At 28.7% G+C, this 72089-nt stretch overlaps 2 protein-coding genes and 1 long non-coding RNA gene across 4 annotated transcripts; all 3 read right to left on the bottom strand.

Annotated features, from left to right (window-relative positions):
- Positions 1-20042: 20042 nt before the first annotated feature.
- Positions 20043-37009, bottom strand: LOC112690270 (nose resistant to fluoxetine protein 6-like). Its single transcript, XM_025564241.1, has 13 exons — positions 36416-37009; positions 31901-32115; positions 30820-31037; positions 28321-28412; positions 27646-27836; positions 27358-27521; positions 26987-27155; positions 24732-24925; positions 23868-24009; positions 23582-23771; positions 21493-21635; positions 20470-20579; positions 20043-20349 (listed from the first exon to the last, which is right to left on the bottom strand). The coding sequence occupies exons 1-13, from the start codon at positions 36717-36719 to the stop codon at positions 20265-20267; spliced, it is 2217 nt and encodes a 738-aa protein (XP_025420026.1). The 5' UTR covers positions 36720-37009; the 3' UTR covers positions 20043-20264.
- Positions 33707-35371, bottom strand: LOC112690271. 2 transcript variants are annotated; one of them, XR_003149200.1, is made up of 3 exons: positions 34348-35371; positions 33881-33968; positions 33707-33729 (listed from the first exon to the last, which is right to left on the bottom strand). It is a non-coding gene; the product is annotated as an uncharacterized LOC112690271 (long non-coding RNA). The 2 variants fall into 2 exon arrangements; XR_003149201.1 differs by having other exon boundaries at positions 33881-33963.
- A 30116-nt stretch (positions 37010-67125) lies between the features above and the next one.
- On the bottom strand, positions 67126-67662 carry LOC112690288. Its single transcript, XM_025564268.1, has 2 exons — positions 67386-67662; positions 67126-67238 (listed from the first exon to the last, which is right to left on the bottom strand). The coding sequence occupies exons 1-2, from the start codon at positions 67660-67662 to the stop codon at positions 67126-67128; spliced, it is 390 nt and encodes a 129-aa protein (XP_025420053.1).
- Between the last annotated feature and the right edge of the window lie 4427 nt (positions 67663-72089).

The raw sequence follows: 72089 nt of genomic DNA, 5'->3' as shown, positions 1-72089 counted from the left end.
TTAAAAAAATTACATGGTTTTGAATTATTTTAATGAAATTAGTACTTACAGGCTCTTGAAGTTTTCGATTTTTCCAAACGATGCCGTTATTTTACAAAAGTAATGAAAATAAAAGTCCAACCTATCTTATTAATAAATTTGTTTCTACTACTGTATAAATTACTATATAACTGATTACTATTGAAAACATAATGAATAAACCACAAGATCTACATTGTTAATATATAATACCTAATACTTTAACTATAATACGGACAAAAAGTACAAATTCGTGTTTTTATCATATGTTAATATGTTATTACTCGTAATATTAAAATACGTAATGACATTTTACAATTGTATTTCCGTCTTATTGAGCTTCACGCAGTATAAGCATAACGCGGTTACAGCAATAATTATTTAAAATGTACCTAATTATATTCGACTTGTAATTTATTTAAGTTCGCGGGCAATTGACGTTATGGGAATTTTGTGTATATGATTCTACTCACGCGCATGTAGTATGTGCGTTTACACGGGATATCGCTTTAGCGTTAGCATTGTGCATAATATTAATATTATACGTTTAAATTAGTATTACATTACCAATGAATACACTTTGATAATGTACTAAACATTTGTTTCTACCATTATATGCATTGAATACAATATTATATTCAATACCATAATAATTTTCGACTTGTGTACCCTAACAGATATATTGCATTGCACCATTATACGGATTTTCACTTAAGTTGCTTTCGATAAAACTCTTCATAAAAATAAATCCTTTTTACAACGAACCAATTTTCGATATGTTATTTTGATTTTAAACTCCAGTAAACTGTAGTTTTGTATAGTAATGCAATTCAAAATTGAAAACTATAATGGTGTGATGAATACCGGTAACATTATTAGTGTTAATTACATATTTTTTTATTCTTGGTTTACGATTATATACACAAATGTGAAATGTTATACATTGTTATACATGTTAAATATTATGTTCAAAGATAAAAAATAAAATAAAATTTTTTCCGCATAAATAATAATAATTTATTTCGATACGAAAATGGTTGTTCTTCGACATATTATCAATGTATTTGTATGTATGAGGTTGGCTAACACTTTAGTAACAGCTTAATTCGATTTCTTAACATTGAGGATTTCAATAATTTAAAACAACTTATTGTCTTGTCTAGCTTTTTCTTTTGCTTATATTATACGTAGTTAAGTTTAGTTAAAACATATTCTTTAAATATTTAAATATAAGAGGTTAAATAAGTATTTCCAAGAATAACGGTTATGTTAAAACATTTGTAAGTTAATTTTATCTGAGCCATAGTACCTACTAAAAATAAACAAAAAAAAGTAAATTTTCTAATTTATTGTCCGAATTTCAAATTGAAAACACATTGATATTTATTAGTGTTATTTCGTTTATAAAAAAAGTTTTGATTTATTATTCTTTAAAAAATAAATTACGATCCATACTAACTTGTCCATTATCGTTTCCCTTTATTTGAATTTCAATGTTTTTACTTTAGAAAATGTTATTAAAGTGAAATTAAAATGACAACATATAAGGACCAATATCCATGCATTATTCATAGATAATAAGCTTGGACTATAATTTATACTTGATTTAAGAGTGTTCAGGATGAATACAATTAGCAAACCTCCAGGTGTCTTCAGAATGTTAGTTGGTATACATATGATTTGGTTGTTTTCGTTTTTTTTTTTTTTTTACTAATAATGTATTTTAAATAAATAAAGATTTTTCTTACAATCAATTTATCGTAATAACACGACTAAAATTAATAAGATAATCATTATATTGTGAATTATTATAATATGCTTCACAAAAATAGTAGTCCTCCGTTTTGAAATTTATGCTGTTAAATATTATAATATATTAAAAGTATATTATGCTATAGGATTTTTATTTACTACACAGAACACATTATAAAATACGTCAATCTAGGACAAATTGACGTAGCCGTTTGGACGTGGTCGTTTGGGTGTGGGGACAAATGGACGTCAAAATATATATATATATATATAAATCAGTAAATAAAATAAATAAGTAATTTATATTTATTCACTAACACGGTTATAGATGTGTATTGTCGTGTCTCGTGTATCACTGTGTTTCGATAAAAGTGTGATAATTATTACAATTTGTAAAAACCAATAAGTTATATATATATTGATATAAAAGGTACCTATTGCTAAAACCATAAAATTCGATAAGGTTTGATATTATGATACGATATCAGTTATATTATGAACATAAAATATCAATGGTCTTATAACTAATAAATATATACCTATATATATATATATATATTTTTTTTTTTTGACGTCCATTTGTCCCCACGACCAAACGGCCACATCCAAACGGCTACGTCCATTTGTCCCTATTCGAATATACGTCGTATAATTTTATAATTTTGACATAAAAACATGCGTCTAATTAGTTCTCGACAAAATTAATTTTAACGATTTCTCGCGGTAAATAGTGTGGTCATTAAGTGTATAAAGTGGTGTTTAAAATTAAAGTATTTTAACTGCTCTGCCACGGTTTTATTATTCGTTATATTTTTATGATTGAAATATAAGGGATAACTTCGAATCGTATAATGCAGCTCCAAATGTAATTGGTCACCGAGGGCGTATCGTTAAATCCGTAAACTTATCATAGTAGTTATTATTTACATAATGATATTATGTTCAACTAGGTACTACGTTTTATCTTATTACTATTTTCTTTTTATGAATATAATTATTAGTAATTACGAGCATTATCTTAAATTAAAATTCGTATACGCGATATTAAATACCAGTAGTGCGTAACACGAGGATGGCGAAATGTTCACAGGGTATCGTTAACATTTTCCGACGCCGAACGGAAAACTTATATGTTTAGGTGACACCTCGTCGAATCAAATAAATGTTAGGGGAGAGGGAGGCTCGTGGATCAGAAAAAGTTGCGCACCATCCGTCCCACTGTACTGCCTTGCTACAGCGATTGAAATATCTGTGCACATCCTGGGTGATAAATTTATAAAATCTCGTTAAATTTTTACGAGAACAAGTGATGTGCGTGAAGTTGACCCTCTCCCCTCTATTTTAAGTTGGCGGCTCCAAACCTTCACAGGAATTTTACAATTAATTTGCTATAATTTGCTGTGTAGTTAAAATGTTATATTATTAAAGTTATTATCAATACTTTAAATCTAAATTCTTAAACATAATAATTCGGATTTTGAAAATTCCATGTAAAATTATACTAAATTTATTAAATTTCCGTGAAAGTTCGGAGTCATTAGCTCAATATAGTTAGGCTGAACCTAAAAACTATTCTTCAATTAAAAAAAAAAAATCTTTTCTCGGAAAAATCATGGGTATGCAAATTTTGAAAACTACATAGCAAATTAAATGCAAAATTCCTGTAAAGGTTTAGACCCACTAACTTGATTTAGGGGGTCCAACTTCACGTATATGAACATGTACGCGTAAAACCCGGATGGACAACATCCCGCCGTATGTTTCCAAATTATTTACATAGGTAAGCAGAAAGGTAGGATATAGGGTGATAGGTATTCAAGTTGCTCGCGAATCGTTTCGCTTTTCATACCGCAAAAAGACAACAAATTAACGTACGAGCGTCCATTACTATTACACACCGAATCATCTAAACGTTGTTTTCCACGTGATATTATCATGCAGTACTTACAGCATAAGACGAGTTGTGTACTTAATTTTTTGCTAGACAAGTTGATGAATAATTATGGAACATTCTAAAGCATTAGGTGCGGTGTCTTACGTATATTTAAGCTGACGAAAAATGAATCTGTGCTCTATCAATGTAGGTACACAACGGTCAACAGAAATGTGCATAAACATAAATGTATTGTAATTACTACGGTATTTCAGGACGAACTTGAAAATATGCATTTCTGAATCCTTATAATAGTCGAGCACGGGGAATTAATGGTGTTACATGCGTTTGTAATGAACGATCATTTATTCTTTAGGGCCATTATCACATCGCACGGTGTGGTGCGCGATTCGTCTTAGCTCTAACACTTGCAGCCACTTAAAATGAATTCAGTGGAATACAGCGCGTATAAGCCCCGGGGTAATGGCCCGCGTGGATTACGATGGCGGCACACGTTTAACGCCCGGAGACGGTGGATTTGGCGGGCTGCGCTACGGTCACGGCAAAATGCGCGTATAGATCAATCCGTATAGACCTACAGGCGTTTGTGTCTTTTGATGGGTGGTTGTAAACTCCACTGGAATATTGGTTAAGATAAAAAGGTAATAAAAGGTCTAATGTAAACTCCACCAGTTTTTTTTTTTTTGTATTTTGGCTGTAAAACTAGTAATCTAAGAAATTCATTTTATAAAAGACAACAGGATGTTCATATTTTTAGTAAAGTTTTTATCGAATTTCAAACCCATACTTATGTAAAACTAAATGGCCTATCTCAAGTAAATAAGCTAAAATATTCAAAATAAAAAAAAAAAAATGACAGTATTACAGGAATGTACACTACTGGAATAATACAAGACTTAAAATATTTACAAATTATATCACATAATTTAGTTTACATACATGACATAACTATATATTTTTAGATTATTAGGTACTTATAACGATTATTTATAATGATTTTTTTACTATGATTTAAACATTTAATGTGAACGATATGATATAATATTATATTATAATTTTTTTTTTAATAATATATCATATTAGTTTTATAACTCTAATTTATTTTCTTCACCGGCAGAGTTTACATAAACAAAATTTAACTTGATTTTTTTCAGTGGCAGAGTTTACATGAACCCTATTTTACCTGTTTTTTTTTTCTTGCGGAGTTTACAGTAAAAAAAAGGTACTTTTGGTGGAGTTAACATGTGGCCCTTTTGATGTTTAGCAGAACGTCCACGCGGAGGCCTAGTCTGAAAAAAAATTACTATAGTAACATTGACAACATTATCGTCTCATCAAATATTAACAGTGTTTACGTTTGTCGGCAAGATAATAATAAAAGATAATAATATCCCGTTACCCTAACAAAACGTTTAATGAGGTTATAATAATATATTGTCAACCCATCTCGTATGTACGCCTTGCAAGGAGAGAAGTGGCTCAACAATCCCTTACTGTGCAAACAGGTATTTTCAAGTCACTTTTTCAATTATAATTTATTTCCATTTATTGTCCTATTGGTAGATGTGTGCTAACCATTTTTCGATTGGGAGAAGTCTAAAATAATTTTTTTGATCCACTTGTTGGTAGAAGCTATTACTGATTTATTTGCATACACATTTAATATTCTTCCTAGCTTCTTTTGTGAAATAGTATCGACCATAAAAATGTTTCATCATTATATCAAGTATTTGAACCAAAAAACTCCCTCTAAATACATAATCATACACAGGTGTTATTTTATGTTTATACAAATATATCACTATAGAAATATACACTGTATATTTGTTCTATTTGTATGTATGTATGTTCACGGTAAGAGGTACCACTAAATATTTCAGTTGGATGATCGTGTATTGAAATGAAGTTTTCGGGTAATTAAGTGCCAAAATACATGATTCCAGAAAATTTTAAATTTTCGATCCGGATGGTACCCGCATGCACAATACTACTTAATTTTTTTTTTTAATGGCAACACTATTTATTTTTACATATTCAGGTATCCTATTTTTTTTAAAAAAATTTTATATAAATAATTTTTTTTTCTAATTATTAAATTGGCAAAAGTGTAGAATATTGAAGTTTAAGTTTAATATTTACTATTCATCTGGTTTTGATTAAGTTTGAACCATGTTCAAGTCAATGTTTAAAATCGAAATAATACCTCCGATATTGATTAATACCTGTTTGTAGACTTATATATTGAATAACACTTAAGCTTCTTGTTTTAGGAGTTGATATAATTTGTTTGCAAAGTGTAATAAATTATAGAAATTTGTACAATTAATATAAATTAGAAAATTAGCTATATATTTAGTTTTGAATATCTACTATAACTGACTAGTTCATGAGTTATGAATATGATTTTACTTGTGTACAAGTTATATCTTGATCTTGATTATTAACATTTAAAACTGTACTTCCAATCTGCATCTTACAATTAGATGTATCAGGATCCAGAAGTGCAAATCTTAGGGAATAGGAGGTGGAAAATTCCAAGAGAAATTAAGGGGTTAATTTGGTATGGGTTAGATGAGCAATTGATTGATACTCTATAGTTCATTCTCAGATGTAACAATAAGCATACATAATTATAATATTTATATAACTCTTAGGCTTCCCTTTTTTTAATTTTTTTTATTTTTTTTATAATTAGATTTTGATTGATGACTGTGACAGCTCAACAACTAAGTAAACAGGCTTATGACGAATCAAACATAGAAGGAAAAAATGATTTTTAAGTGGTATAAATTTATGACACTAAAAAGTAGAAAAATTACACAATATTAACAATAACAACATTAAATAATGAAACCAGCTTCCAATACTAAGTTAATTATTTTTTTTAAACACCATCTCTGATTTAATATTGAGCATATAGAGTAGATTATGGGAAATGTTTAAAGAACTTTGATAACTGAGCAGACACATTCGCTTGGAATACAATGTGGCTTATCACTATCATATTATAAGACGATGTAATTACCCAAGAAGTCGAGTTATTGTGTATTTGTCGTAATATTTTAGTTGGTGGTTCACACAGTAACTTTGTTTTCATTATTTCTACAATTAATTAAAAATAATAAAATATTCATTATTTGCAATACATCAGGCCACTTATTATAAAAGTAAGTCAGCCCACCGGGTATTGTTCCAATTGCCTAGCGGGCCACTCTTCTCCAGGTGATTAGAACATAAAACGTTAAATAATGATATTATATTTCTTATTTAATTTTTTTTTTTTTGGAGGAAATCGCCGATTAAAAAAGATTATCATCGAATCAACTGTGTGCGGATTTTTCACAACTGGATACAAACTTGTTCATTACATCCACGTCATCATTGAAATTTAATTTATAGCCTCCGAATGTGGTTGTTAGCAGTATTATATAAATATAATTTTTTAAATATCTAAATAAAGATAACAGATATAATAAAGACAATAAAAATAAGGATTTATTTTTCAGATAAAAAAAAACAAACCCCCACATGAATAGTTGTATCAGATAGGTCATATGTAACCTATCTAAATTTCATAAAATTGATTAATGTCAAATAAAGTCAAATAAACGTTATTTTTTAAAAACATTTTAATAATAAATTATGATTTTCAACGTCATAAAATTTGGTCTCAAAAACATATTATTTATTCATTTTTTACAATAACTAAACTATTGAACAAAATTACAATTCATTAAATGAAATAAATAATTTAAATTTATTTTTTTTTAAATTAATAAATAATTATAATGGTATTAAAAAACCTGTTAAATTTATGTTTATAAATATACCGTATTTAAAATGCTCATAAAAATTATATCAGTCATTCCAATTCTTCCTTAATTTTAATTTATTATTTATTTATTTTTTTTTTTGTGATTCTTGATACGGATAAAAAATACTAGAACATTTTGCTTTTAACCCTACCCCACCCCCACCCACCCCAAACTACCAATTAGTTGTCATTTTCTATCAGAAATCACCTCTAAAGTTTAAGCTCTCACTGCTCCAAAAGATGATGATAAACACAGAAAATATAAAAAAAAAACTCAAACACAAACATTGTAATATTGATACATTTCTCAATCCATTCTAAATTAAAAAAAAAATTTAAAAATTATATTTTATTTAAATAAATTTATTTTGATGATTTCATTCATTATCTTAGATAACGATTCAGATAAATTATTTCCCATTTATATAAATAAGATAAAGGGTAAAAATTCGGGAATTGTCTAATACTTGACTATTTTTTCGAATACTCGACTTATTTTAATACTCGGGTATTGTCTAGTATTCGACTTTTTTTTGAGTACTTGACATTTTTCGAGTACTCGAATTTTGAACTCGACTCGATTTCAAAAAACCAATACTCGCCCAACATTAGAAATTACCTAAATGTTGCTCCTTAAATAAATGCTAAAGCGAGGCCCCTTAAGACAACTCATATGTGACATTTATTTTTCTTAAAAAAATCTTAAATATCTTTATAATAATATATAATATAATATAATAATAATAATAATAAATCTTTCTTAATAATACATATCATATACATTATGTTTTAATTTCACAAAAAGCTAATGAGTATTCTATTATTAGACAAAATAATTGTTAATTTATAAATAGTTTGTTTTACTCATAAACTGATATTTTCATATTATTTAACTTACAACTAATGTTGTGTTTTATCTAGATAAATGATTAGATTGGTATATTTATCTTATTTATATAAATGGGAAATAATTTATCTGAATCGTTATCTAAGATAAAGAATGAAATCTTCAAAATAAATTTATTTAAATAAAATATAATTTTTAAAATTTTTTTTTAATTTAGAATGGATTGAGGAATATATCAATATTACAATGTGTGTGTTAGTGTTTTTTTTTATATCTTCTGTGTTTATCATCTTTTGGAGCAGTAAAAGAGCTTAAACTTTAGAGGTGATTTCTGATAGAAAATGACAAGTAATTGGTAGTTTGGGGTGGGTGGGGTGGGTAGGGTTAAAAGCAAAATGTTCCATTCTTTTTTATTTGTGTCAAGAATAACAAAAAAAAAAAAAATAATAATAAATTAAAATTTTTCCAAAGTCGAGTACTCGAACACCTCTAGTTATTTCTAATCTTATCGTCGCAATCCGAGATCTATGTCAGCGGTTCCCAAATTTTTACAATCACGGAACCCTTAAAAAATTGTTTGTGTTTCGCGGGTCTTTAATTCAAATTCAACTCTATTTTTTTAAATAATAAAAAATATAGAAAAACCAATTCTCTAAAAATGTTTTTAATGATACTATTATTATGGTTAATGATTACTCTTTATTAAAATTAGTTTAAAACACAATTTTTTTAAATAATATGGAGTAATATTTTTTCCAAGTATAATATAAAATAAATTTCTTAATATTCATATACATCTGGTGGAACCCTTAGCATTGTCCCACGGAACCCTAAGGTTTCACGGAACACACTTTGGGAAACGCTGATGAAACATAGATTATATGTGTTAGTTGTAAATGATTATTAGTGTGTGTGGCGTCAATGCAGGTACCGCTGCTTTCCATACCATCATCCAGATAGTCGTTCATCGTAATTGTAATCGTAGTTTAACATATTTGTTAAGTTATAGTTTATGGAAAATTAACAACCCATGTTTTTAGGCCAAATGTAAACACCTACACTAATAACCTTTTAAAGTTTTTACCTGAAAATCAAAGATATTGTAATCTCCTACATAGAATTTTTCCCTTTACAAAATTGGGTACTTAAATTCTCGATTTTGAAGTTTTCATTATTTCCTTCAAAATTGTGGTCTTCTAATGATACTACTAATGCATGTGAATCATTTCATTTAAGATTTAATAGTAGTTTTTGTCATCATCATCCAAATCTCCATTTATTTGTGAAAGTTTTGAAAGATATATAGACCGAAACATACATTAAAATTAGAAGTAGTCATTCAATACAACGCAGACAGACAAAAACTATTTCTAAATATCAATTTATACTCAATCAAAAAGATAAATATATTCGAAGAGAAATTTCACATTTAGAGTTTATCTCCAAAGTATGCCATAAAAATATACGTAAATGACTTATTAATTGTTGAATTTTTTATTATTTTTTTTAAAAAATTTTGTTTTAAACATAATATGTTAATAAAACAATAGTCAAAATCACATATTATGTGATTTTGACTACTGTTTTATTAACATTTTTATTATATTTTTCAATCAATTTTTATTTTATTTGTTAATATATTGCAAGACTGATATTTTTTACAGCAATACGAGTGGTATTAATTTTTGTAGGAATTAAAACTATCTTTTAGTATTAATTTTTTAATGTTTCTTTTGTAGGAATTAAAATTATATTTGTAGGAGTTCACCATTCCCCGTTTTTCATGTCCAACAGTAATTAATAAAAAAAAATAGTAGCAAATAGTTTGTAGAGCAAAGTAATTTGTAATATTTTTGTTTAAGTTTCAATTTAAGTCGTCATATTTATAGGAAAAAATCATCTTGTTAGAGTATAAAGTATATAAATCGTTGAATCTCAATCACCTTAACGATTAAAATATATGGAACCTAACATAAAGGCTGTAAAATAAAACAAAAAAAAAATAAATATTAGGTATAAAAGGGAAAACAACAAATTCAATTAAATCTTACATTGTTTCATTTAAACCTAATAGGAAAAAGAGAAAATTCCTACAAAATACGAACTTTGATAATCATAATCGGTGAAGGTAATGATAACGAAATGTTCTGTTACTGTACTGCATAGTATGGGTTTAAAATTAAATAAGAACTTTACCAAAAATATGAACATTTGGTTGACTTTTATAAAATTTATTTCTTAGATTTTATGAAAGGATTTACAGGCACAACAAAAAAAAAACTGGCAGAGTTTACATTAGATCTTTTATTACCTTTTTATTATAGTGGACTTCACAATTGCCCAGGTATTTAATATTATTATCAGGGTACGGAAATATAACTAATTGCTAACATTATTATAGGACACCACAAAATAACGTATCTAATTATATTACACTGTATATGTTCATTATCTTGATACGGCGCGATAGTGGTACTGAGGGCTCTCACACGCACTCGCACAAACATATCATGTTTTATGGAGATCGCGAAAAAAATTTTTTTTTCACTCTAATATTCTAATTCAAATAATACGTCGCAAAGATTATCTCGATTAGCATTCTGAAAAAAACATTATTTTTTTCCACAACGTGTACGATGAATCGATCGATGCACATTTTAAAAATTGTATTTAGTTAATTAAATATTTAAGTTTGATATTCTGTATTTTTTTTAATTTTCAACAATATTTATTGCAATTCATATTACAAAAATTAAAAATGTGGCTTGATCGTTTCCTTGCACATATTACGGAAAATTCATATATTTTTTTCAGAATGAAAATCTTGATAATTGATGACAAGTAATTTTGGAATTAGAAACAGTAGTTTTTGTTAAAAAAAAGACGTGGTGGTGAGACCCCTTAATTTTAAAATGCTTATAAGATATTTTTCAAATTGTTGTCAAGTGATGCATAGAATATTTTAAATATACCTATTTTCATAACTAAAATTAAGTATAATATCTATGTTGTCATTATTTGTTGTTATTTTCACGACACTGTAACATGCACGATAATACTACCAATGTGAATTCCGAATATTTGAGAACCACACAAAATCAGTTTCCACCACATTAGAGATTTTATATTTCATTAATCAAAAAATAAAAATAACATCTCATAGATTGTTTTCATATTTAAGCTGGTTTTTTTCTGTATCCAAAATACAATTTTATCAATTTGGCTTATTGGAAATTCTCACCCGTGAACGATAGACTTTACGACTATACGATATCGTATATTGTTTGACGCACCGATTTCTCGACCGGATTTGTTCAAGAATCGAAAGCTTCGCAAACAGAATTCTCTAGTTATAATATTTACTGCAACTATCCCATTTCAGTTTCGCACGTCAGTAGTCTGGATATTTACTTAATATCTAATAGTGCTTTATATTGTTTTTAATGTGGACAAATTGTTGATATTGTAGATATTATTTTTTAATTTAATCCCAACGGAATCGCTTTCTACCGTAATTAGTGTAAATACCATCGTAAGCACCGTTTAGCCTACCAAAACGTATTGTTTCCTGACGAATATAAAGCACCGATGCACTCTACAGTGTAATATTATAATACTCAATGATTGGCTACGATTTATCTTTTTAAATTCGAACTTCATAATACCCTCTTATCGTACACTACTTTAACCTCCTCTCCGAAACAGTCCATTATTTCATATTTCACCAGCAATCCAGCAGTAAAAATCTAAAAAAATTCCATTCAGTTAATGAAAAAATTACGCGTTTACGCAGTATAAAGAATTTTGTTTTATATTATGCGTATAGATTTAGATTAAAAAAAAAATTCGATATTGTTCCGGTGATCATCATTTAAAAATAAAGATAATGACTAAAGGTTTATCTAAGATAAAGATAAAAGATAATCTTTCAGTTATCTAGATAAAATAAAAAGATAAAAGAGAATTATTTAAGGTATGACTCTTGGCTATATTTTTAAAATAACTCTTTTATTTAATGCCTTAAGGTTTGATGGAATATTTTTATTATTCTTAAAAGTAAATAGGTGTATAAATGATTAACAGATGTAGATTAATTTAAATTATTATTTATTATACCTACCTATATTTTAATATCTGTACAAGAAGTGATTACTAAGTGGCCTTACATTATTCATAATTTTTTAACTAAATTTAATTTGGTTATATAAGTTAACATTAAGTTGTATGAAGATAATATACTAGTATACGAGTATAAGTATATAACATTTAGTTGTACTAGAATTTGTATTAAAATATTTTTTAATGTAATAATTTAAATTTTAAAATATATATAAATGTCACTGTTCACTTATTTCAATTATTATTGGTTGACAAATTATGAAAAACGGCTAAATAAAATAATAAAATCTTATTTTAGTAAAAAAAAAAAAAATCACATTGCTTGATTTAATTTCTATTATCTATCGACAGAAAAAACGCAAAAAGATAAATATAAGATAAAGATACTCTGGATTTATCTAGATAAAATATGAAAGATAATTTGGACGTTATCTAGATTATCTTTTGGATAATTTTATCTAGATAGTCTCAACACTGCTTGAAGGTGAATTTGTTTCTGAATCGTGTTTAGATGTTCAAAAATGGTACGGATCGAAGATAAACATTACCTATTCATTATTTGTATATATACAATCGATGGTTATCATATCGATGTCAAATACTTGATGATGTAAACAATAATGTTTTCATTACTATTTTCAACAAAAGTCTACTCATGTTGGCATTTCTTGAGATTAATTAAATTACAAATTGACTCATTAATGCCACGCCTTTGTGCGTAAAAACGATATCAATTTTAAAACCATTAAGCTTCAAATATTTGCATCGACTCTAAATAGAGTTACATACTTGTTAAAGTATTCTATTAGATAACTTCATTTCGTTAGGTATTCGTTTTTTTTTTATTTGAAAACGACAAAAAACAATTTATTTTTTTAACAAATCATTAATAAGTATTTCAAGAAATTCGATTACTTTATATTTTATGACTGAACAGTGTACATAGTAAATAAGTACCAAACCAAGTGTTCAACCATGACTTACAAACTTAATTCTATATCAGATTCTATTTTTTTCTTTTAAAATAACATACTTGGCTAAAAACTTTTAATAGTAAAAAGTAATTGATTACTTTTTGTTAGGTGAGGACTTTTTGATATTTTTGCAAACATTAATAATTCAACTACATACTTGATTTCATAAGCTTCATGACATTAATCATTCTATCAATTTTGCAGAACAATAGCAGTATTATTTATTATCATAACTGTTCGGACAAATGTTCACCTCCGAATTTATTTCTCCGTCAATTCCCACTTGGTAAAAATGTTCTGTGTAAGATCATACAAATTTAAAAAATGGTTTTGTCTATGAAATGAAGAAGATAAACCATGCAATTGTTCAGTTAAAATAAATAAATACTGCATTTAATTTTTTTCAAAAACAATAATATGAATAGATATTTACAAAAATGAAAATAAATATAGTTATTACATTTTATTCATGTGAGCAGTACTCAAATTGGGGGGACGCAGGCGGACGGAGTCCTCTTTCATTTTTCCATAGATTTCAGCGTCCCCCTTCATTTAATTAAGCGAGTAACGCTAAAAACGAGTCCTCCTGGGGATGTTTACTTTTTAACAGTGTATTTGGATTTTGTTTTTGTTTATTTCTATTTTCTATAGCTAACTGCAAAGTAATAGTTATTTTTTCCCAGAAAACGGTTATCGCTGACGATAACCACGGACTAAGATAATAATCATAGCTGAATAACTGTATAATTTTGAAGTGATTTCGATTGTATAGTCTTATTGGTGTTTCTACTCTTGACAACCTTTTAAGAACTTTTTGTTTAATTGTCAACCAATTGACAAGTTTAACACAACATAATAGATGGAATCGTGGGCTAAAAAAGGCAAACGAACGAGAGAGGAAAAAAGTTGTCCTAAAATGATAAAAATTACTGAAGAAAATGGATACAAGTCATTGTGGAATTCAATTAAAGAATAATATTTATTTCTGTAATTAATATTATTATTTTGTTATAAAATAATGTTATGGTAATAAGCAAATAAATATTATATAATAATACTACCTTTATAGAGCGATATTATATTGTCAATGGGCATGGGGGACGAAATCCACAACGGGTTACTTTACAATTTATCAACTATGGAACCATGTTTTTTGAAATAAAACCAGCGTCCATCCTCAATTTTTTTCCAATTCGAGCACTGCATGTGAGCAATATAATACTTTGATAATATTTATGAATACAGACAATTTTGGCGTATTTAGCGATGATTATTAAATCCTTAAGGAATATTTTGTACATATTTATACAACTAGTCCTAAAAACAATAAATTATATTACAATTATATATATAAAAGCAAAAAATATGTTTTAAAATGTGATCAAATTCTCAGCTGAATATCAATATCTTATTTTATTTTTTTTATTAGAATAATTACGAAAAATAAATACATGTAATTTAGTACTACTTTACACTAATATTACTAATTTTCCGTTTCATTGTAAAATCATAACATAATATATATTATGTTATATATATATATATATGTTTATTATTATGTTATACTATCATTTTTATTGAAGCAAAGCAATATAAAGCAATAAAAAAATATTCGCGTATAAGTTGTACTGTCGAAAATAATAAGGGTGTAAAATAAAGTACATAGGACGTCAGATATTTAAATAATAATTATTAATGTGGTTTACATTTGCATGTGAAGTAAAATATGTTTTCTTCGATGTAGAATTGCTCAACGGTTATTCCATAGATGAAATTTAAGAACTTAATTCTAAAACAATAATACATAATCTAACACTTAATTTTTTCACATATTTACTAGGTACTTTTTAATTCTACTCGTAATACTGTTTATTTATTTTTTTTTCAATAGCTTATTATACATCCCAATTAAGTTAATTCATTATGATCGTTATGACTACCGTTATGATAATATTTACAATTTTACAGTCGACTTGATTATTATAAGATTTGCTTTACTTCTTTAATTTATTATTTATTCAACACATAATTTGCTAAATATAATTATATTCAAAACATCATCCCGGCAAAATAAACTTAGCATAAATTCCATAAATTCATTGTTATTAAATATTTTAATTACATACATCTGTATAGCATATATATTTTATAACGTTCCATTAACTTTTATTCATTCCATTGAATGGTTAACGAAAACCATCTAATCATACACCAACGAAATTATTTTACTGAAGTCATATCATATTAAATAAGACATTTTTAATCAATCATATTAAATAAGATATAAAAAGGTAGAATTAAGTTTATTTGTAGATTCTAAGTTGTATATTTACGTTACCTAATGGTAATATTTTATTCCACCTGTAAACACTTGTTCGCGATAAATCATTGTTCCCACACAAAGAAACATTTATAGTTAAAAAAAAAATGCAAAATTCTGAAATCGGGCAAAACTCCACATTTGGATGAGTTACAGGGATGGATGAATGATATTGCTTTAAAGGTCTTATAAACTTAAAACCTATGAACCATTGGTCTCGAAAAACGATTTCGAAAGATTTTGGATAAAACAATTTATATTTCTAAAAGTAATTGAAAGTAATTATAGTTGAACTATTGATAAAATAATTTCTCAAAAGTACCAACTGAGAACTGTCAATTTGGACAAAAATCCATTGCCTATATTTTTATTTGGTGATGATCGAAACAATCCTTTTGTAACACGGTCAAGTACAAAAAAAAAAAAAAATCACATGGTCAGTGACATGACCAGAAATATATGTCTAGAGGGATTTTCAATTCTTTCCTACATAAGTACGAAGTTTTAATTTCAATAAGTCGATTAAGGTAAGTTAAAATATAAAATACGTTAATAATTAATTTATTTAAACTGAATTAACACAATCTTTAAATATATATACAAACATAATATGCATATTATGCATTAAAGTAACTTGTATTTAAAAATGAATATTTAATCTTCTTGAATGCTTAGCAAGTTATTTTAACACGTCATCAGTTTTGATAACAATACCACGATGGATGTATAATCAGCGGCGGATTGGCCCACCGAGATATCGGGAAAGTTCCCGGTGGGCCAGTAGTCGAATTATAACATTGAGCCTATGTACTCGGATTAAAATGTATTTTATATAAATAATGTATTTAAGTATATTGTATTTAATTGTAAGATTGTGATATAAGAGTAAACCTAGTATAAGCGTGATATAAACAATTCTACGAGAATTTAATCCATGAATAAAGAAGACTTTAATGGAAAATTATTATTATTGGATGGTGAGCCAGTTATACGGTAGTTTCCTGGTGCGAAATTTTTAGCCAATCCACTATTGTGTAAAATAATTCCATTTCTGTTTTTAATATATTTTCATGTAGCACAATACAAAATTAAATTATAAAATAATAATAATTTATATTGATAATAATATTTAATGTTTTAATAATTATAATAATATAGACACTAAACATGAAAGTAATAACTCTTATGTTACCAAAACAAAAGGAAAACCAAAGCGCTAGAAAAGAGATATAATCAAATATTAAATAACATGACTGCAAAATAAAAATGAAAAGGCCACGAAGACGGCTAAAAGCAGATGCCTACATATTCTACAGATACGAAACGTACGGACATAAGTATTTAATCGGAAAAACGTACGTGACTTCTTCCGCATATGTAGAAAGTGTTATACTGCAACTATGTAGCCGAGTTGTTAGTTGAGTATTTCATCTGCACTCCGTTTATTGTATACAAATCAGATCCTCCTACAGAGTGTAGTAGGTGCATGGCAACAGACGCTCAATATTTTACGTTATCCAAATTTTCATTATAAGTACTGTGTAGCACACTGTTAACGATTTAAAATTCATGTGTGTAGTTTATGCTGGCCAATTTAAATAATACGGCAATTTCAAAATGATATTCAGTCCGAGAGGAAAAGGATCCAAGTCGTGTGATTTCGGTGTTTTATAAAAATAATATTACTCAGTAGTTGTCATAGGCACTCTCAAAAAATCAACTAACTTTTACCGTTACCCTTAGAGATAGTTGTTGATACCTCGATAGTAGAATTAATCCTGTATTTTTGACGGCAATCTGTGATATGTTTTATATTCCATATTACGAATTTATTGTTAAATATATTAATATTAGATATATCTAGAGTATATCTAATTGTTTATGTATTTAATTTTTTGTAATGAATAAATTATAATACTATGTACAATATGGAGGTAAATCGTTTCTGCGTTGTGACCAGCCAACTGCAAGTAAAGGAGCTAACATACACAATGAAGAAATTTTCGCTGTTCAATTAGAGATGTCTGTTTAAAACCCGTAAAATAGTTAAATGCATTGGTAACGTAGACATGTACTCGTATGACTAGAAATAAAATGTAATACAAAAAAAAAAAAAAGATTTCTATAAAATATAACTTTATCGTCAAATTCTCTAATTTTGGTGTACTTGCGGTGGTTAAACAAAATATTGTATTCTAAACAAAACTTGAAATGTCTATGTTTGACAGCGAGCAAGTGTGTGATGCACAAGAGGTGTTTTGAGGCCAATAATAATTTTGCGCCACTGCTTTGGTCACTTTGCACTATAGTCGCCAATTGGTCAGTTTAACTGAGCGTAGTTTAACTCAAATTACGTAATATTACAAAATAAAAGACACATTTTGGGCGTGGGAAGCGGATTATAACTCATTTACCTCCCTCTCTAGCTACGCCACTGCTCATGGTAGATCTAATACATTTCTTGTTTCGCACAGAATTTAAAATGAGATACTAGAATCGGAGGTTCACTAAAGGCATCTTTAATTTTAAATCATTAATATATAATTTTGTTCGATAAAGGAAACGTGCTCAAAAAATAAGCAACAGCTGGTTGAACAAGGTATTTTTTTTACATTTATTCATAATTTTTGGCCGTTTCCTATGATCTTTTTAAAATCTACATTTTCAAGTAACCACATTTTTCGTTTATTCAATTTGTAAAAGAATTATGTATAAAAAATTGTAAAGCATGTGTACTAATCGAAAGGTGGTTATATTTTTAAGTACAAAACCTAAAATCCTTACAAATAATAATAAATATAAGTACTACAGCCCCTACACATACACATTATATACACATTTGCTTTGCATTTTTGAAAGCAGCAAATCAAGTACAATAAAATATATATAAATACTAATTTTATCATGTCCGGAACACTATTCAGTCAGATACATTATTAGTAAAAACTTATTGAACAATTAGTTTTTATAGCCAGCGAGAGTCTGAAAAGCTCAAAGTATCAGATACTTAAAAATATATTCATTTTATTCAGTAATACTGTACGGAAAACCATGATGACGCCCAAATGAAGAACATTATATTTTTAAATAAATTAAAAGTAATTGTCACTGATTAAAACCATTATTGAAGTATATTAATCGTTATGATTAGTCACGATTACAAATTAATATATTTTCTAATCGTAATCAATACTATTATAACATTATTATTTTAATCATTTAAAATAATTTGATATTGTGGTTATACATTAATTTATCTTATGATTAATTATTACAAATTGTAATCATAATATTTAATCTTTAATCAGATTACGATTTTCCCAATACTGGTCCGCCCCTGATTATTATAGTTAATAGTGTATACATTTTGACCATCGATATCATAAATAGTTTTTTATTTACCTAATCATGGGGATGTAAATGTAATTAAAAAAATAAACTAAATTTACTTTCTAGGCATTATCTGAGTAACCAAAGTTATTTTCTTTGTTATGGTTTGAGAGCATACGCAGGTACCCATAATTTTGCAAAAATATCTTGAGAGTATACGGCGTTATATGTAGTATATGTAGTATACCCTATGGTAGTGTTCTTCAATCTTTTTGATTCATGATTCGCTTTTTTTACCTTATATTTTTTAAGACCCATGTCAGTTTTGTTGGTCATAAAATAAATAAAAGAAATGTTAAAATTGCTTGCTTCAATAAGATTTAATTTTTATTTTAAGCAATGGTAGCAATTATTATTTTATTATAATATTATATTATCTATATACTTAAATCAACTAATTTATGATTTTTTAATATTTTTATAATATAATAGTATTGATATATAAAAACATATGAAAAAATATACATAATATACAAGTAATAGTAAACAATTGTATAGTTAAAAAATGGTATTTTAATAATAAATAAAATTTTATATTATGTATTACTTCATTATCTATGGATTATGTTCATATATAATATGATATAACATAAAATAATACATAACAGTTGCACTATCCGATAATATCGCAAACTATTTTTGGGTCCATAATTTCTGAGCCCAATACATGAACATTGTGAACGGGTCATATGAAGATTAATAACACAATTATTACCATTTTTACGGGCATATAAATCCCACGCAATCCAATATAACGATTGTGGATTATTAGAAAACTGGCTACGCGATGGTGCTCCGATTTCAAGATAAATTGTTTTGTTTTTGCTTATGTGTTTTGAAATGTTATAAACAAACTTGAGCGGTCGGAAAAAAGCGGATTATTTTCATGGGATAGACAAATGATAATGCAATAATTATCGAATAAAGATCTCAGAACAATCATTACCATACTTGCATGAATGTCTATAAAGTTATAATAATAATAGTAATACATATGATACATATCATTCGATTCAAATGCTTTTCATCCACATTTTACAATGAATCATAATGCATGTTTCACGCAAATAAATATTACATGGCAATAGAAATATACAAATCGTCCTCAAAACGGCTCAGTCGTAAAACAGACGTCTCTACAGGTGCGTTGAAACTTTCTGTATGTTGTTTGAGTTTTCTGGATTTTCTGTAGTTACCGGCCGTTCGTTATTTTTGTTAATTCTATAAAAACATTTAGATTTCGTTTAATTCACAGTGTACTGCATGTCCGCTTATACGCAAAGACTATGTTGTTATTATGAAAAACAATTGGATACTAGAAATAATATAATGTATACTTACTTTCCGTACAATAGTGTTTTAATTAACTGTCCAAATGGTGCTTCAACAAATATGTATAGCATAAATCCGACAAAATATGTTCTTAACAAACCAAAAATCCATCCATCGATCTAAAAATATGCACCAAAATACAACATTATAGTACCCACTCGTATTATATACGATAACACTAACACTCTACGCCAAACAAATTATTATACTTATTTCGATTTTTTTTTTATGTTTTTTTGCAAACAAAACCTACAAACTTATAAAAACACAATTATTATCAGAAATGCGTATATATTTAATAAAGAGATAAACTCCTGGTGAGATTCTACGGTTGGGGTTCATACAGTGAGGGGTCAATGATATTGCTGAATTGGTTTTTTAAATTTGAAACTAATGCACCATTGCTCTCGAATAAAATCATTCTGAGTAAAAGAGATCGGATGAAAAGATCAGCATATAAAAAGTGCAAACTTTTTTAAAATATTTCGGAACTATTAAAACCCTTTAACTAATATCGTTTAATGAAAATTCATTGAAATAATCAATATCGTCATAATTTCATTTTGTAACGCTTACAAAACAAGAATTCATCCCTATTTTTACTTTTTATTCGATGATAATCGAAGCAATCCTTCAGATCGAAATCATGTATATAGACATAACCCCCCCCTTAAAAAAAAAACACATAATGCAAAACCAATATATTTCATTCAAAATCTAAAAGAAACATCTCTGTTTCAGGATTTTTTTCTATTAATGCATATTTTTACATGATACCCATCTAAGGTGATAATGTTAATACGTATATGTATATGTAATAGAAAAAACATCCACCCAGTCAGCCACTGTTAAATACAACCCTAAAAAACTATACTCCGAGAATTGTCATAAACATTAAATTATGGTGTAAGTAGGTACATTATTAATAGCGGAAATATATTTTAATACGCTATCTGTCAAATATCCCGTCGGTTTAAATTTCAAACTGTTAACGTAGTATAAAAATCGTGGCTATCAAACACATTTACTTACCAAGAAATCGATTGAAGGGGATACAGCTACTTTTTGTCTACTTTCCACCATCAGCATGACCGTTAAATTGACAAGGTAAACTACGTAACATAATCTACCCAACGGCACTACTAGTCTGTTATTCAACAGTTTTTCTAAAGGACCTGTATTAAAATGAACATAATGAATTTATTTTAAAACGAAGACAATTAAATAAACATTTATATTCAACATCATAACATTTTGAACGCGAAGCAGACGTCGGACAGGAATCGACGGTTGACTTTATAATTTTATTTTCAACACCCTCTGTCTTCATAAAAATGTTGTATAATCAGAGCCTAAATAAATATTTCACTCTGCTATCAAACTTTGAGTTTTCGATCAATTCCCAATGGATAAAATAACCCATGATAGTGAGAGTAAGAACTTCAACATTGAATCGAACAAATCGTTATACTATGTATAACCTATAGTATTCAAAAGTTCAATAGATTTTTTCACTGATATTATTACTGTTATATCTAGGTACATATCTGTACATAGACGGATATTGGAGGAGACTTGGGGGCATAAGCCCCCTTTGAACGTCATCAAACCACATCAGACGTCAAAATAAATTGTATATTTTAATATTGATTTTTATCATTTTTATTTTATTTTGTTGGTATGCGAGAATGATCTGGAATATTTACGAACTATCGTTATTTGGGAAAACTATATTTTGTAAGTAATAAAGGAAATAAAGGAATAGATTTATACAATTAAAAAAAAAAAAAAAAAAAAAAAAAAAAATTAGTAGCTATTGAATATTTTATATTTTTATGTTCCTATTACCTGTATATATTTGGTACCTTGACTAGAATCTACTAGGTGTAACCACTAGGGATGGGCAAAAAACATAGATGTTTTGGGTTGATATATCGATGTTTCAAAATCGATGATTTATTTTTGATTAATCGATTAAACATCGATGTTTATGTTTGAAAAGTTCGATTTTTTTAATAATCAGGACTTGTAAGTTCATGCACTAAAAAACGCATAAATAAACATGCAATAATGCTCTAACATTTAATCAAATATGCATTAAAAATCTTTAACTATACACGAAAAAAAACGGTTAAGGATTTTTTAATCCATTTATATTTTTAAAAGTTATATTTTTTCTTCGGTTACATTTTACTAAAATTATAATTAATGAACACACGTTGTGACGAAAATAGTTTGCAATGGACACGTCAATAAGAGGAGAGTGGCAGTGGTGTGCAATAACATTGTTTTCGTGGTACTGCTTTTAACTTATAAAATTTAATGTCATTAAAAAATAAAAATATTGATAAAATACTAAGATTTTAGAAACAAGTTCAGAAAAGTAAATAAGAATGAATTCAAACATTTATTGATCTTATTTTTTTTTTACTTCCACAAAAAACGATTTTGCTGAATTTACATCAAGTAATATGCACTAATAACTTAAAAAAAAAATCAACTCTATGCCAAATATGCCAATACACACATAACATACAAAAACATGCTCTATTAAACTTTAGATTTTTATTACTATTGTTATGAAACGGATTTTTATCTCAATTAGCATATTTTCCAATGTAGCAAAGAAAACAAGCAAATACATGAAATTACGAGACTTGATTATTGGTATTTAATATGTTTTTAAAAAATATAAGTTAAACAATAGTATTTTAACTCTTAAATTTATTATTTAATCGAGGAAATAGTACACTGTACGGATAATAAAGTGTATAACAGATTGCAGCTCTAGAGGGAAAAAAAATGTTTTCGATTTTTTTTAAATTTCGATGTTCTTAAACATCGATGGATTTTTACCGATACATTGAACACATAGATATTTAAAAAATCGATGTATCGATACATCGAATATCGCTGTTCAAACCACTTAACCCATCCTTAATAGCCACTAGTTAGTAAGGTTGAAGTGTCTAAAAATGTCTGATTACGCTAATGGATAAGGCAAATATGTTAAGCTCCCCCACGGATGTGACCAAATATCCGCTTATGTATCTGTACTTTTGCAAATTAATCTTTACGACATTTTATACAATTAAATAAATGAATGATTTAAATGACGTACCGTAACCTGTTGTAAAATTACATATGGTAACCCAAAACAATATGACTGTCCACGTGCAGTGACTAATCGTCGAGTACAGCGACTGTTCAATCACGTTATAAGGCCTGTTGATATCGTAGAACTGTGCACCGTACAGCTGAACCCAAGTACAAACTGCGGAGACGAACACGGTGCCGCCATAAAGGGTGAACTAAAGTACAAGGAAAAAAAATCATTGCATTACACATAAAATGGATTACTAGCGAAACGTATTGTTCTGTCACGTCACGTCCACACTAGCAATTACCATAGAAAATTTGAATTTTCGGTTTTTCAGTTCTTCCACTATAACGCCAGCCAGCAATCCTGCGTAGTAAGGAATGCCCCGATAGTAAAATGGCCGGTATAAATGATTGAATTCTACTGAACTGTTGGGGTTTTCCAATGTCCTGTAACAAAAACAATAGGAACATAAATATTTTTATCATCGAAATGTAATTACTTGGGGTCGTATACGTATATAATACACGTAACTTGAGTACACGTGCTGAAAATAAATTAACATCCGCGTTTTTAACATACGGAAGTTTTTTACCGGTACACTTTATTGTATAATATAATATAATATAATAATACCCGTTGGCCGTTATCCGTGTATTTATTATCAGCAATATACGTTTCTGATTTATTTGTTAATATGTAGCGGTATATCTCTAATAACATTTACGATACTATTATTTGTCTAATTTAAAGAACGATAGCTTAGGAACTTTCCGAACCTCATACACGGTTACACCGGTAATTAGTTATGAGTACATTATTTATACGGATCCGTTTCGGATAAGGAACACGTGTAACCGTGTAATGGCGAGCACTTGCAACTACTATAAGTATTAAAATAAACGGCAATTGAGCTTGAACTCCTAAAAAATGTTATTAAATGTTATTTTTTAATTTTTTTTTTTAGATATTGGTTTGTTGACTAGATTAGTGAGGGATTAAAGGTCATCAATTTGATTCAAAATATTTACCGAAATAAATGGTTTTATTGCTAAATTTGTAGGTAGTCTCCCATTCAGGAACTAGTAATTAAACTAAAATATAACTGCACCACTCTCTGTCCCTTATTATTAAGGTAAATATACGTGTAAAATAATATTATTTAACTTACGTGTACAATAATCTAACGATTCCATAAGCTCGGTGGACATAAGTCATGATTGGTAAAATAACCATGGATGCACATAAAAGAAATACCATTAAATACACTCCGATTTTCCGATTTTTAACGTACACGTACATTACAACGGTTCCGATTACGAGTAACTGTAGGAGACATGATATATACCATCCGGCAATGAGGCACTAAAAGAAAATATAAAAAAAATACATTAAATAAATACAATGTGAACTTGAAAATATTACGAAAATAAAATCAGTTTTAAAATACAGACGTTTGTAATAATTCCACTACAATCTACAATTTGTAGTATCAGTGTATTATTTATTTACTTATTTTTCATTATTCTTTATTATTTGTTATACTATGTAATAGATAAAATAATAAATATATATATACATTATTATGCACGTTTTAGAAATTATATTTCATATAGTCCTGTAGTTATGATAAGATTATTAGATAATATATGATAAGACCAAATCCGTTCAAGTAATATCTTCGTAAAATGGCATGAATAATCGTATACAATAATTGTGCTGATCTATTCAGATAGAGTGACGAGGAGTATTTAGATAAACATTTTTTTGTCCAGTCATCGACGTTTTAATTTATAAATTATTGATATATTCTATAGGAACATTAAATTTTTTGAGTTAGTCGAAACGACTGATTAAAAAGAAAAATAATAATTTATATGGCTTGCCCGCGGTTAATTCAGTGTGTTATAGATACCTATAAGTGAATTAATGTTTTTATGTAAGTATTGAGAGCTCCTAACAGAATTACGTCTCAGTACTTACTATTTAATAGTTTTGATAGAGATGGGCAAAAAGTTTGAAACATTGATGTTCCAATGTATTTATGTACCTAAATTTTAGACATCGATGTTGGTGATCGATATTTTCGACAAAAATATTTAAAAATATCGATGTTTACCTTAATAAGTTTTAAGAAAAATTTAAAAATGTTTAAATAAATAAGTTATTTAAGTATTGGATTAGAAAAAAAATCGATTTTTTTTTCAATACATCGCAATAAAAACTTCGAGTAGGGTTTCGATATATGAAATGAAAACATCAATGTTTTTAAAAAATCGATGTATTTTGTTCATCCCTAAGCTCTGAAGGTTCTTTTGTAATATGCTAATTTTAAGTTTTTGAATTAGTCATGCAATAATATTAATTTTTTTTAAGATTTAAAAATAATCTCGAAATTATGATACATATATTCATGGAAATAAAAATAGTAAAAATCATGATTCTACACAAACGTACATTATATATAAATGATTAATATTGGTATCAGCTATTAATTACATAATAATTTGTAATGAAATTGTTGGTAACTACGTACAATTATATGTGGATGATTATACTCGTATAACTGGTACTTCAGTAAGAGTGATTATAAAAATGAACGTGGAAGGGCAAAGAGAAAGAAAAAGACCAAAATGAGATGGTTGGATACGATTGAGAATTTTATAAAGGCTGTTGGTGTGTGCGTAGAGGGTATAAAAAATCGAGAAGAGTGGAAGTTTCGGACAAAGGTGATTGACTCAAATTAGTTGGGAGAGAGGCGAAGCAGAAGGAGAAGAAGAAGAAAAAGAAGAAGAAGAAGAAGAAATAATCAATGATGCCTAATCAAATTTTTTGTGTAGAGGGAGGAGGGGTTAAAATATTTCTAAAAATTAAGTGATTTTATAATATTCTAAAAATACATATAAGGTATAAATTCATAATTATATTTCATATTATTATTATAAATACAAATGAAGAATTACTTACAACCTCGAGACATAAATGAATTTTACTTTTCTCTCGCATGATGTAATTTATGACTATTGAACCTTTTTTCGTCTAGGGGGGGTCGAGAGCCGGAAACCTCCCCTCTCGAAAATACGCTACTGCTTATAATTAAATGTTAAATGACATAGCGATTGTTGATACTTAAATCTAATTATTATTTAAGAATCAGCTAAATTCTAACAAGACTTTCTTGCATCTTTTCTCTTTTTTGTATTAAAATTTTACAAATTCCACATTTACATATAATAAATGTCGTTTCCATATTTTATATTTTATAATATTATTAACTTCGTGTGTTTTCGGTTAGACGAAATGAAATCTATAGTTAAGTTAGAAAGTTTAGTAGATACGAAATAATAATAATAATAATAAGCTATAATAACACATTTAATAGAAAATTGTATTTGTATTTTATTAAAAAAAAAGTGTTGACGTTACTTGATTATTGACTTCGATGAAGTTGCTTACTGCCAATAGATTGGCCCACCAATAGGTTTTACACTTGTCTGCCTCAGACCACATCCTCGAAGCCCAAAATGGTCCGTCACCCATATGAGGTACGATGAAAGCTGTTAACAGCATCATCATCACGTACGATGGTAGTACCCTTAAAACCCGATTAAAATAATAATAAACTAAGCGTAAGAAAAAATAGGCCATAAATATATTTAAAACCATTTCCGGTTCGTAGATATCTTAGATACACAAGTTTTAATTTGTATGTGTGACCCGACCGTTAATTTTTCCAATTCATTCAACGCATCTCATATCACGTACATAATTACAGGGTATATTATATGTATATGTACCTCAAGTATTTGTACACGATTATCATTGGCACCTGAGTCCAATTGGTACTGGGTTTATTTAACTGCGGGACCAACAAAACATACATCAGGTAACCGGCTATAAAAAAAAACGGATCGACTAAATTCATGCACGTCAATAAGAAATTTGGTCCGATTACGTAGATCTGTAACGACAAAGAAAAAAACACAACGTTTGCAAATAAGTCTCACAAGCTGAAATCGAGTGCAACAATATCAGATGCATAAAATGGCACTCGTTATTGATTGTTTATTTTAAACTTAAGTTACCATCTCTAAACGTTTTGCCCACATGATCGGATTGATCACAAAGTAGAAGAACTTATGACCAAACACCACTAAGATCATTGTTATCACTTTTAGTCCATTAAAGATGTTCAGCTCGTTGTCTTTATCGTACTTGATCAAATCTCTGGTATTACGAATTATGGAAAACAAGTTTAAAATTTCTGGTATTTTGACTGCAAAAAAATAACAATAATGAACCTTCTGGTTAACAGTGTATCAGAAAATATATCAACATAATAAAAATTATTATCTTAAGAAAAAATACTGTGGAATTATCAATAAAATCTATACTATGAAAGTATGATCGAGTGATCGATGGCAAATTGTAATGTGTTATTTTTATTCTCATTATACGTTTACTATTTCCTAGCGAAAACGTTTGAATATTTGATTAAAGTCAACGTTTGATAAAAAAAGAACCACGAACAATAATATAGTGATAGAACATAATATTGATTTATTACTGTGCCTATACTCGTATGTTTTGAACAATTTTATGATGTACCTTGTATAATTAAATAGTCTTATCTAATTTTATGATTATTATTATTATTTGTTTTTTTATTGCACATTTTAAACTTATGATTATATTGAATACGAAAATCACTTAAAAACTATAAATTTATTCTAAAAACTAATAAAAAGGTTTTTACTTACTAGTTTTCTTCCCATTATTACTCCTTACTAAATTTACAAAATGGTTCGCCGTCGACAAAAAACATAACAAGAATATAATTCCAAGCAGCATACTATAAAACAGTTCAGAAAATTAATTTTTCACATCAATATAAGTTTAAAAATTGCATCCTATGAAACCGGTGTATTTTTTATTTTTTAATATTTTACAGATCCTTTTTTTAAACGAATTTTATACAACAATTTTCATATATATTACATTTTTTATTTGTTAAATACGGCAAATAAAAGCCTAAAAGCTACTCACAGCCTAAATTTCTATCGACTAACACTGATATAATATTGTATCTTATTAGACTTGCCTATATATGTATTTTGCTTGTATTTAAGTTATTAACGCTTTAATCATCTTGAGGAGTGGAGTTATTAGTTATTGTTATTAGTAATTTGAAACATTTTTTTTCACAGAGATTTTTAGCGCATATAATATATAATAAGTGTTTAATCTCTTAAATGTATGTTACACTTAACATAACATTTATGTTCTACAAATTACTTTCAAGAGCGTTATTATATTAATAATATAATTCTATAACTATTTTGTGAATATACGAATAGGAAAATACTGACAAATCTATTTAATTTTTTTAAATTTAATCTTCATAAACTGTAATTTTTTCCCGCTTAATAAACAAAATATAAGGTTACATACAAGAATATAGTTGAAATTATATCAGATTTAATGTAATATCAGTTTAAGGTTTCATTTAAATATCAGTAGCTGACAGGAACATATTATTCCGTAATAAATATAAATTATCACTATATTCTAGCGCTATCTATCTGTGTAAATACTATTAAATAAAATATCATGAACCAAAATTCCGGGTTCATACTGTCTTGAATGACTTACAATTTATTTTAAAACTCTTTAACATAAGTAAAAAAATGGATTTAAAAGTATTATTTACAAAAGTTTTGTATGTGCTATAAGGGGTGGACTATAGTACGCCTAAATACCGTATTTACGTCTTTTTCAAAAAACTTTGATTGCACTTAATAAAATTGAATAATATTTATTTGCGCTCATAATACGTAAATTTAACAACATCGCAATATAATTTAAGTCCCCATAAGCTCCAGTTATAATAAAATATATTATAACCCCTAAATATTCCAGTAATACATTACTAATCAATGTATTTGATAATAACGCGTAGTGGTCCAAAAATGAAATTAGTTGACCAAAATGAACTATTTTTATTTTTAAAGTTCTAATAAAAAAAAAAAAATGTAATTTCTTTACCTATCATATCTATTATAATCATATATTCATACCTAACTTAGTGTCTTATAGATAATTTTTATTACCTCGATAAGGTATATTATCACTAGTCGTTATATCAAACGTCAAAGTTAGTTGTAATTGTACGTGATTATGTACTTATGATTAAATAAAATTGTTTTAAAAAATGACCAAAAATAAAACTATTGTTGCAAAAATTCATAGTAACAGTTCTAGCATTTTACTAATTGTCGATAGTTTTCAATTTAAAAAGTCTACGAAAGTAAATATAATAATGTAACGTAATGTTATACAATTAATTCCTATTTAGAAAGACTAATTAAAAATCGAATTTCAACTGCGAGTAGCAGTTTAATTCATAACTATGGTATGAAAAAAGTCAACTTATTCGAAATACGTGTAAAAAAAGAGCCAAAGACAAGACTGATCGTCCAATTAAAATTATATGTTCTGAAGTTACGAAGATGTTTTTACACGTTAGATTACGAGTAATTAGTGATAGAATTTACCTTTGTATAAACATACAAAAAAATATTCCAAAAAATATTGTTGAAGTTCAAGAATATTTACGATCAGAAAAAAAAAGGATAAAGGCGAATCAATGGTTGTAATTAATGATATAAAAAAATAAATATTTTAACCTTTGTATGTACTACAAATTTACAGTTTTTGAGTTTGTTAAATACAATAATAGTAGAAGTTAATATTATAAATTTAAATTTTACTGTGACGTTACCAAATTTATATATTTTCTACGCAAACAAGTATTCAATTTTATTACTATTATTATTATTATTATTATTATTATTAATTTTACGCAATCAAGGTTTTCTGTATAGGCGCAAATACGGTATTTATGCACGAACACGGCATCCCAGCTACCGGGGTACTAATGATTTTAATTTTATAAGTACTTGTTTTTATTTTTACCATCATAAAGTACTTGTAAAACATTTTATAAAAATCATAAAATGTTTTTAAATTATAAATCAACAAAATACTATTATAACTGTAGTATACACTTAGAACAACCTCGAATGCAATTATTTAAATGTAAGTAGTCGGAATGTAATATTGGTTAAAGTAATTACCTAGGTAGGTACGTTTTTATGATACATTTATTTTGAAAGGTAAAATTTAAACAATAACAGCGATGTGGTTTTAAACTTCTATAAAATTCGTTGCTGTATTTTATTTTTTAAAAGTCGACCTACCATGTAACAATGAATCCAGTATCATAAGGATAAGTATTTTTGTCCGTTGAGCACAATGTCGATTGGACTTGTACTTGAGCTTTGACTTGATGCTGCAAGAAATGCTTGTCAAATTCTCTTTGTAACGAAGTCTGCAGGTCGGAAGCAGTGCATGAGTCTGGTATACAAATGCCAAACTTAACTACATTCCTGGGTGCTTGATAATTTTTATCTAAAAACTGTACATATAATATTTATGATTCAAGTATTCTACGTAATTAAAAATGTTTACATTTGTTATACAAAACAAAAGTTATTAAATTTGATAAAAATATATAAACAAAAATCTTGAAGAAACGCGTATTATAATTTTTAATTTATTTCAAATAATAGTTGGGAACTTGAATATTGAATTTCTAACTCATTAAATTATTAAATTAAAATTTAAGTATAAACTTTATTAAAAATAAAACTGTAACAAACAAAAATATCAGTTTTTTGGTACTTTGTATGTGTGTATGTATGATTAACTTTGCATTATAATTTTTAACTTGAACAAGTATTGAATATTAACAATTATTAATGAGCAAATATTAACATGAATATGATTACATTAAACCACGCCTATGAACACATTCATTGACAGTTTCAAGTCTGTTAAGGAGGAAGGAAAATGTGTGTTAGTACTTTAATAATTTACTTTTTAATAAACAAATACTAATTTGCAAGGTAATTAAACTATTAAAGTCTAAATGGTTACTGTGCGCAAACCATGTGTACGGGTTAAGGCTCATCTGTTCCCAGAGGAGTGGTAATTTTGTGCGGAAACAATTGTCTTTTTGATATTTGTGCGCAAACCAGTACCGCCCAACAAACTGAGTATGCACGTGCACGAATACTGCGACCGTGGAAAACAACGCGGTTGCGTGTAAAGTCGATTTGAAACCCATTTGAAACTATCTCATTTTGATGTTCTCGTTTGATCTACACGCTGTCAAGGTCGCAAGACAGTTGCACGTACAACTTGTTTACAAATTTTGTCTCAAAACAATATGCGCTTGACCTCAGTGTTCAATTCTATTACATATCCGGGTGCACTCACTCCGAGTATTTCACGCCAGGCATGATCGTAACTGTTCGGCTCTAAGGGTTTTCCGATCATGTAATCCACGCCGGTTGTCGTTTGCAGCTCCACCGACGGCAGGCAATACTTCCCCTGGACGGGCTGGTGCACGTGGACGCACTCTTCGTACACGCCCATCTGATGCGTGGTCCCGACAAGTATGCCGTTCGGGTACCGACTCCACGAATCGGACACTGAAAAGAAAAAAAAAATCGTACAATTAAATGTTATGTTCTGACAAACTTTGATCGTAAACGATTTATCAATATCGGCGTGGACGGAGAACGAATAGTTTTTCACGCTACCAGAAATCTACTTTCGGACAACACGCGCAGCTACAAATTTGATAACGTTTAAAATAAAATATCCAACATATCACACCGTAACGAAAAGGTACCGCCTTATAAACTAAAACCTCAATCTCAACTAATAGTCATTGAAACGTAAAAACGATCCAATCTCAAAACTCATATTGCCTGTCTATATTTGTATGTATCTATACATGTCATTCATTTTTTTTTTTAGTGTGACTTTACAATTATACAGATATATAAATCAGTGCTCGAATTGGGGGGAGCTTCTCAACTATTTTTTTTTTTTTTTTGCGTACCCAACTATATTTTTTCATCAAAACGGGGGACACCACATTGACGTCCAAAATAATTTTTATGTGAATTTCAATCTACGACAATTGGAATATGAATTTTACAATTTATAATATCAAAACTATTTTTATAATTAAAGATTATATGGTGGTTATGATAAGGGGCAACGTTGTCATTTCTGGAAAAATATAAATAGTAATGCCTGTGATTTTGGTGTATTATACTTTATACATTGTATAGTTTGTTATTAATATTGGTGATCGATGGTATCGTCATTTCGGAAAAAAATAAATGCCCTCACCTCGACCCTAAACTTATCTTCTAAGGCCCTGGCCCGCACTAAAGAGGAAAAATAGATAAAAACAAAACCAAATATATGATTATATCATTCGATTCATGAGACTGCCTGATCCCCTACAATTACCTATGTTAATTATTATTTTATTTTTATTTTCTATTGTAACATAAGATGTTGGTATTGTTATCAAACTATATTATATTTGGAATTTAAATATTTGTTTAGCTGAAAAGTGGTATTCAAAATATATTTAAGGTTGGTGGAGGGGGATGAGGGACGAAGCCCCCCACGGGTCTATGTTAAATAATTGCGCGCGTGGATCGCTGTTTTCAAATCGTTGGACTGAGCTCCTCTACTTAATTTTTTCCAATTCAAGCACTGCATATAATAATACATGTATATAGTAGATATAAAACATTAAAATAAATATATAATATTATTTATTTTTATTAAAATCTAATCAAATAAAACAATACAATGGACAGGTTAAACAAAATATCTATTGAATCTCAATAAAAGAGTCATCTCAAAATGTTGATCAACTATTGAATTTCTTCTCTTATTCAATAATATTTAATAATATCACAGATTATGGAATAATTTTAATAATTATAGATTACAATTATTATTAGAATTATTTAGTCAATGATAATATGTACCTATTTTTGTAATATAGATTTACGGCCACTTTTCATAATAATGAAATTCATGGGTGGCATGGCTATTTTTACTCGATAGTCTTAAGACGGTTGAATATTTTTCTCGAGACCGGCGGGATCCTTATTAATAGTTAATGCCATCATAAATATTATGGTCTCATCTAAAAATTCTTCGACATTTTTATTTTTATATTTTTCTAAATCCCATGAACTTGTTGTCGAATGCGGTACTTACAAAAATCTGGTCTTGAAAATCAAAATTAAATAAATTAAATTTCAAGTTAATTTGTAAGGAAATGAGTTAAGTTAATAATTTAATTTAATTTATCAGTAATGAAATAAGTTAATACCTACTCGTTAAAAAATTATAATATAAAATAATTAAACTCATTAATACCTTTTTTTTTTTTTTTTTTTAAATCAACCGACGACGGCCCCGGAACTGTTTTTCACATTGCTTCGGGGCAAACTCATTAATACCTAGGCTTGAATATAATGCCAATATAATTACAATTATAAGTACCAAAGATGAGCTATGAAAATCATTTAAATGTATTTAATTTTTTTTTATTTTCCCTGAATTTTAAATATTATAACTCAAGAAATAATTAACTAAAATGTATGCAACAATAGTTATGTAAATAATTGTTTATTTATACAGTAGAGTTTCATTGTGTCGAATTTCAAGGGGAACAGGAAACAGTTTGTTTACATTTTTAAAATAAAATATATGAATAATAAATTATACGAATGCTTAAAATATATAATTTGAATGATTAAAATACTAAAATAATTGAAATTACTGAATACATAACTAAATAAATAAATTGTTTTTAAAAAAAATTATAGTTTGTTTAACATTACCTCAGTTTGCCAAGACGTCTTCCAAATTAGATAATGTAGAAAAAAGCCTTATCTTCCATACCTGTAGTAGTCTCAATAAAATTCCTTACGTTTTTAAAGCACGTTTAGCTTGTTGAGTTGTAACTTCAAAAGTGACTTCCTCCTCATATTATGTTTCGTCTTCACTCTCGTAGGGATATTCGATAGTTTCTGATGAAATTTCGTTATCTATTCGTGGTCAGGAAAATAATTAATTCAAATTGAACAACAATGTGTATCTACCGAAGTTTTTTCTCCACAAATTTTTCGAAAAACTACATCTTGTCTTTTTTTCCAATTTGTAAGCTAAACACTACTAACTTTAAAATTAGTATGTCCTAGTTATTGTGCATATTCGTTTGCTTTTTCAAGTAAAATTGTTCCATTTATTAGTACGTTTTTATCTCGACACTGAGTAAAGAATTTTAACAAACATTTATCAATGTCCAAATAAGGAGTCATTTTTATTTTTTTCATATTTCCACAGTTGAAGTTCAAAATGTTATCTTTCTGTTGATTGACGACAATATAGTTGGTGGAATATTGAATTCATTAGCGATTTCAAATTTTTACGGTCACCTTTTTTGCCTAACTATATTAAACGAACTTTGTCGAAATGGAAAGGACATATAATTTACGCTTCTTTTCTACTTCACAATAAACGAACGAACTACGAATGACTACAAACGTAACTACCACCGCGCAAAATCACAATCACTATTTTAGTAGACACATCAAATATTAAGACATTTAAGAAAATTATTATACATAATACCATTTTACTAATTTTTTTTTTTCCTAGTTAAATCTTTTATATCATTTATGTCATCTGTAGCAATGGTGTAGCCATGGGAAAGGGGAGGGGGTAGTGAGACGTATCAACGTTATTGCAGTTATATAATTGTTTATTTTATACGTTTGAAAAATTCGTTGAATTCGCTTTTATAATTCTTATAAATTTATTTGATAATAATTTTATTTTCAACAAATCCGATAAATTCAACAAAAAAAGATGTAATCCAAGTTTTTTGTTCAAAATCTCATCGACATTTCTTATTATTAAATTGGTCAAAATTAAGTTAATAAATTGAAATGTATTAATTAAATAAAACACGATAAACTTAATATGAGAATAAACTGTTATTGTTAATTGTTAATTAGGTATGGGTTTTTTTTATTATTTTGGATTTGTCCCCTCCCCCATTTTAAAATCTTAGCTTCGCCATTGATCTGTAATAACTGCAATTACACGGTAAATATTCAACGTTACATTTAGTCTACACGCTGATATTAAGTTTTTGTGGTATTTTTTTAGTATTTTTAAAGTTTTTTAAGCAAAAAAGTCGGTTGTACTTTTATTAACATGTTTACTCATTTTATTTGTTCGATAGCAAAAATAACATTCGAATAACTGAATTGGTATAATAATAATACGTAGGCCGGCAAACAAATACTATATTATCTAACTTTTGACAACGACTATAACCACTGACTATATTGAATGCACTACACAATTTTCCATTCTTACCTTAATAAAAATATTATTTGTATACTCGAGATAACGAAAAACGATTATTTTTATATCGAGTTATCGAGAGCAAAACGCTGTTATGGTAACGGTAGTTAAGTAGTTTCAAGGGGAATTCGATGAAGTTCGAGATAACGAAAAATTCAAGATAGTTATGTTTGACACAATAAGAATCTACTGTATATATAGTGTTGTGAAACAAATTTCAATACAAACACGCTACCAACTTACGTAACGCGCAATTAATATCGATTTTAATCGAGTGAAAATGCCAAGTCACTTGACGTTCGAAAATAAAGATTTTTACATTTTGAGCAGAACTTTCGTCACGTTTATATACCTGTACAAATCAAACACGCGGGACATGAACCTACCGATCAATTCTAAGCACGAGAACACTCGTGTTACCGAATCCCGCGTCGTCGTCGTCACTAATTTTAGTAGAACCGACGAACACACGTTCGTCGGTATCGCATTGGTATTTATAGCAGCCCGCGCGCAAAACGTTGCAGGTGTACTCACTCTGTAATGCCCAGAACGAATCATTTCTCAGGTGCTTGATGTACATCTGCGTTTGTTGCCGACACGCCGAGTTGCCAACGTCCTCGGAAACGGTGAAGTTGACCAGAGTCTCGTAGAACAAATTGGCCACCCAGGTCTTTGGGTAATCGGTAACCGAAATCGCAGTCGTAGCCGTGGTCGTTGTTTCCGGCGCCTTGGCAGCGGTCAGGTTGAACGACGAAGGATTCACCTGAGCGGCAAGGACGACGGACGCGGTCAAGACCAACACGGCCAGGACTCGCTGTACCGTAACACGACGGGCCATCGGTGCACTGGGTACGTCCGGCAAGCGTACAACGCGCGTCCAAAAATCTAATCTAAAGTCCGAAATGCACTCCGCGTGTCGGTATCACCGGCTAATACTAGGTACAGCACGACGCGTGCGGCGATAATCGATCAGTCCGGTAACGTCCGCGGAGTACAGAATATGTGAACGATTAGAAAAATATTTTAACGACAACACCGTATCGGATTTGTATGCGTCCTCTGCACCGACCCGTCGAGCAATGCCAGTGTTGGCTGATCGCGGTTTCGATGTGTATTGGGTTAAGTTGTAGTTCGACCACGGCCATTTATTTGTTGTACTTATTATTGGCAAACACGCCCTTCCGCGTGCTCTACCGGCCGTCCCCGTCGTCCGAGCAATGGGTTTCCAGTAAGCAGATGTACGTAAGATTTATCCGGTGATTACGCACCGTCTAACCGGAACACCTTGAATGGCACTGCGATCGTGGTCACTGCCATCGTTTTTATTATTATCATTACTGTTATATATTTTCATTATTGGTTTTTAACATCGTATGTTGTTCCGTTTGATCAACAGTCGACCGAAGATTTTTGCCATTTTTTTTTTCTATCAGTCCGTCCACAAATGAAAATCTTACCTGTACATCAATGAATGTTTTAAGAAATTTTCGCTGGATGACAAAAAAAGAGATTTTCCACGCATATATTCGAAATCGATAAAATTAACATCAACAAACTATATTATGACCCTATTAAAAAAAAAAAAATCAGTGTTTAAATTTAAAGTTTTTAGTAATAAAGTTTAAGTAATTCCAAAATTTTTAAGTACAAATGGTTCATGGATTCAATTTGTTTAATTATTATTAAAATTTAACTAGTAATTAAATAATATAATATTTCCGCGACGACTGACGATGTATATAATTAATATTATTTTATGGTAAGGGTTTGTAAATATTCCATTGTAGATATTCTGATAATCAATATAATTTATGCTCCGACTTCAAACCATCGAACGAAATGATAAACAAATAACAAAATCAAGCATAATATATTATTACGAAATTAAATTAAAAAATAATTACAAAAATCTTAATTATCATTTATTTATTTATTTATTAATAAAGTTATAGTAAATAAGTATCGTTTGAAGATTAAAATTTATTATTTTTAATTTGATGGTTTGACATGTATACTGCCGTAAATGCCGACATGGATCAAAATTAGATATTACTATTTAATTCTAATGCTAAGATTTAATAATCAATATCAACTGAAGCTGACAATAACTAAATAAATCAATCACAAAAAATGTAATAATTGTGGAAATTTTTTAAGTGTAATAGATGCAGATTATTTCAACGAAAATCATTAACCAATAATATTATATAACATGAGAGGATACACGAATACATGATTATCAAAAGAACATTCTTCATTCGTCATAAATAAATATAAGGTTTAGAATTATCAACGGTTTGTGCAGAAATGGTTATAACTAGAGACCGGATTTTCATGCAGTAAAAATCAAAAAAATGTGCAGTTAATAATTTAAAAATTGCAAAAACATGCAGTTAAGTGCCTAAATCGTGCAAAAATGTATTTTTTGCTTAAAATCGCTTAATACTTACCAACATTTTGTAAACATTCAAAGTACATTGATTTAAACCCTTAAATTATACTTTATTTATCCAGTTTTTTACACTATTATAGGATTAGCAAAAAACTAATGAGTAATTAATAATTAAGAGTAAAAGATTGATATAAATATATTTATATATAAAAAAAAATCATACCAACAGAGTTAAGCTATTTCATTTTAATTTTAACTATTATAAATACATAAAAAAATTAATTTTTTTATTGAGTTAAAATTTACAATGTTATATATTTCAAAATTTTTTGCAGAAAAATTGTGCCTTCTATCACTCAATATGTTTTTTAATTTGAAAAATGTTCGTTCTACTTCAACAGAAGTGGTAGGACTCATTTTGTAGCAAGCGACAATTGCAAGCTGTTGTTCAACATTTATATTTTTCGTACCATTGTATCATATGCAGTCGTTGTATTTTTTATGAGAGCGTAACCTGTGTTTTTTTCCACAACAGAGTTAAATTTGTAAGCCATAATTTGTCCTTTCTCGTTATTTATTTTTTTAAGACTTTCTACTATAGTTTCAAATATTTCAATTTGTTTATTGAGGGATGAATTTCGGGTTTCTAATTGGGTTAATACCTTGGGAAAAGCTGACAAATGTAATTTTATGAAAGTCAAATCAGAAATTATTGATGCCGAAGTTATGATTCTCTTCAATTTTTCGATAGTCTGTACATCTTCATCCAATGCATTAATAAACATTTTAAATTTATTAAAATTTTCAGCATAAAATAAAGCTGCTTTCAACCATGTTCCCCGTCTTGTGATCACAGGCTCCGGTGGTAGTTCACTTTCCATAATATTTTTATATATCTCTACTCGGTGCGGTGATTTAAGCAATATTTTTTTCCCATTATTTACCAGCTTGTTAACTTTTTCTAATACTCTGTTTAACCCGTGGGCTACACAGGTTACATGGATCATGTTTGGGTAGAATGTTTTCAAAGCTTGTCCAGTTTTTATCATATAAGGTGCCGCGTCTATTACAAGGAGAAGCACATTATATTGATTATCTGAATTTTGTAAAAAAAAATCCATCAGACTGTCGTTAATAAATCTAGAGACAGTGTCATAATTTGTTTTAGGGAGAACCTTACAGGCAGTGGCACAACCAGGGGGGGGGTTAAGGGTTAGATTAACCCCCCCCCAAAAAAAAAATTTCTCCGAGGCCTAGTATAATAACCTATATAATACAACAGTGATCTCAATTCAAAATGTTTTCTTAGAACTTATTAAAATTAGACTATTAGTTATTACTGTGGTGAGCCATCACCACAGTACTTCCTCTCTTCGGTATGCCTGACGTAATTGGCACCACCACCCATCATGACCAGTGACATCTCCAATAAAGAACAGCTTACCATCTGTGTCCGTTATGCTCATTTAGAACAAAAAAAAAATAAGAGAAGATTTTTTACAATTTGTGGAAGTTACTAATGTAAGAGGCAAAGCATTAGAACAAACAATACTTCAAAATCTTGAAATCATGGGACTCGAATTGAATTATTTAATTGGACAAGGCTACGATGGAGCGGCGGCTATGTCCAGGAAATTTAATAGCACACAAAAACATATCAATGATAAATATCCGATGGCTTTATATATCCACTGTGGAGCACATAGCCTAAACTTGGCTATTTCATTTAGTTGTAATGTAAATGATATTCGAAACTGTATAGGCAAAATGCAATCTATATGTAACTTTTTTGGCTATCCTAAAAGACAAAATATGCTTAAAATATCAATTCAAAATGAATTACATGAATCAAAATTGAAAAAACTAAAAAAATTTTGTCCTACAAGGTAGGTTGAGCGCCATGACGGTGTACTTGTGTTTCATGAACTTCAGCCTGGAGTTCTGGATGCACTTAATGAAATATCTACTTGGAAAGATACTGAGACTTCTGTTTTAGCTAACTAACTTAGTTCCTCCATCTATCATTAAGATTTCAAGTAGCATTATTAATATTAGTAAAAGTATTTGCAATAACTGCTCCTTTGAGCAAATTTCTTCAAACTGAAAACTTAGATTTAGAATCTGCCCTAGAATTTGCTGATATGACTCAATTAACTATAAAACAAATCTGCGATAATGCTAATGTTGAGTTTGATAATATATTTAAAAATGTTTGTCTGAACTAGTTTTGGTATAACTGTTAGTGTTCCAAGAACAACAAGTCGACAAAAAGTAGGAGTAATGTTATGAATAATAATCCAACAGAATATTATAGAGTCTCAACATTCATCTCATTTTTTGATAACTTTATTGAACAACTCCATGGACGATTTCTTGAACATAGGGCCAAACTAAAAAGTTTTAATTGCTTATTACCTAAGACTAACAAACAAATATCTGAAGAAACTTTTGAGGACTTCAAAATGATTTACAATTTTTATACTGATATATTAAGTAACAGCAACAATTTGACTAGCCTAGAAGTAGGTTATGGTGAACTTAAACTGTGGTATAACAGTTGTGCATTCAAATCACCAAATTCGTCGTTAACAATAACCGAAGTATTTTTCCATTGTAATCCTGATTTTTTTCCTGTAACCTCAAAGTTATTGCAAATATTAATTACACTACCAGTCACAACAGCTACTGGAGAGAGGTATTTTTCTTCTTTGCGTCGACTGAAAAATTATCTGAGAAATACTACTGGTCAAATGAGACTAAACAGATTGGCATTCCTCAATAAACACTAGGATATTTATGTTGATCCATTGATGATAATTGATGAAATGGCTAAAACTTCAAAACGAAGACTCAATATTAATCTGAAAGTGTTTTTTGTTTGTTTTTTTTATAAATACGACGTTTATTGTTTTATTTCTTGTGATTTATAACAATATTATATATATGACAATACTAATTGAGAAATTTATACAGTGTATATACATATTAACATTAATTATGTAATATTATTAACCAGGCAGGATTTTAGCTTATACGAGTATGTAAATTGTGGTAATGTAACATTTTAACCCCCCCCCCCCCTCGAAATGTTTTCTAATTGCGCCACTGCTTACAGGCAATTAAAAATGGTGTGGGATCAATTTCTTGGTGAAGAATTCCAACCAAAAGGTTACAAATATAAAGTCCTCTAGCATCAGTGGTCTCATCGACCATGACGTATATATAATGTTTTCCAATTTTTCGGCAAATTTTAACCATAGTCGAGTCGAAACAAACTTGCAGATACTTTTTCCTGAGTGTGCTCTCGTTAGGTATACTTTTATTAGTATATTTTTGTAAAAAAGATTTAAACGGTAGGGACTGCAGTTTGAAAAATGGTATATTTGCTCCTACTAAAAGCCTAGTACAAATTAATATAAAATTGGTTTTGGCTACTTGATGTTTCAAAAGAATCTGTAATTTGCTGTTGTATCGGTTGTTTTTTTTAGTTTTAATTAATTCTCGTGAATAGCTAACGAAAAAATAATAATTAAAAACTGATGCCTAATTCTTAAATAAAAATATTGTTTCTTACCAGTGTGACAATGAGAATCAATTTGAGATTTTCTTTCACATCCGATTAATTTTTCACAAGAAACGTAGAAGACAGATTTCTCATCAAATTTCAACTCTGGGTAATTTTATATCCAGGTTTTAATTTTTGACGACAGATTTGACCCAACTTTTGGCATTTTAAAAATTTGTTTATACTTCTTTACGTAAATTATTCGTAATGAAACTATCGCGGCACTAACCAATTCAAAAAACACTCAACCACAAAGTCAGACAGAAGCTAAAGTGCTAATGGCCAGGGATTCCATTCATTATCCAACTAGTAGTTGCTGTCATTTATTTTTACCACGAAACTCTAATAAATTGATGTTATTCTATGAATATTAGCAGCTTGGGTTCACTTTTTCCTTTTGTATAGTTGAAAAATAAAATAAACAAATATTTACCTACAAACCTGTATGTAGGTAATATAATTTTATATACCTACCTGGCTACCTATATATATATACAAGGTGATTTTTTTTCGTGAACCAGTTAATATCTCTGGAAGTATAAGGAATTTTAAAATAATTTTATTTTTAAACTTTTTATGTTTTACTATTTTACACTGTGTTTCAATTTTAATAATTTTAATTTCCTCCCTTAGATGATAAAACACTATCAACTTTCGATTTTCAAATGGCAATACCTATTTTCGATAACGAAAATTTATAAACATACTGAAAAAAATAATTTTAACGTTTACAGAATTTATTTCAGTAATCCGTTTGCGACTTATTACCGTTTAAATATTCCTTCAATTTACTGCTACTGGGCAATTTATCAAACCCAACGGTAAAAACAAGAAGTCAAAACGAAATGATATCTCAACTTAACAATACCTATAACGGTCATAATCGATAATAGCTTTTAAGTATCTAACATGATAGATATATAATACTGTTGGAAAAAAAAATGTCCTATCAACACTCCAGCCAGAACAACGTGGTCAGTGAGCGCCTAGCCTGCAGCAGCGCGGATGAATCAGTTATAAAGTATAAAAATAACATACTACAATTTACCATCATGATTACATAATATATCACTGGTTACTGATTCCTGGTATACGGTCTTATCACGTATTATCTTAGTAGATAAACGCCGATTGACTGTTTCTGAAAACATGTGCTTATTGGTTAATCGTTAATGTTAGTTTTCCAATATCGAACATCGAATACAAATTATTAATTAAGTATTATTCTTTGAACGTTTAACCACAGAATACGTTTTAAGTAAATACTAAATTATATATATATATATTATTTAAAATATAAATTTAAGGTTTAAACCAATTATTTCAATGCATATTATATTTTTTTGATAGTTTTCTAATGTTGAATTTTGGTTAAAAAATTTGAATTTAATTAAAAATATACATGTATCAAATCAGCAATATGTATTATGTGCATGGCAATTAGATTTCATATTTGGCCGAAAACTTTTTTTATATAATTTATTGGTAAGTTCAATCTAAAATTAATAAATTAGAATTTTTTTTTTTTTATAAAATAATTTATGTATAATATTATTGGCAAATAATAACCATGGTTCAAATATTTTAATTCTATTTCAATGGCAATTCATATTATTGGTGTAATTAATCAAAAATAACAGTGAACTATATGACTAGACATCTCAGTTTGACCAGCAATTAATACAAATTCATATTGCTTTCTACTGGTACCTATCTGATGACTATAAATTAATAAATAAAATAAAATTGGAATAAAGGAATAAAATATACATATTACATATGTATATCTATATTATGTTATATTTTAATCTTTCAACAAACTAAACAATAAATTATGTAAGTAATTTTTTTTTTTTAATAAATAATAACTAGAGTTAAAATATTTTAATTTTATTTCAGTGGCAATTGGTAAAATTTATTTAATTAATCAAAGAATACAGTGAAGTATATGACTAGACAACTCAATTTGACCAGTAATTAATGCATATTCACATTGCTTGCTACTAGTATCTTTTAAACAAACTAAACAATCTGTTATGTAAATATGAATTTTTTTTTAAAATAAATAATTTGATGTTTATCATAATTTTTGTTTATTTTTTAGGAAATTAATTTTGTTTTTTTTCAAATTTCAATTGAATTTAGTAGTACTAATTTTAATTCAGATATCTATAGCAAGATTGGATGAACTAATAAGTACAAATTGTTATTTTGGTTAGTCTCAGCATATTACCTCTCACCGGATTACTTAATAAGTATGTATACATTTTTTTTTTGCATAGAATACATCAATTCTATAAATAATTTAATGGTTTTTTTTTTAGTTGCATTATGATAAAAAAAAAACAGTATAGTATCAAGACCTACTTCTACATTTGTAAAAATTGGTGATGATCACATTAATAGTTAATCTTAATTGTATGTTTAAATAATTAGGTTAAGTTATTGGTATATACCATAAGTAGGGATATGGAGTTTTTATTAACCTAAATTGGCAAATTAACATTTTTTTTTTAATATGAGTGTCATTTTCATGCAATATTAAAAGATTTTTATATCATAAAATATAAATTAAAAATTAACATAATTTCAAAAATTAGTGTAAAAATGAATAATTTTTTAGAACATCCATAGCCCTAAAAATATGTTGTACTCTAGAGTAGATAATGTAAAGTATGTTCAATGTTCTTTTAATTTTTATTAATTTATCTAGAGTAGTGGACATGTTAAGTATTAATATTTTTTTATTAGGTATGACCTTACCCAAATCCTACACTACGGAAATTTGTTCATGTTCTAGTAAAATTATTGATAACTAATGTGTTTATTGCCTTTGATAATTTAGTATTGAACTAATGTCCATTATTTGGTTTATTTACGTACAAAATAGTTTTAATTTAAAATGCGAATCATACATTATATAAAAAATATATCCCAGAATACCTTATAATTATAAATGGAAAGTTGGGTAGGCACGATGTTCAACGGGCTCTAGGGCTATCACTCTGCATCAAATTAAAAATACAGGACTCACTTCCTCGATGCACAAAACATTGTAATACCAGTCTGATGTAGGTTATTTGTAATATCACTTAATTTGTGACAATCAAAATAATTTACCTATTCTATTTTTTTTTTTTTTTTAGTATACATAGATTGATTTGTAATTATTTATTTTTAAATGAAAAGAAAACCTTAAATGAGAGGGACATTTTAAAAATGTATAGTAAAAAAAAAAAGAAATGTGTGAATAGACCTTTAACTACTTTAGTCTTAGCTCTATACCCCGAGTCCAAGTATATACTATGTCATGTACATTAAATGAATTGACAGGCCAATTGATACGGCCTCAGGTATCTTCGAATTTTTCTTCTCGGTGAGGTGGCCGCTCACGATTGAGTGGTGGTGTTGTAGTGAATTTGAAAAATAACCAAATAAACACAATATGATGAACCCATTCAATATATATTGCACAACAAAATAACAAAAAAGGTCTATATAAAATATGTAGTCTGGTGACGGTGGTAACAGAAGGAAATATTGATGATGATCGTTCCTCTATCATGGTCGCGAGAACAAAGTTGGTGACTTGAGGCGACCGGTCGGTACGTTGCCACCGGTTTTGATAACTTTTCCCACTTCTGCTCGATTTTCCGAGGTAGGTGGGTAGTATCGGAAACGGTGTTGTCGTTGCCCGGGTTGAGGCTGGGTGGAGAGTGGCGCGGCTCTGCGATAGTGGTGTACATAATGTATCTGCACCACAGCGGGACCTCGTCATACTCCCCCGCCTAGCCACACAGCAGGGTACAACATCAACAAATACTGTCCGATCCTCTTACTTTTACCTTGATGAAGAGGGTGGGGTCTCCCTGAAGAAAGGCTGGCCTTCCTACGCCTCTTCCTTTGGGAGTGATGGCGGCAGGACTTCGAGGAAGACGTTGGTGGCGTCTCTGCCCGAACTACCCGGATTGACCACGTCTCGAAGGATGGCAGGGTCTCGTTACCCTTGGCGTCAGTCTCCATCGGCTCCTCTTTGGTGGTGAAAGGTGGAGGTGAGGAGTTGGTCCTGATTGGACCTAGGTGCTTGGCCAGCCGGTATTGTTGGCTAGTTTCAGCCGGCTGTGCCTTCCTCGCCTTCTTTGCCTCCTTGAGACGAAGGAACCTCTCCCACTTCTTCGTCCTCAACGGCGTCGCTCCCTGAATAGCACTCACTGAGTGGCCACCGTCTTCCGAACACGGAGTTTCGTCGGGACCGGGTGGCTCGTGGACCCTCGGGACGTCGACTGACGACCCTTCCCAGTGGTACCCGGTAGGATCCTTGGCACCGGCGTGTTGGGTTTGGGGGTTGCAGCGGTTTTTTGTGGTGGCGTTTTCGATGAGGTACTGGTCGGCATCCTGCTGCCGGTCGGTCCCCCACACGTCCGCTTCCGCTTCACTGTCCCCGTGGTACGCTGCACCACCTGGTGGACAGCCCCTCCGCAGGCGTCCCATCCGCGCTGGAACGCAGCGTTCAGTTCAGGGTCACTGCGGAGGTCTTCCTCCCGCATGGCCCAGACTGCCTCCGCGGATCGTGGGTTGAGGGTCGTCACCGCTTTCGTGGCCCGCCGCAGCATGTCCGCCACTTCCTCCATGCTCAGCGGTGTGGAATCTGTGATGACTTTGTCGGACATAATCTATAAATATTTATGAATTATTTTTCTAAATATATAGGAATTATTAGTTTACTTTGTTGTAAAATAAAAAAATGTTATCTGTTTAATATAATCATATATTATAATAATTAAGATACACCATATTGTTTAAAAAAAAAATATTTATTTTGTAATTTACTAGTTATAACTCATCAATCTAATATAGAAATATAAATTATATTAAATAAATATATATGTATTCATATGCGGCTCTACGGGATGTGCCAGGTATGCCTTGGCACACCCTAATGTGAATAATGTGTATAAAAAAATTGAATAACTACAGTTAAGAATGTATGTGCTGACACATTAATTAAATTTTAGTTTTTTGTAAGTAATACTGCACAAGGGCGTATTTGAGGGGGCGAAGGGGGCATTTGTCCCCCCCATTTCTCCTATTTTTTTTTAGTATAATATTTATTTAAAAAATGTAATGTATAAATAATTAAGAATATAAATTACTAGTGTATCATTATAGTATGATAATACATTCAATAATATATGTCAATTAGGTATCAATTTTTGTTTATCTTCTTATATCATAACATTTTTGGTTGTGGAACGAATAGTGGTATTATCTTCTACAGATATTGCTACGTTTATAGATATTTACAACCATAACCGAGGTATTTATCAGATAATGTAAAGTAATTTAAAGTATCACTTTTTTTACCACATATTTACTAGTTAGTAATTTTTTGGTCCATTTATGCATATTGTTATGCTATTGTATATTTTTGTATTTATTAAAGCTTTTTAAGTCCTTAATAATTTTAGTTTTACAACATAATATCTGGTACTTTATGTTGTGTATAGTTATTTAGTCATTTTTTTGTGCACAAATGTATGCTTATTTGTGTATTTTATAGAGCTAGAAGCCCCTTACCCAAGTAATAATTTTAATAACTGACAATATTTGTTTCTATATTCTTTGCAAATATTTACAAAAATATATTTTTGTAAATTGAAAACATGGTTAAGATCAAGAATAGGCTAACATAGACTAACAGGTTTGGATTTGTTACATGTGCTTATAAATATTATTGTATCCATTGATGAAACAATCAACAAATTTGCCAAAATGAAAAAAATAAATTTGGAAGTTATTATTTGACTACTTACCAACCTTATGTTTTCTACTTAGATATTTGTTAAATTAAGTTACCTATCTTAATTGTTTTTTAAAGTTTTTAAAAAATAATTAATATGTACTATTACTACTATGATAATTTGTTGTTTTTTTTTATACAGCTGTATAAATCTGAATCCTAGGATTCAGACTGAAGGTACAATTTTAATATAAGAACTATTTGTGTTTTTATTATTAATACTTATTTTATATGCAGTTGGTCTTAAATATATTTATTAAATAAATATTTAATTCAATTTAATACTTGTTTTTTTATTTAATCACTCGAATGAACAACAGGAACATGAGCTGTAATTAACGAACCAGAGGCGTACTCAGGAATTTTTTGGGGAGGGTGGTCCAAAATTTTTATTTTATCTGTTTTCTAATTATAATTATAGTTTAATTCAATACCAATAAATTACTGTTAAACTGTTAACTATAACAATAGTCGCAATTGTTATACACACATCACCATGGGTGTAGCGAGGGTGTGGCAGGGGGGGGGCACTTACCCACCCCTGTGCCTCAAACTGAATTATATTTGTTTACACCAAACGTGTAAGTTTTACATTAAAATCAAAAATTAAATAAGATATAATTCTAAAAATAGTTTAGTGGGACCGAGTGATATCTACACGTGTAATTAATCGTTTTGACGTTTTATGTGTTATTCAATGGTCTATCTGTAGATTATTTGAATTACGAGTATAACACTAATCATTTGATGTTTTTGCCCCTCCCTGATTCAAATTTTATTTACGCCCATGCACATCACACATATTCTTCATAAAGGTTTACTATAATAGGTAGGTACTATAATTTGAAATCAATTTATATTTGGTAGTAAAATATTTTAAAAAATTACATTCTTTAATTAACAATAATAAATAATACTAAAAAAATCAGTATAAGTTAAACATGGTTTATACAATATAGGTACCTATATTATATAACAGGGGTGGCCAAGATGAATATGTTCGCGAGCCACATATATAAATGCAATGATATCAAGAGCTAAAATATTTGTAAACACATTTTATAATTATATATAATTTGATCAAATCTGTACTTTTATAACTCAAAAGTAATAAAGATAGTTAAGAGCCGATAAACATATCAAATTAAGTATTATATTACTTCAATATTATTTTGTTTTGATTAGACAAAAAGTTTTCTCAAGAATTCCAATACATTATATCGTTGTTAAAATAGTCTGTGTTGAATAGTCTTGTTGTAAACACCTTAATTTATTTATAAAATATTTGTAACATTTTACCAGTATATATTGCAAAAGTTAGTTACGATGTCAATTTCTAAAAAAGCGGTAAAACGTAAATATGAAGATGAAAAACTGGAATTTAAATTAGACTTCCCATTCTAATTAGCTATTTCATAAATTTACAGTATTATTGGGTTTTTATATTGTGTCGGTTTTCAGTTGAATTATAAGTGATAAGACTGTACACCAGGAATCTGTAACCAGTGATATATTATGTAATCATGATGGTAAATTGTAGTATGTTATTTTTATACTTTATAACTGATTCATCCGCGCTGCTACAGGCTAGGCGCTCACTGACCACGTTGTTCTGGCTGGAGTGTTGATAGGACATTTTTTTTTCCAACAGTAAAATTTATCTATCATGTTAGATACTTAAAAGCTATTATCGATTATGACCATTATAGGTATTGTTAAGTTGAGATATCATTTCGTTTTGACTTCTGGTTTTTACCGTTGGGTTTGATAAATTGCCCAGTAGCAGTAAATTGAACGAATATTTAAACGGTAATAAGTCGCAAACGGATTACTGAAATAAATTCTGTAAACGTTAAAATTATTTTTTACAGTATGTTTATAAATTTTCGTTATCGAAAATAGGTATTGCCATTTGAAAATCGAAAGTTGATAGTGTTTTATCATCTAAGGAAGGAAATTAAAATTATTAAAATTGTAACACAGTGTAAAATAGTAAAACATAAAAAGTTTAAAAATAAAATTATTTTAAAATTCCTTATACTTCCCGAGATATTAACTGGTTCACGAAAAAAAAATCACCCTGTATATATTAATTAGTTTAATTTTAAAAATACAGAATATGCAATTTCATGCAACGAAAATCAAAATCGGGCAATTTAGAATAAAAAGTACAAACCATGCAATTTCGTGCAAAATAAAACTACGTTTAAATTAATCTGCTTCTCATGATTTGGATTTATAATTTGTTTTTATATGATTTAATGCAAAGGAAAAAAAGTTGCAATAGCACAAGAATCCGGTCTCTAGTTATAACATTAACAGGTTAGAAAATCCCACCCTGGAAGCGTGCCACATTTCCGATTTTTAAACGCATGTAAAACCATACACTGTAATTCCATTAAATGGTATTTGAAAATATTTTAGTTACATTTATTTTCTTATGTGTAAAAATCTTAAAAAATAAATATCCTAACATTTGTAGAAATAAAGTATTTCTATTTCGATATTGGCTTATATATTAAACACTCGTACCTACTTTGATATTTTTCAATACTGGCTGGTACGAGGAAATGGTATAAATAAACATCTTAGTATCAACGATCGTAACTATGAACAAGTTACTAACGAACGGACAAACACAATAGGGATGTAAAGCGTTCTAAATGTATGTTTAAAAATTGGATTTTGTTATATTAAAATAAAACAATAAACATTACAAAATGTTATTCTAAAATATATGAGCACTACTCAAAGCACATATGGTTACCAACATGGGCAGACTGGCCCACCAGGAGGCCGAGAAATTTTTCGATGGGTCAGTACTTAATGTGGCCAGTAGCATTGTTTCCGCCAAAATTAAATGAAAAATAATCAATAATCAATATAAAATTATGTAAAATTGTCGGCTTATTTACAAACCATCCGGTGAATTGTGCGTGCAGACATAAATGAAAATTCAAAATAATAAAATAAAAATAGTTGTTGGAATTGCGATATGTGTTTGTTATCTTACCTGTATTCTGTGGAATTTAATAATAATATTTTCCGTTATAATTTTGCCGTCTGTACACTTTACCAATGCAATTAAGTTATCCACTGTGACTTTCTGTGATCGCATGTTTATTCGATTCGTGCTTTCTCAATCATTATTTAACTTTAAAAGTTCGGTTGTGTATTTTTAAGTAGATATATATATATTAACAATGGAAAATATAAAAATAAAACATAAAGGAAATGCTGAAAAATTAAAAGAAAAAAAAGATATTGCTTAGCGTTGATGCATCTAAATGTAAGTTTTAAGATTTTATGTTTCAAAATCAATCTAATGACATTGAAAAAAATATTGAATTGAGCTTTAATAACAAAACTGAGAGTAGGTACTATAAAATCTGATAAATCAATTATGGCATCCAATTCTAAAATTGATATAGATAGTTTTCTCTGGAAGAAGTGAATGTATATTCATGTCATCAACTTCCAGTAAATGTATCGAAAACAATTTCCAATCCGAAATTCAAAATAGTCTAGAAAAAAACTATGAGAATAATTATTGGTTTGAAAAACCAAACCAAAATTAACTTCAAAATTTTTTTTATCTCATCCGATCCAATCAAAATTTGACGACCTTAACTATACGAAATTATACAAACGAAAATATGGCATTTTAAGAAACCGGTTAAGTTTCAATAGCACAAAAAATTCGTTTTATTGTTCGGTAGGTCTCGCATTCTGTAAAAGTGTAGAAGATGATAAAAATGCTCGATTTGTAAAATATGGTTTACAAAAATATTCTAAACACGTATATCAAAGAATTGATAAACACGAATTAAGTAAAAACTATTCTGATTATGCAGGAATTTTTATGTTGCATAAAAACCAATGAAGTATTAAACATTTAATTCACGGACAAATGACATCACAAAGACAAATAGAAGTAAGTAATAGGCGAGAAATTATGTTCCGTATTATTGAAACTATAAAGTTAATTGGGAAAAATAGTCTTTCTTACCGCAGAATAGGTAATTCTAAAGATGCTTACAATTTGTTGACGGGACTGTTGATAAAGGTAATTTTTTAGAACTTTTAATTTTTTTAAGTAAATTTGATCCATAATTAAAAAAAATAATTTGAAAGAATCAAGTAAAAAAAGTGAAGAACATAGAATATCTCGGGTTGAAAACGCAGGTGTTGGTATAATTAATAAAGGAAGTGATAATTTGGAAACATTTATATTGAAAACAACTGTCAATAATATTATACAAATTATTTCAAAACTGATTAAAAATAAATACAGTCAGATAATGACAGGTATGGTTAGGGTTCAAAGGGAGGGCACTAGGGCTCTAGTCCCCCAGGATTTTCAAAAATTAAAATTTTTTAACACATTTTTGTTCTTATGAACTATAAAATCCCGATTATTTAATTAAATACCTACCTAACAATTTTATTTTGCCTAAAAACCATATAATGGTGTATATCATAGTATAAGAACACAGTCGGACTCAGTCGTGTCTTAATACTAAATTGGGGAAACAACTATTATCAGCTAATACTTAAAATTCCCTCCCCTCCGTGTTAAGTGTCTGAAGCCGCGCCTGGATAATGAAGAAGATAATTTAAAAGAACAAGGTTGTTTAAAAAATATTTGTAGTTAAAGGAACTGTTTGATATGTGTATTTAATATTTTACATACATATAATCTTTATTCAAAACTTATGATAAATTGTACTTAGTTTATAAGTTTATTTTAAGTTTATCCTAACCAAATATATATAAAACCGATTGAGAAATACTTAAAGCCAACCTAATTTGGAAGCATTTATGCTCATATCATGTGAAAAAGATGTACTAGCTAAACTTAATAATGATGAAATTATTATCAATTAGCTATAACTAGTGAACATTTAAAAAAAAAAAAAACTTTTGTTTTAGTTTTACGATGCTTATAATTATTATTATTATAATTAAGTTACATATGTATAAAAGTGTTCTTTTTAATATTGGTACCTTTATCTAAATAGAATATAGATGTATATAGATGTGGCCACTCTAGTTCTAAATTTCGGTAATATTTTTAGTCCCAGTCCGCCCCTGGTTACTAACTGTTAATTATAATGATTAATATAAGTTTGAATAATTCTGACGTTTAAGGCCGCTAATCATATTTCTAATTTCATTCAATTTTCTGTAATCGATAAATAAAATGTTCATAATTTATCCAATGTACAAAGTATATCCTAGATTGCATTAAACGTTAACGGTACAATCCCAAATTAATGGTTTATGGTTAATTTATGTATTTTTATTATTACATAATTTTAAGTCATCGTAACACATATAAATGTATTTTAATATTTTTCTTAAATTTTTAAATTTTGCCAAAGAATGTATTAATTTTACAATAATCTTTTTTTTTTTTTTGTAAACAGTATTAGGATCAAGTAATTTATCAAATTATCAGTAGTGACACTAAGCCTATCTTACAAACTGGAAAATTATAATTACTTTCGCATAGGAACCGTTTATATTTTTTTTTGTAACTTTTGGTTTGGAGTTGTACGATAGTTTAACATAAGATCATAATGCATAGTTAATTTAGAAAAAAATATAATTTAAAAACAATCAGGTAGATATTTTTGTATCGAACATTAAAATAATAACTAATAAAATTAATAATATTTTAAACTTGATGTTATAGTTTGAGTTAGATTACGTATAAAATGTAAATATAAATTATTGTCAGGGCGATTAAAAACTAGGAAAATAATAAAAGACTTCTATGTATAAATTTTATACTTATGAAGTTGTATTTTATTGAATTATTTCTTAGAAATCAGTTTATATAATAACACTTCATATGTCATAATGATATACGATATTTTAAAATAGTGCTTTTATCTTTTACAAACTTATTTTATATTAATTTTTTTAGTATTCTAAAATATTTATAGATACGAGTTTTTATAGTTTTTAGCTAGTTTAAAAAACTAAAATATATTAATTTATTTTATTTATTTTAGACTTATTTTTTATGTAGTTAATTTTGGTAATTTTTTTTGGAATTTCAGCATTTTCAGTTTATTCATATTATACTACAAATCAAAATATTTTCCTTGGTTTTAATACATTTTCACTGAAAATCATCGTAATATTTAAATGGTTTTAATGAAATCGTATCATAGGTACCTACACCAAGAAATAAATACAGAATCAACCCGAATTAGTTCGGTTAATTTATATGTTTATGAGTAAATTATTTGATTATAATTTACGATATTTTTACCAACTTTATAATGGTAATATCCAGAGGCGTGCCTAAAACTATTTTTTGGGATTCAATATTTTTATTACCGTGTATTTCAAATGTGTTTATTTCACAAGATAATAATTTTGATGTGTACGTAATACGTAATAATCATACAAAATATAATGTATGTATTATTCAATAGTAATATTAAAAAAATATATAGCAATAATAATTCATAATAATAATGACTCAGTTCTAATTTTTTTTTTTTTATATCCAGCCATACACGATCCGGTTCGCCGTAGAGGTCGGACTGCACAGTTTCTACCAATTTCCGACACACACGACTTCACACACGCTACGGTTTGCCGGAGACGCCGAACTGCGCGGTCACACAGTTTCCGGCCAACAGCCTTCAGCTCTTATATACATAAATATATATTTATATAAATCGATAAATTCCTCCAAAATCTTACGGCTCATTTTATTATTATATGATATAATATTAATTTAATAAAATATATATTACATAATATAGTATATAAGTTAAGTTGTTAAGTTGTGTACAGTAAAACTAGTTAACAACAAACTAAGATGACAAAAAAAAAATATAAATAGAAAAAATACGATGCCGTGATAGGGAATCGACTGGTCGAAACACGGGCACACACGCTTCGGTATGCCTATACAGACATGACTGCACAGGTAAAAAGAATCGTTTTTCTATTCTTTTCTGGCTGCCTATACAGTCCCCGAAAACTGTGCACACACACGTTCCGGGAAAATTGTACAGTCCGCCTGCACAGTCAGACCTCACCGGCAAACCAGATCGTGTATGGCTAGCTTATGGTGTGGTTGTAAATTAAATTTCGATACCTGAAAATTTATCTTTTATAATTCTGTATAATAAACGGAAGGCCAATGTATCACCAGAAAAAAGAATTTCGTGTTTTATTTGCAAAAAAAAATATTTATATCCACTGCACTCCAAATTGTAATGTAAATTTGGAGGATAAATAACATTGAATTTGTAAAGTATGTGAGCAAGATTTTATCATTAAAAAAAAAAAAAAAAAAAAAAAATGTAACAATTTTAAAACAAGAAATCAATAGAAATATTGAAATAACAATCAAGATGAAATTTGTTTTTTAAATTATAAGATGATTATGGGAAAAAATTGATAATCTACTCTTTAAAATTAAATTACTTGAAGAGAAATCGATATAATGAAATATCAATGATATTTTTAAGAAAAGAATGAATATAAAACAAATAACTTAGTACACATAAAAAAAAAAATTAAACAAATGTGAACAAAAGTAACTAATTAATAATATCTCAATAAATGTTATTCCAGTTACTAAAAATGAAAACTTTAAAAAATCATTAACGTCACTGAAGGATTACTTTAAAAGAAAATAATGAAATATTGAAAATATCAATGAATTAAAAGAAAACGATTACTTCTATATATTAATCAATTGAAATGATTGTTATTATTATTATTATTATTTTATTAAACATTTATTTATATAACAATTAATATACCATCACATGGTCATATAACATTAGTTATTCACACATTTTATACCTAAACATTATATTTCGTATTAATTATGTTAATCATTTTCCTGTACAGAAGCGGTTATAAAATAATCAAAATAGAAAAATCCACTCTGCAAGAATTGCCGATTTCTATACATATTTTAAACCGTAAACTAATATTTCATGATATACAGCTTAAAAATGATTTATTACTAGTGCATAAATATATAGACGTGAAGATTTAAGTATCTAATATTTGTACAAATGAATTTGTACGTTCGGTAAAATAACGATTACGGATTTTTCTTTTTGATAACAGACGTTTGTTTCAATTTTCAAGAAAGGAAAATAGGCGACAACCTATTCTCTTCACCCTACCACCTCCACTTTTTAACGATACTGGCGGGCACGAAAAGCATCTTGAGCGTCGTTCTACCCTGTCGTGTTGATGGAGTAAACGACCGGTCCGCCGGACTGGTGCTGCCATTTAAAATGGTTACAACTTGAACATTTCCGCGATTATCCGTGACACACGTTGCAAAGTAGGCGCGAGACTACTCTTGACCTTCGGCTATTTCGACGCCATTGGGAATCCTTTCACGGTCGTGCCGACCGTCCGAGACCCATGACAGGTTATGCAAGATGTTATCTGGACAAACCGGATCCGCCCGACTCCACGTTCAATGAACCCCCTTGAACATGGCAGTGTGAGATATTATTTTCGACCAGTTTACTCGGCGTCGCACCACAATGGGTGATTCTCGGACTTATGGTGTACGCGGTCGGATGACGTTTTCGCGCGGTCGCATTTTGCGGTATTGACTACTACACCCACCCACATCACATTTTTGAATGATCAAATGAACTCTATCGACAATTCGTTATAATTTTGCGTTCAATCGCTTGGTAGTGTGTAGTAGAGTACGTGCAACTTTCGCAACGATTTTGTTTAAAATATGCACCCAAATAAAGTGTTTTCTCATCCTTATTTTTGTTCAGATAAGTTTTTTCTTGGCCGTTTGCTATGAAAAGTAAAGCGATTTCGCTTGGCGTCGGCATATTTTTTTTATTTTATTTTATTTTTTTGTTTTTTTGGTCCTATCAACTTTTGTCAGCAGTGTTCCGCGACAACGGTCTTCTTTGCATCTCATTTATCAACATCTCGTCGTAAATATTATGCAATCCTGGGCAATAACGAGTTAATAAGTAAAGTTAAGTTAATTTAGCTTATTAACTTAACTCATTTTCTTACAAATTAACTTGAAATTAACGTATTATTTTTCATTTAACCCATTTAAGTTAATTTTGATTTTCAAGATCAGAAAAATATTTTTGTAAAATACCGTATTCTATAACAAGTTTATCGAATTTAGAAAAATATAAAAATAAAAATTTTGAAGAATTTTTAAATGAGACCATAATATTTATCTTGTTACTAACTATTAATTGGGGTCCCACCGGTATCGGGAAAAGTATTCAACCGTCTTTTGAGTACTATTGAGTAAACTATTGAGTAAAAATAGCCATGCCACCCATGAATTACATTAGTAATTTAACATTACCATTATCATGAAAAATGGCCGTAAATCTATATTACAAAAATAGGTACATATTATCATTGACTATATAATTCTTAATAATTATTGTACTCTATTATTATTAGAATTATTCCATAATCTATGATAATATTAAATAAGATTGATATTATTAAATATTATTGAGTAAGAGAAGAAATTTAATAGGTAGCTGATTAACACTTTTTTTGAGATTCAATAGGTATTTTGATTAACCTGTCCATTGTATTGTTTTATTTGTTTAGATTTCAATAAATTTAAATAAAATGTATACCTAATGTACACTCTCTGTTTGAAAGGGCGTTAATAAAAAAAAATTATATATTTATTTTAATGTTTTATATCAACTGTATACATTTGTTGCCTGTATAATGTTATAGTCATTCGATAGAGTAAAAAAAGATCTGGAAATCTTGGCAACGACAAAAATTGAGGATACGGATGATCAAAAACTATGGGAGGACGTGGTAAAAGCGGCAAAAGGCCTTCATGGCCTGTAATCAAAAAAAAAAAAAAAAAAATTAATAGAAGTTAAGTTAAATTAACGATATTTTTTAACTTAATTTTTAACTTAATTGATGTAATTCTCATGAGCATTAACTTAATTGTTAACTTAATTTAACACGAACTCAATTACTTTAACTTAACCGAGTTAAAAAATATCATTAACTTTCCCAGTCTTGATATTTTGTGCTGCCGTGTTGTAACATCATAAAGTAGTTACACAGTTTAATCACACTTTATACTTAATACATTTAAATGTGTAGAGGGTTGTCATCCGGCTACAGTGGCGTATTTTCAATTTTTTCTGGGGGTGTCCACAGTTTATACATAATTAATATAAACTATATATTATATTGTAATAGTTACATCCTTATGCAGTTTTTGGAGCAAGTTGAACTAAATATATAATGTAATAATCATATAGTCTTATGTAATATTTTATACATATACCTATATATTGTATTTAGCACTATATATTATAATGTATTGTTATAAAATAAATTCCAGTCGTCTCGATTTTTTGGCCAATTCCTCTATCACTTCATCAACAGTAATTTCAACTTCCCTGTGAATGTTTAACATAGCCAATTCTGCAAATATGTAAGAATTTTAGTTTATTTTTTGGAAAGCTTCTGGGGGGGGTCCAGTATCCCTGGACCCCCTCCCCCCGTAAATACGCCACTGTCCGGCTATAATAGTGCGTCCGCGTGATCATGTGGCTCACGTTCACATTTCAAACGATACAAGTTTAATTTGGATATACTTTACATTCGCGTTGAAGATATTGATATATCGTTAGAGATTGACATCTGTATTGACGCGCACCATATTACTTTTATTGCCAATGAAACGGACGTTTTTAGCTCACGTATTTTGTAAGTCACGTGATTTCAGCCCAATGGGTATTATGCGTTTTTATCGATTTAAAATTTCAGCTAAGCCGAATTCTGAATCAACGACTACCGAACAGTCGTCTTCGGAAATATCTCCGTTAATTCATTCGCGGCTGCCTAAAGCACCACGGCATTTACCACAAATTCTAACGTTCCCACGTACGCTCGACAACAACAAGTCGGCTGTGTCCCTCAAATTCCTAACCTACATTACTCCATTCAAATATACCACCCCATAGGTGGTAGTCATCCGGCTTAAGAGGAAGTTTTAGGTGTAGAGACAAAGGTAATAGTGAAAGGAATGGTTGTCATAAAAAATAAAGAGGGAAAGGCTAATAACGCGTGCCCTCACCCCTTTCGGAATATTCGTCTGCTTCAGTGGTACAGTCTCCGAGCATAGATTTAATCAACAAGGACGTCCTGGTAATATCGCTTCACCCCATTCATCAAGGACCCACTATCACGGTTCAGAATTATTTGCCCCGCTCACATGAGTCCATCACGTTTAACAACATGTCCCGACAAGATTCCGACCTCAACAATAAAACTCGAATTTAGGTCAGATTTTGTAAAAATACTTCTAGACTCACAGGCCCAAAACTAGTATGTAAGCCCAGCCTTAGCCCATAAATTCGGATCAATCATTAACGGACTACCAACACTGGTTAGAATAGCGGATGGACACACTATCTCCACAAATTGTTACGCTACATTCGAAGCCAAAATTGAGGACCTAACATCCCTTTTGAAGCAACCCTAATGGATAAACTGTATTGCGACATATTATCGTACTAGAACATGACTTCCTCGTAGAGCACGAAATCTCTTGAGACTACACCGCATGCACTATTCATCTAAGCACTAGAGAGAGGACCACCACATGTTGAAAAGGGCGCACAGCACCTCCAATACAATCCTTGATCAGCTTTAGAAATCTCTGGAGACCCAAAAATACGCACAGATTTCACCGCTGTATTAAACAAATACGCGGGTATTTCAGCAACCGGGTCGGCCAAACAAATGTGATTAAGCATGATATCCATTGTGCATCAAATTAACAATACACTTCTGAGAGGGTTATTTTGAAGTCTCAAATGTAACTACCTACATACTCATTTAAACATCTATTTTACATCAAGGAGATAGTCTCAATGTGTTACTGTCATTATCGCCACCATTTTGTTCTTTTTTATTTCTGGGCTGCTCGTATTATTTTAAATTACATAGTTCACATAATTGCCAAGATAAATTGTATACTTACAAAATTTAAAAAAAAATAAAAAAATAAATTTGATCTGTAAATATTAATTGTATCTTATGTTATTTTTTTTATAATATGCTTCATGTATATATACATTCTGAAATAAAAAAATTCCAAAATGTTTTAATGGGTTTGGCTGACGCATTGCACGATAAATACGTGTATATTGAATTGGCACTCAAAACAATTTTATTGAAACTAAAAATGAAGTATTGATAAAAAATCAAATTATTTAAATTAAAATAAACTAATATACCCAATGCGAAAATTCGCTATGGATAATTTATTTATATAATAAAAAGTATAAGTGCAATCGAAATAATAAATGAGTGTAATATCAAAAATTAAAAGATATATGGAAATTACAGAGAGTGTTTATTAAAATATATGTTCCGCAGCATTACGATAGACTATGTATGAGAGTGTGTATTTATTACATAAAATCATTGTACAGTGCTTCCTTCCAGACAATATTAACTAATATAAGTAATAATATTAGTATTGTTTTTTATATCCCTGGGTAAGAACCAATGAGATGCAATATTTGGAAAAAATTGAAAGTAAAGTTGATTGTGCATACATAACTTTCTTCAAACTCAGCAAATTTAAGCAGTTAATTATTCAAAAGAAAGAGCATGAGTCAATGAGTGTTATGAAAGTGAAACGATCAAGATTCATTCATTAGAAGAGGAGCTATGAGAATTCGAATGCTTGAGTGAATATGTCCCATAAGAAATGTACAGAGGAGAATCGCGTTGGTGGGAGTTGAGTAAATTTCAATGATTGATGACATATCTGTGTCTAAATACCTTTCATTAAAAAAAAAAAAAAAAAATGAAGAAAATCGGCCGGATAAAACAGCCAGACTGACTTTAGTTTTCATAATTTTTTTTTAATATATAAGAAGATTACGAATATGGAACTAAAACTTTATAGATGTTACCATTGATTATAGAATAGACAGATGAGCCACGCTGTAGAAAAAACCGGTCGCCAATTCCAGACTGTTAGCCGTTATAGAGCGCTGTAGTCGACGACTATCGAGCAGTGCGGTGTATACCTCTCCATACTATGGCAGGGTATTATATTTCCTTACATACTCAACCATTAATAAAACAATTCTAAAAAATTTAATAATCGATGTTTTAAACAACTTAATTGATGTTGGTTTGTGTCCGAAACTTATAGTATGCGACCAAGGCACAACCAACCAAAGTGCTTTGAAATTATTAGATATTTCTGAAGATAATCCGTTTTTTTTTTTTTTGTTAATGGTCATGAAATTTTTTCTATATTTGACGTTACTCACATAAAAGCGTACGTAACAATTTTAATGAGGCTTGCTTTCAAAAAAATGATAACATTTTTTCATTTAAAGATATAAAAAATACCTTGTATAAATTATACAATTATTTTATATTTGTATAATACAATACAATTATTAATACAATTGGACAAATTAAATAAAAAAAGTAAAGCTCTTTTTAAAATCACAGATGCCCATATCCACTCTTCTTTTCAAAAAATACGAGTAAAATTGGCATCTCAATTACTGAGTAATTCTATGGCAGCAACCATCCGTACTTGCGTAGCAACTGGTCAACTCCGTAGCAAAACTGCAATAGATACTGCAGATTTCGTTTAGTTTATGAATAAGTTATTTGATTTTTTGAATAGTAGGTCGCTTTATAGTAGTAATCCTTATAATTTTGCATTAACCCACGCAGGAAATATTAAAATATTTTTATTAGACGCTTTAAACTATTTTTCAAATTTAAAAAAAAAATAAAAACGGAATAATTTTGCAACCACCGTGTTTTAAAGGATTCTCGCAAAGTAATAAAGGTATTCTACAGTTTTTCGAAGGAGAAAAATCAAACGACGTATCATTCATTTTAACAAATCGGTTAAATCAAGATGCTCTGGAGAACGCATTTAGTATTTTTAGAAAAAAAGGAGGGTATAATAAAAATCCAACATCTTGTACTATAAGAACTTCTTTTAGAAGTAGCTAATAAAAAGGGACTAATTGTGAAGAAACGCAAGAAACAGATGACTATAATATAATAATCGACCTAGTAATTAATGTATCTATATCATCTTTAGGTAATAAAATAAATGAAACGGATTCTAGTTGTGGTACTGAATCAATTATTTCCTCTAATTCATCAACATTGCCTTTTGATCAAAACCAAATTACAAAAGTCACCTTCGAGTAAGGTGACCAGATGTTCCGTTTAAAACGGGATTGTCCCTTTTTTGATTATCACGTCCATTGTTCCGACAAACTTCGAATGGGACGCTTTTTATCCCGTTTTTAGAAGATTGACCCGTTTTAATCATGTTATTTCTATATTATTTCAAAAATATAATAGTTTTGAAATGCTACATTGTGTTGTTTAATGAATAATTCAGAGAAAATATTATTTAACAATAATTAAAAAAAAATAATTCTTTTTGATACGACAGAGATTCGGACATTAACATTCGAGATTAGTGTACATATGTGTGATTGTATATGGATGAGGGTTTTTTTCGGGGGGGGGGGGGAATAACAGCTGTCCCGTTTTTTTATTTTCTTAATATGGTCACCCTACCTTAGAGGATTGTTAAGTAACGTATTTTGCTGGATACCTTGCCTATAAATGTATAAAAAAATTCAACTGTCACTTTTGCCAAAATAATTTTTTAACTAGTAAAGATTTAAATGAAAAAAATCAAATTCTTTTAATAAATAAAAATTATAGTTCTTTCGAAAATGATAATACCGGACTTAAGGCACCCTCTATTTATTTTAATAAAATAATTAACCATAGTTTGGATATCTATCTATATATATAAAAATCGATGTACATTTTGAATACATTTTATAGCTCAAGATCCACCGAACCGATTTCGATAAAAATTTTAAGGCATATTAAGATTGATATGTAGATAGTTTCTGTGAAGTTTGTACGCAATGTGATATGTGGTTCCGGAGTTATGGCCTTTTAAGTGTACAATATTAATCACGTACGCAAATTATCCATCACATATTCACAAATGCTACATCGTTGGATGCGCTCTGAACGTACGAACGTAGATATGAAAGAAAATTACACTATTGTCGATAAATAATGATTTTAGAGAGATTTTAGTTTGTGACTAATTTGATGACGTCATATATGTATTATATTCGTTTGTTGCTAGGGGATCGAAAAAAGAAAGAAGGTAAATAATAAACATCTGATTTAAGAATTGCATTTAGAGAAAGCAATAACTGCATACGGGCGAATTCTATATATGGGCTACGAAGTGCACGGGTTCAGCTAGTTTTTCAAAAATATTTTTAAAATTATTCCTATAAAAAAACAACTTCATTTTAAATTAATGCAAAAAATAAAAGTTGATGGTTTAATAAACCAGTGGTTAAATGATGGTAACGATTGTAATTGTAAAAAACATAAGTTATTCATTATTGATCAGTTATTAATATGTAAAATATTTAAAAAAAACTCAAACAATTTCTACTACATCACAACTAGCAAAAATATCAAAATTAAAAATTTTAAATCATATTTAATTTCATAATTCGTTTGCTTTCGTATATCTTTGTTATTATATAATTTGTAAATTGTTATGATGTCATGATTGCATTTATTAATTATTTATTTGAATTAATATTATTATTATTATTATTAAGTTTCTTTTTAAAATTATTTATTATTTATTATTATATATTTTATATTTATTTGTTTGAATAATTATTATTCTTATTTAATTTCTATTTTATGATTATATTTATTTATTTGAATAAATACTGTTATTATAATTTCTGGGTTTTTATTCTTGTTCCTTCATTAGTAATTTAAGCTTGTTTTTTAATTTTTTTTTTTTATTTTGTATTTTACCACCCTACTATTTAAATATTATTAGATCTTTGCTCTGGAATCGAATCAATGGAAACACCGAAATGGAATGAATATTGTTTTTGTAAGGAATATAAATTATTTCTCTTTACCTGGTTTGTAGAGAATAATATTTTTTAGGAAATTACATTGACATCGGTTTTATATTTTATTATTATTTGATTTTGTTTTGACTTTCAAAATGAAAAAGAAAAATTGTAATTTTAAATAGTGTTTAAATTGTTTTGAGACATACATAAACAAATTGATGTCATACTTTCAAAAATATTATTCTCTATTGTTTTTGTAATTGGTGATTTTACTCTTAAGATTACTCAAAAACATGATTTTGCGTAAATACGTTTTGTCTATGTTGTGCATGGGCCTGAGATAGAAAACAAACGATGGGTCGACATTCTCATATTCTCTTAATAATTAATAATAATAATAAATGATTTTAAAGGGCTATCCAAGGAAAAAATAGATAAAAGCTAAATCGTTAGTATTTGGTATAATTAAATATTGGGTACCGTTAAAAATATTATCCATCACTCTATTCGAACGTTATCGTCGTTTTAAAATAACGCGTGACGTCACAGGTTCCATCGGTCGGCCGTCCGCCTATTTTAATATATGTATTTCCTCGACGCGTCGTTATTCATTTATTTATATATTAAGTTATAATACTCAAAATAAAAAGCGATTTTCATATCACAAAAGCTTAGATATTTTTCTACAACTTGATACCAACATCGTATTGAAATAATAAATATTAAACGTATAAAACGTTTATTTTATCCATCATTTATATATATTCTTGTTTGTTAATTTACCAACATCAATAATAACAATATAAATGCAGTTTAAACAAAAGCATAGATATGTTCTTACAACCAGATACCATCATCCTTTTGAAATAATAAATATCAAACTATTAAAGATAGAAAACATTTAATTTATCCATTATTTATAAATCTTTTTGTTTATTAGTATTTTACAAATATTTCAACAGCCGTTCGTGTTAAATAATATCCACCACTTTCCAATGTTTTGACTGTCACCTTATCTTAGTTTTTATTATTTTATAATAAACTTTAATTGTCTGTACATTAATACAATTTTTATAAATATATTATTCCGTTCATTATCAGACATTAGTCGTGTATCTACTTCGTAGCTAGTGTGATCCGTATTCGACAACAGAAAGTTTTCTATAGTTCGTTTTTCTTTTTATAATAATTATTGTTAAACTTAAAATGTTGTGTTCGGTTTTCGGTTGTACGTGTTATAGCCACAAAGAAACAAATAATGACGTTCATTTTTACAGATTTCCAAAGCGCGAAAAATCTCCACAAAGATATAAGGTATGGGTTAATTTTTGTAAACGTAAACATTTTATACCGGAAAAAAATAGAATTTGTTCGTCCCATTTTAAAAGTGATGATTTCAATGAGCCTGATGTATTACGTAAACAACTTATGCCAGGCACAAAGGTAGTGATCAGATTAAAATCTAATGTATTTCCTACTATTTACAAAACATAATCTGTCGACCCTACTCTTACCTTACCATCCACAAGTAGATGTGAAAGACAGAATAGAAAAAAAGAAAATCAATTCACGCCAACTTCATTAAAATCGAGCACACCATTAAAAAAATCTAAAGATGAACTAAACTTTTTGGAAACGCAAAATGAACATTCTTTTGACTTAAGTTACAATTCTATAGATTTTATTCAAGAATATAAAAATAATATTAACGATATTGGTATTCAATGTGGTTTAGGCAATGAAAGTGTTGCTCAATATTTACTAAAGACTAATAACGAATTGTCATTTGAATTATGTGAAGATGTCAGTGAAGAAAAAAGTGATGAAGATGATATTGATACATGTGTTGATAATAATGATTTAATTTCAAAACCAAACATTGACAATAATGCTTGTTTTATTATTTTTTGGGTAAATATTTTGTGTTTGTTCAAACACTGTCAAGAATGTTGTTCATCAAGAAATATATCTATGAAACATTATGTTTAAGGTACATTTTTGTCTGTTACTACACTTTGTGAAGAGGGTCACACTGTTTAATGGACTTCTCAAAAAAAGACTGGAAAACGCCCAGTAGGAAATATTGTAATTGGAGCTGCTTTAACGCTTTCGGGAATTTTATTTGCTCAAATGTCAGTTTTTGTCAATCAATAAATCTAGCTTTTTTTTCACTTACAACATATGACATTATTACTAAATTACATACAGGTCCAGTAATTAATAATATGTGGCGTGAACACCGAAAAAACAATTTAAATGTAATTAAAAATTCTGAAAAAAAATATTTGGTTGGCCGGAGATGGGAAATTTGATTCCCCGGGTTTCTGCGCAAAATATTGCACTTACTCAGTAATGGACTTGCACAGCAGTAAAATTATTGATTTTAATTTAGTCCAAAAAGGTATGGGTTCTGGGGATTTGGAACGAAAAGCTTGCGAATCGTTAATCGATAAATTAATTGAAGAGGAAAATTGTAATATTGAATTATTTCTAACGGATCGACATAGAGTGTATTCGATATTTTTTACGTACAAAATATCCTCAAATTGAACATAAATTTGATGTGTGGCATTTGTCTAAGAGTTTGTCGAAAAGATTGAAAGGACTCAACAAAATATATCCAGATGCATATTTATGGAAAACAAGCATAAATAACCATTTATGGTGGTCCTCTCAAACTTGTAACGGTGACGGATCATTACTTGTCGAAAAATTCACTTCAGTACTTAACCACATTAGTAATATACATGAATGGGAAGATAATGGTAAAATAATAAAATGTGAACACAAAAAGTTAAACGATGAAGATTTAAAAAAAAAGCTTTGGATATATCCTAATAGTGAGTCTTACTTTGCATTAAAAAAAATTATTATGGCTAAAGATTTGTTAAAAGATTTACAACATGCAAAACATTTTGTACATACTGGTCGCTTGGAGTCCTACCATAACGTTCGCTTGAAATATATGTCCAAAAGAATACACCTCAAATTTAATGGAATGTATTTACGTTCGATAATTGCCATTCTCAATCACAATTATAATATAAACAAAACACTCATAGGAGATAAGTTGGTTTTTTCAAAACCAATCGGCCGTTACACATTAAAAAATCGTTACAAAAATCCATCAAACAATTGGGGACAAATTATAATTGAAAATATTAAAATTAATGCAAGCCAAGATAATAATTTGAAAACAGAAATGAGTACAATCGATGACAATTTACAAATCCCAACCAATATAGTTTCAATACCAAAGCCAAATGTTGATGAAATGAGATTGAAAAAGTATTCAAGATTTCAAGAATAAATATTTTAAAAAATAAATTACTTATAATTTAGATATTTTTATTTAAATTATGAAATTATTTTCTAATTACTAATATGTATAACTTAATCATTAATGATATATTATTTTTAAGGTAAGAATAGGTACATAATAATTATTATTAATAGTTAATATAATTTATTGTGACATGATTATTTATTGAACATAACAAAAATAATAAACATAATTAAATACAATTACGAGGGTAAATGTGTATTTGATTTTTTGAAACCCATATACAATCCATCTTTTTCTAGGTACTTATTTCTTATTTTGTTTATAACACATGTAGGAATGACAACTCTTATTCCTAAAAATAATTAAACTTGGTTACTAAAATGTAATCTATAGGCTAAAATATGAAATTTTAAACACAACAAAGCAATAATTTTTCTCTTATAGATTATGAGGGAATAATTATATTTTTGCACAAATACATTTTAATATTTAAATATACCTTTTCCCAATGAAGTCCAAGAATTAACCCAATGAGTGAATTGTACATAACAAATGTATTTCCATGTTTTATTTAGTACTTCTAATGCACTCAACTGCTTTTTCTTCAATTTATTCTTAGTTTTCATAATCATCTGTTGGCGAGTAATATTCAATATTTCTTCATCTAAAATGATTTTTTCAAAGGAAGTAGTAACAGTAACACATTTTTTTGAATCCAATAATTGTTTTATGTTATCAAATTCTGAACAACACATGCATTTAAAATCGTTCGACATTTTTGCACAATTTTCACAACCACACCACTAATTTACTTCAACTTGAGTTCTTTTTTTAATATCCGGTAAACATAAGGATATAGAATAATTTGGTTCAAATCTATCAATGTCACCAACATTTGGTTCAAAACTATATGGTTTTAAAGACATTTTAGAACACACAGCGTTTGACGTAAGATAATGAATACTAAGATATAGAGTGCCTAATACGAGTAGTATGTAACAAATTGTAATACTATTGATACAGATAACAAAAATAAAACGTAGTCTGCAGTGGTATTTAGGAAAACCCATAAACTATATTTGTATTATAATTGTTTATGTTGGTTTGGTATATAAGCAAATAATAAATATGTATAAATGATGGATAAAATAAACGTTTTATACGTTTAATATTTATTATTTCAATACGATGATGGTATCAGGTTGTATAAAAATTTCTAAGCTTTTGTAATAAGAAAACCGCTTTTTATTTCAAGTATTATGACTTAATATATAAATAAATGACTAACGACGCGTCGAGGAAATACGTGTATTAAAATAGGCGGGCGGCCGACCGATGGAACCTGTGACGTCACGCGTCATTTTAAAACGACAATAAGTACTGAACGGAGCGAAGCAATGAAAAACTATTTTTATCAAAATTCATAATTGTTTTCATTCTACAATATTTCATAAAAATATTTTTTTTTAATTTTTCCTTGGATAGTCCCTTAAGGAAGGGAGCTTGTATTATTCAGAAATCTATTCCGATATAAACGCAGATAATGATCGTGACGATCGATATCTATTATTGTTATTATTGACTATTAATATAATTCATAATCATGATACATCGACTGTCGCGCTACAGGTTTTTTTTATATTATTGATTGATATAATGATACAACGCTACCTATTATAGTAGTCCGTATAAACATAATATTAGTTGCCGAAAACCCCTATACCATGGGCTATCTGTCTATTCTATAATCAATGATGTTACTTTAATAATGTGTCAATTTCATTTCTTGTTTTGATTATGTTAGAAATAATTTGTACGATTATAATCAGTGCTCGACATGGCAAAATTAAAGAAGGACTCTGTTGACTTAAAAAAAAGAGCGTCCCCAAAATTTGTTAAGCGGTATAATTATGATGTAATAATAGTAGGGGGACGCTAAAATTTCTGAAAATTATTTGTGGTATTCCGTCTTCCTGGGTCCCCCCACTAAGTCGAGCACTGAGTATAACTTTATGTTCAGTAAATTTAATACTTCCACGTATTTAGTAAAATAAACGGCTAGATGAGATATGTAGATTTTCAAAACCATTTATAAACATAAATTATTCCGTAAATGTCGTGTATATATTCACGATTCTGCATGATTTCAAATGCAGCGTAACATAAGTACTGACTGTATTATTAAAAACGCCAAGTGAGACAGAATTCAAAATAAATACAATTAATTGTAATGGAGTAAAGAAGAGGACATTGCACGAAACAGAACGTATTATTATTAGTTGGGGTATATTATGAATATAAATCTTCCAAAAGTTAAGTTAACTTATTAAAATATTTATCAATAACTGGCCATCGATGCCATGGAAAAAGCTTATGATTAATTATAAATAATTAATTGTTATTAAAAACCAATTTTATTAAAAATGTTCAATGACTATTGATTATACTCATTGTGATTCTGATCAGTTTTGTGTTTATTTTCTATGATCAAAATATGTTTTTTCAATAAAAATAAAGTTTTAAATAATTCAATATCATTTGCAACTAAATAAATAAAATAATTAAATTAACATTTTTAATTTACTTTATTAAAATTATAATTACCACCACATATAAACTACTAGTATCTATATGAATCAAAACGTTTTTATGTATTACAGACATTAATTATTTATATTATTATTACTATCACATTTATATTTGATATTATTATTGTTAATGATATCAATATATTATATATTAATATGAATTAAATATGAAAAGTTTAAATAAAATATAAAATATAAAATTGTTACTTTTAAAACTGTATGAATACTGTTTAGTTGTATTATTATTTTATTTACAGTATATAATGTTATTACCTATGAACTATTAGTATGTTTATTGTTTATGTTTTTTTGCTTGTTGATGTCTAATTGTCTTTTTTTGTGACGGTCTAAATATTCTTACTATTATTACAGAAATGAAAACGTCGCATACGTTGCACTTTAATTTTTGCAGAATCGTTTGTGTTTATGAATGGTTATGAAAATTTACAAAATTCCGCAAATTTTCTACAAATACCACCTAAAACCCATTGATTTGGTAACAACCTTCTTCTGTTATATTTACGTTTACTGAAACAGCTTTCATTGATTTCAAAAGTTGTATTAACACCATCTGTTTTAGCACTATTGTTTGTTAAAGCGTATTCACAGACTTCACATAAAAAGATGTTCCAGTCCACTGTTATGTAGTGGTTCATGTTTATTTATCCTCACAAAACTTGATTGAAGTGTATTCCTTACTCCAACAATAAATAAACATCACTATTGTTTTTGCAGTCGATACGGGAAACATCCAGAAAATTGTCCGCACGCAATTGTCGACACTCACGTTTTGAACAACACCAATGATTTTGTTTGTCAGCGAGTTGTAATACCATTTCACGTTTACCTATTTTTACATAATCTCGGAATATGCAATATGCCAAGGGTTTTTAAAAAACTCACTTCACATTATTCTATCCATCACATTCGCTAGCTAATGTAAACAAATTCATGACTACCTACTCAAATCCAATTATTGACTGACCGCCGAATGTACTGTCCTTCCGTGTGTTCTTTCAAAGTGATAAGATAAGGCAATAATATAAGATACAGTTTTAGAATTAACGGAAAACTAAAAAAAAGTAATGGTACTGAATTAACGGAAAAGGTACAAAATCACTTTACCAACATTAAGTTTAATTGACCTTGTCAAGAAAACTTTAAAAAAAAAAAAACATTAGTTTCCAGTCGATAATATATACTTACTAGTATTATTTTTAATATTATTACAGTGAAAATAATGTAAAGTATTTGTGGGGAAAAAAATCAAGAAAAACCAGTTTATGGTTTGTTTTTATATAAAGCTCGATTTATATAATTATTGTAAATCTATTATGCACCTTAGTTCCTTATTTATATCCATGAAACAAACGATTGTGAGAATGATGATGTATTGAAGGTGATTCAGCATTAAAAATGTATGAAAAATGTATTAAAAATGTAGGATTTTATAAAATAATCAAATATTTGGAAATGGCATTATCGTAGGTTATTAAAAAAATAGTTGCTGGAAATGGGTAAGTCCATTAACCATTTAGCCTTTTGTTCAAAATATGTTCATTGATTATGATTTATATTTTGTGCTACAGTTTTATTATATAATTATTTATAATCATGTTATAATCAATAGGTATCCAAGTATTTTTGAGATACATTTACCCGTTCGTGTTCTAACTAAACATCAAGATGGTCTACCGCAAATTTATCTAAGGCATTTTTTTTTCGCAGTAGAGAAATATCTTGTTTGCAACCGGTTATTGGACTCTATTACCGGAAGATAATACCATCACCCATGTAGCATAAATGTTTAGAAAATTAATACTCTTCAAAATACGAGAAACTGGTTTTACTGCATTATAAACTCATTGCTAGGAGGAGGAACAGCACATTTTTATACAATAAATTATAAAGTTTTTCTTGTTTCGTCGATTTTCAATTAAAAAAAAGGTCATAAATTTCATCAAGGGCGTCATGAGTAAACCTCAGTTCCAATAGGGCGCCGCGGGTCAGAAAAGTTTGGGAATCGCTGTATTAGTATATATAACGAATACACTGTACCGGTTAGGCCAACGTTACCACGAAGCAAATAATGTGTAACCCTCCCACCAAAAAATAAGATTTAAATGCCGTCAAAAAATAAAAATTAAAAATTCCTAGTTTATATGTATAAATCAAAAAAATTAAATACTATTATAAAATTCTTTTATATGGAATATTTCTACCGACCAATTTTTCTACGTTTGTATTTTTTACGATATGAGTACTATCACAGGATAAAATCCTTTATTAATAATCAATAGAAGTAAGTTCAATCTCACAGTTTGCGGTAATGCACCTTTATTTCATAGGTGTCGACCACTTAAATAAGCAACTACTCTACAGGTCGACAATACCACTGTTGAGACGTATTAGCAGCGCTATCTAGAGGAGTTTTTAGTAACTAGGTTCGGTGACGGTACACGGTAAGCAATGACAATAAAAAGTACCGAAAGGAACGATGGAACAAGTCATTTGGAATCGTTCTTTTGTAAACCTGGAACGAAAGGAACGATTCACTAAAAGGAACGAAATATCACATGACTATTTAACGTCAGGATTTTTCGTCTACTAAAATT

This window comes from Sipha flava, unplaced genomic scaffold (assembly GCF_003268045.1).
Source record: "Sipha flava isolate LNK unplaced genomic scaffold, YSA_version1 49_pilon_pilon, whole genome shotgun sequence".
Classification (NCBI taxonomy): domain Eukaryota; kingdom Metazoa; phylum Arthropoda; class Insecta; order Hemiptera; family Aphididae; genus Sipha; species Sipha flava.
The sequence above is the reverse complement of the archived record's forward strand: the minus strand, read 5'-3'. Positions and strand labels throughout refer to the sequence as shown.

What these genes read in the sequence shown, in the direction of transcription:
- LOC112690270 (XM_025564241.1), bottom strand. Translation starts at nt 36,719, where the DNA reads ATGGCCCGTCGTGTTACGGTACAGCGAGTCCTGGCCGTGTTGGTCTTG. An exon ending in CCTGGCGTGAAATACTCGGA is followed by an intron (nt 31,038 to 31,900) that starts GTGAGTGCACCC and finishes TTATATGTACAG; the next exon opens with TTTTTAGATAAAAATTATCA. An exon ending in TCATCGAAGTCAATAATCAA is followed by an intron (nt 24,926 to 26,986) that starts GTAACGTCAACA and finishes ATTTTCTTTTAG; the next exon opens with TGCCTCATTGCCGGATGGTA.
- LOC112690288 (XM_025564268.1), bottom strand. Translation starts at nt 67,662, where the DNA reads ATGTCGAACGATTTTAAATGCATGTGTTGTTCAGAATTTGATAACATA. An exon ending in TTGGACTTCATTGGGAAAAG is followed by an intron (nt 67,239 to 67,385) that starts GTATATTTAAAT and finishes AATTATTTTTAG; the next exon opens with GAATAAGAGTTGTCATTCCT.